At 44.3% G+C, this 72,089-nt stretch overlaps 1 protein-coding gene and 1 long non-coding RNA gene across 4 annotated transcripts; one reads left to right on the plus strand and one right to left on the minus strand.

Moving 5' to 3' along the window:
- The first annotated feature begins 41,380 nt into the window (after positions 1–41,380).
- On the plus strand, positions 41,381–42,139 carry LOC125553674 (uncharacterized). The gene has a single exon (XM_048717423.2). The coding sequence runs from the start codon at positions 41,453–41,455 to the stop codon at positions 41,867–41,869; it is 417 nt and encodes a 138-aa protein (XP_048573380.2). The 5' UTR covers positions 41,381–41,452; the 3' UTR covers positions 41,870–42,139.
- An 866-nt stretch (positions 42,140–43,005) lies between these two features.
- Positions 43,006–56,201, minus strand: LOC125510817 (uncharacterized). Of its 3 annotated transcripts, XR_015602771.1 has the most exons (4): positions 55,991–56,201; positions 54,724–54,896; positions 43,804–53,233; positions 43,006–43,724 (listed from the first exon to the last, which is right to left on the minus strand). It is a non-coding gene; the product is annotated as an uncharacterized LOC125510817 (long non-coding RNA). The 3 variants fall into 3 exon arrangements; XR_015602772.1 differs by having other exon boundaries at positions 43,006–53,233; positions 55,986–56,201; XR_007284753.2 differs by having other exon boundaries at positions 43,006–53,233; positions 55,991–56,199.
- Positions 56,202–72,089: the final 15,888 nt, after the last annotated feature.

Raw genomic sequence — 72,089 nt, forward strand, 5'->3', positions numbered from 1 at the left:
GGACTCCTGGACTATGAAGATGCAAGATTGAAGACTTCGTCCCGTGTCCGGAGGGGATTTTCCTTGGCGTGGAAGGCAAGCTTGGCGATACGGATGTTCAGATCTCCTACCATTGTAACCGACTCTATGTAACCCTAACCCTATCCGGTGTCTATATAAACCGGAGGGTTTCAGTCCGTAGGACAACATACACATCAACAATCATACCATAGGCTAGCTTCTAGGGTTTAGCCTCTCTGATCTCGTGGTAGATCAACTCTTGTAATACCCATACCATCAATATTAATCAAGCAGGACGTAGGGTTTTACCTCCATCGAGAGGGCCCGGACCTGGGTAAAACTTCGTGTCCCCTACCTCCTGTTACCATCCGGCCTAGACGCACAGTTCGGGACCCCCTACACGAGATCCGCCGGTTTTGACACCGACAGGTGCCATCTTATAGGGTCTTCTAGAAATTGGAACGGTTCCTGGAACAAGGTCTATCACAAACTCGACATCCCTGTCAGGTGGCACACCTGGCAATTCTTCTGGAAAGACATCCGGAAAGTCTTGGACTACCGGAACATCCTCAAGGTCTGGAAGGGGGTTGGCATTTAGGGAGTAAAGCTGGCGCTTGGCCACTCGAGTTAAGACATTGACTGTCTTGCCCGATGGGTGAGTAAGTTGAACGGTTCTAGTGGCACAATCAATCTTAGCATAATGAGCTGACATCCAGTCCATACCCAAGATGATGTTTATGTCTGAGGATTTGAGAGCTATTAAGGATGCAAGGAAGACAAGTCTATCGACAAGAATTTCGTTCCCATGACTTACTCTAGAAGTTTGCCATCTAGAGCCAGGGGTTTGAATTTCCATGGTAGCGGGCATGTCACAGAATGTCGTGTTATGCAATCGAGCATAGTTCTCGGATATGAATGAATGAGATGCTCCAGTATCGAAAAGAACAGATGCCGGATGGCAATTAACAAGGAGCATACCAAGGACGACGTTAGGATCCTCATGAGCCTCCTCGGCTGAAACATAGTTGACATGGCCACGTGCAGTGGTGACCGGCTTGGCGTAGAATGTCTTTCCCGCTGGCTTACCACGACCAACGGACTTTCCAGACTGATTGGGGTTGTTGTTCTGAGGACACTCTCGGCTATAATGACCCGGCTCTCCACACTTGAAACATGTCACAACATTGGGGCGTGGAGCAGCATTAGCAGCGGGGCCACCATAGGGCTTGGACGGTGCAAACTGCTGGTTGGGACGAGGCGCCTCAAAGGATGGCCTCGGAATGAACCTGGGTGGCAGTGCCGTTCTTGGAATCCACACCCGACGCTTCTGAGATCCAGAGCCGGATGAAGAGCCAAAATCACGGGAGTGCTTGCGTGAAGCGTCATAATCAGTCTGGCCTGTTTCAGCACTGATGGCTTTGTTGACCAACTTCTGAAAGGAGGTGCACTCGTGCAGATGAAGATCGCGGCGAAGCTCAGGGCTAAGTCCCTTGTGGAACCTTGCCTGCTTCTTAGCGTCGGTAGATACTTCTTCAGGAGCATATCATGCCAGATTCCCAAATTCACGACTATATGCATCCACAGTCAGTCTTCCTTGGGTGAAATTGCAGAACTCTTCCCTCTTGCGATCTATGAGACCTTCCGGAATGTGATGCTCACGGAAAGCCTCATTGAATTTAGCCCAAGTAGTGATTTGGCCGACCAGGCGCATAGCTTCGAAATTTTCCCACCAAAGGCTAGCGGGGCCTTCGAGGTGATAGGCAGCATAAGTAACCTTATCAGCTTCGGCTACGTTGGCAGAACGTATCTTGTGGGTGATGCTGCGAAGCCAGTCATCCGAGTCAAGGGGCTCGACGGAATGGTTAAATTTTGGTGGGTACAGCTTGATAAAGTCATTGATTGACACCAAGTCATTTCGCTGATGGCGTGCAGTGTTCTGCTCAATCCGCTTCAACAAGAGGTTAGTCTCACGCTTGTTTCTTTCCGCCTCCAGCATCACTTCGGCCAGAGAAGGCGGTTGAGGCAGATTTTCACCCCCTAACTGCATTGGCTTCCCCCTACTCCGGGGTAGCAGGGTTGCTGCGGGTGTTGACCATCCTAGGAGAAAACAAGACAACGGTTTAGGTAAGGATGGCACAAACTTAGCAAGGAAGTGCAGAATGTAATGGATAAGACGGAATGCAGAGATGTTCATCCGTATGTCATGGTAATATAGAACTGCCATATATATACCAACGGTCATACACACCATACATAGTTTAGTACAAGCCCAGGCTACAGTACAACTATGATGAAAGACGTTACATCTCATCGGAGGCATTCCAAGCTCCTATACATTATTTTTCTACACCTCCGGAATTGATTACACACAAAGTCATATTCCACAAGTCACGCAGGACAGTGGAGATACAACTATTACAATACTAGTGATACTACTACTAACTCAGACAGCTCCGTAGTAGTCCTCATAGAAGTCACCTCCATAGCCTGGAAGTTCAACGTGATCATCCGGGAACAGACGGTCCTGAGGAGCTTGTGGACCAAAGGGGCTAGGATGAGGTCTTGGACCAACAAACGGTGGCCTGCGGGGACCACGGGGTGGGGTGATGCCTCCCACATCACGCCAATCCACCATGTCTGGCAGAGCAGATCTCACAGGATACAGATCCCTTGTATCCATACATCTAGCTTGCACCGCAAGTGCAAACCTAGTCAAAGTGGCCCAATGATCAGCGCGGGTGTTGAAAAGCTCCAGTCTCAAGGCCCATTCTCTCGGTCCTTATCCTCGAGCATCTCGGCAGTGGTACGCGTTAGTGAGTCCTCCTAAGTGGAGTCAGCATAGATAGCCTGGAGATACCCTTGCGCTCTCGGAAGTGAAGCTGGCATATAACGGAAGTCAATGTTCCGAAGCAGGCCAGTCCGGACTCGCATGATGGTCATCATGGAATAGGCAGCATCCTGCACAGCCATCTCAACAATAACCCCGAGTCCATAGGAACAGTGGAGGGGCTCGGTAGATCCAGGATAAGAAGGAAATATCCTGACGGTGCAGAAATATTGGCTTTGATTAAAGTCTCGGAATTGCTCTTCGACAGTGTATTCGGGATACCAACGGTAACCCGTCTCGATCATTACCCAGACTAACATAGTAGTATGACCGGGCACATCGAGGCACCGGGTCAGGTGAACCACTTGGTTTTGAGCACGAGTGGCCATCTGAAAGCACAACCACAATGCAAAGACATTAGAATTTCTAGGGAAAATTGGACAGCATAACAGCTGTAAATGCTCAGAAAAAGATTTGAGACATCCACAACAGTTTGCAATACCACTCAACAACATCATATCAAGGTTCTGATTCAACTGGCAACATACTAAAAGTAGTAGAAACTATACTGAGGCTTGTAACAACAGTCCTATAAGCTACTACGGATTAGTATCACGTGAACCTAATAGAAGAAGAGAGCCTAGTCCTTAACCCACGTTGAATGAGAAGAGAATGACTCCGATCAGAGGGCATAAGGTAAAGGAGTAAAAGAGCCTTACGTTCCCTCCCACAATCAATTCCCCTACATATAACTAAAGCATTTCTAGACTTGACATCGACCAGTTTGGCTCAACGAACCTACAGGTGGTCCGGCTCTGATGCCAACGCTGTTAGGACCATGATTCCAAGTCACATAGATCTAGCCGGTAACACCTCATATCACATTGCGGCCTCACGCACGGTATCCCACGGGTGTCGCCTTACCATGGCCCGGGACCGTTTGCGCCTTTTGGCTCACGTATATGATAGTGTCGCTAGCATCCATATGACAGAGAACCCGGGCCGACATGGCTAGTCGTGAACCCAAAGCGGCACAGACCTATGGAGACAGGCATACATGAATCACATCGAACATGTCGGTCATCAGCGAGTGAATCCGGGCTGTAGCACTGGGCTAACAGGACTCCGGGGAACCCTGGCTGTAGCAGGCTAGGTAGGACTCCGGATGTCACCGCGTGACATTTCCCTGATGGGACAGACATAGGAACGAAGTGAAACACATGCCAGCCAGTCAAGTGTCCTGAGCAGTAGTGCTGGGCTAGCAGGACTCCGGTGAACCGGGCTGTAGCGGACTACTGTGGCTCGAGGAGCACTAGACTACATTTCCCCATAAGAAAGGCTACCAAGGATAAACAACTAGATTGTCGGATCCCACTCATACCAAGCATTTCAATCATACACACAATATGCCCGATATGAGTACATACAACATGGCATCACAACAAAACTCTACAACTCAAGTACTTTATTTAAAGGCTCCAGAGAGCCATACATAACATGTTCATACAGGTAGGGCTCACATGACCCGACACTCAAGTCATACAAGCATACAAGCACATGCGGAAGCAAATAGTCTGAGTACAGACACTAGAAAGAAAGAAGGCTTCTCGAAGCCTGTCTATCTACATAGGGCCCTCCATGGCCAGGATCACCACCAAGGTGGCTAGTCACTCGTCGACATCAAGGTCTATGTAGAACCCATCGGAGGGGCGGTGGTGTCGTCTGAAAACAGTAATTAAGCAAACATGAGTACAAAGGTACTCAGCAAGTCTTACATCAGAACCTACTATACATGCTCATTCTCAAGAAGGTGGTGGAGTTATTGCAGCAAGCCAGCTTTGACTCTTTGGCTAAGCTATCCTACGAGACTCCACTAGTAACATAGTTTTCGCACACGAGTCCACTACTCACCAACACAATACTCCACCGGGGATCCTCCCTCGTCATCCTACGAGAGGGCCATCCTTGGTACTCACACTTATCTTGAGTCTTTTAGTAGTAACCATTAACTTGCCTATGAACTGTATAGGCAACCAAGTAGTCCTTTACCGCGGACGCGGCTATTCGAATAGTTTTATACCCTGTAGGGGTGTACTTCGTCACATATGTTTCCACCACTTAGCGTCTGCACACGACAGGTGCTCGGCAGACTTCAAGCGAAAGCCGACGTGGGTGTAGACCATGACCTGACTAACCGCACAAGTCTCTAGTCCAGGTTTATCGCCTATTCAGGTTCCATCCGTAAGGAAATCCGGCCAGGGTGTCCTCAATGGCCCCAAACGATGTGTACAGGGTCCCGAGACGCCAAACGGGCGCCCGGCATACCCAGCCACGGTGTATCTACCGCAACATAGCCCACCCCTAGGATCAGCGCTACGCACGGCCGCCAACACATAACCTACAAACACCATAAACTAATTGCAACTCCTGGACAGAGTACTAGGGTGATTAAGAAGCCGAGAGGGTCCATTGGTTTCGGGCCCAATGTATGGTAGTAACTGAATCTTAAATCACACATACAGATCTCAGTTCTTAAGGACGGCCTCAATAAACAACCCACCATGTACTCCTACATGGCCTCTCATCGATACCTTTACCAAACATGCTCAACACATCCCTCACATTACCGGCATAATCATTTCACTCTAGCCCATCACCCAGATGAACCGGACCTGACAAAACTCTAAGCATAGCAGGCATAACAAGGTAGGAAACACATACATGGCTCAATCAACTCCTACACATGTTAGTGGGTTTCATCTAGTTACTGTGGCAATGACGGGTCATGCAGAGGATAAGGGTTCAACTATCGTAGCACACAGCAGTTTGAATCGCATTGTCTTAATGCAGTAAACAAGAGTAGAAGCGAGAACATGGGTTTGTATCGGAATGATCAATGGTTGCTTGCCTGATGTAGTGGTAGTAGGGTACTGCCCTTCAGACGGATACTCGGGGTTATCCTCGGAGGCAGAACCTACCACGGAAGACACACCGAAACATAATCAACACATGACAATATGCAACAATATGATGCATGCTATGACATGGCAAAGTGAATGTGTCTTGGCCTAATGCAAGCTAAAACAGAAAGCAAGGAACTCATTTGGATCAAAGATTCAAATGTTAGTTCATTTAACATAGCCTTATTAGTGCATTATCTTATTTTGCTTAAACAGCAAGGTTAACTTGTTTTGTCATGCATGAATCCATTACAGATGGATAGATTGAATTTTTCTGATCATTTTTCATATATAAATTGTTCGATTTGGAGCTATCGTTGATTTTCTATGATTTTTAGAAGTTTTGGTTATTTTCTGGAATTTCCTATATAAGAATAATTCCAGTAATTGAATTAATGCGTCAGCATGACATAGGTGTGACGTCAGCGGGTCAACTGGGTCGGCCAGGTCAAACCTGACTGGTGGGCCCTGTCTGTCAGTGACTCAGCTAACTAACAGGATTAAATTAATACTAATTAACTGTCAATGGGGCCTGGGCCCACATGTCAGTGACCTAACTAACTAAAATTAGTTAACACTAATCCTAAATTAATTAACAAGTCGGCCTCACCTGTCATAGGCTCAGGGGGGAGGTCAACTTGGGCCCACGCGTCAGTCCATGGTCAAAAAGTGGTCAACTCGCCGGCGGCTTGACGCCGGCGACGACAGACGCGGCGGAGGGGCTCGAGTTTTGCACTCCGGCGACCAAAAGGATGGCGGAGACCATCTACGTGATGCGGGGAGTGAGCCGCGTCGAGTGGTGGCAGTGGGTGGAGCTGGGGTGGCCGGAAACGTCGCCGGCGAGGAGTTTGGCGGCGGCCGGAGCTCGGGTGAGGTCGAACTAGTCGCTAGGGGGCACGGAGAGGCGCGTGGTTTGGTGTGTTGAGCTCCGGGGGGTGCGGTAGGGCTAGTGGACAGGGTGGCGCGGCCATTGGATGGCCGGAGCCTTGTCGGCGACGAGCTCCGCGCCGGCACGTGCGGGTGAGCTACATGTAGTCGCTACGGGGCTCGAGAGAGGGATAGGAGAGGGTGGGGAGGTGGCTGAGCTCATGGGGGTCACGTCGAGGCAGTCGGCGAGGTCGGGGACGAGCTGATGCGGCGGGGACGGCGAAGGGGATCTCCGGTGGCCGGAGTTGAAGACGAGCTCGGTGCAGCGTCTCCGGGGCGAGTGAGCGCTCGGGGATGGGTCGAGGCGAAGCAGTGGACGATGGCGGAACCTTTTGGCACGGCGAGGCAACGAGTGGACGGCGGTGGCTGCGGGTTTCACGACAGCGCGGGCGCGGCTGCGTCGGCCATGGCATCGAGGGAGCGAGGGAGAGAGACAGGGGAATGGGCGTGTCCAGGGGCTCGGGGCATCGACGTGGAGGTCGTCCAGACGTCCAGGGCGCGGGCGGCAAGCAAGTGGCGCCGTGGCGAGCTCAGGCACGTCGGTGTCACCTGCCTGCCTGGCGGGGAAGAAGCGGCTGGCTGGCGCGGGCCAGCACAGTGCTGGGCCGCCAGGTGGTCCAGCTGGTGGGCTGCGCCAGGTAAGTTCCTCTCTCTCTCTTTTTTCTGTATTTTTATTTATTCTATTATTTCTGTAACTTCAGGGCTTTATTTAAAATGCCAGGGCATTTCCAAAAATCATAAAATTAATCATGGCTACTGCTTAGATTATATCCAACAACAAACATTTTAGTTTATGATTATTTAAGCATTTAAAATATTTTATAGCATTTAAATGCCCAAATGGAAATACTATAAGAATTAATCCAAGACCTTAAGATGTCCTAGAAAAATGTGCACCATTTTTGTCAAAGGTTTTAACCCAAAACAAAAAGGGTGGGATTTTTAGAAGGGCATTTCAGGTTCATTGAAAAAGTTTTTAGTAAACCCTAGTTGTTCCAGGGGGTGCTGGGGGTTCTGTCATCCCCATTTCATCTTTCTGGGAAAATTAAACATGATGCAATCACTCTAATGCATGAACTAGCTAGGGTGTGACAAATATATTGAGGAGGTTCATTCACACCAAGGCAGCGCAAGGTAAGAGAAACTTGGCCGCGGTTGCCCGGATTGTTGAATGACTCCCTCGTTGCTCTAGGAATTCTCTGTTTGCAAACAAGAAGACATACCCAAACAGTTAGATCAACACAGTGAATCATGTGAAACAACATGGAAAGAAAAAAGAACAAAGCACTTGGGCGGCCAATGCTTACCAAGAAGGTGGACATGTCGGTTTTTGTAAGGACTTTGGTATATGAAGTGCGAAGTGCAGCCCAGTCTGTTGCCGGTGCAACTGCATGGGCCGGAGCAGATGCAAGTGCAAGTGTTGGTGCAGGTGCCGAAGCCGCTGCTGCTGCCGGAGATGGTGCTCCTTGTAGAGCTGGTGCCGGTGTCGGAGCAGGTGTCGGTGTCGATGCCCGATCCTCCGGTAGATCAGACTGATCCACTGATGCGGTCAGTGCCCAATCCTCAGCTGGATCAGACTGAGCTGCTGCCGCTGTCAGTGCTAGAGCAACTGTCGATGCTCGATCTGTGTGAGACAACGGCGATCGTGTCTGGTCTGCTATGATCAGCTTTCTAACTTGACTAGGATCCATGACCGTGATCCAGTTTTTTTTCTTCATTTCTTTTAAACGCGAGAAGGACTAATTGTGGCATTTTTGTTAAACCAAACTGCAGTTCATCATAGGGATTCAGCTTGTACTCAGACAACAGACTAATCCAATTTTTTCCAGTAATATAAGTGATGGACAGTGCCTTCGTTACTGACACGACATAAGAAGTGAAACCTGCAAAAATAGCCATCGTAGAGCAAACCAAACGGTTTATTCTGTGATGAATGTCACATGGCAAAACCTGCATCGTAAAATTGCAGGAAAAGAAAGAAAACATGACATTAAATCAATAAGATTTAGACAGTAAATCAATAAGATTTACTTGATGTGACACGAGTGAATCCTTACCAGGAAATCACTATGTTGAAGTACTAAACAGAAGATTGATCGTCCGACTACGCATGGCATGCAGGGCCCCCGCCTACTCCCACAAGCAGGACAGTCCAAAGGTCATGACAAATCGTATGGACCGAACATCCATGGGGCTGGAAATCCTGGTGGGTGCGATAAACCCTGCAATGCATGCAGATATTGGAGTGTAACCATAATTGATAGACCATCCTCACAAAAAATATGATACGGATACTTCAAAATATACAGACTGAATTGAGTGGACAAACATTAACATAGACCGTTCTCAGGACTGACCACACACCAAAAGCGGCATTACTAATAAACAATACAGGGTTCACAAACACAAATCAAGTACTGAACAATAGTACTTACTACAGACAAGCAAAGTTGCACTAACTAAACTCTGCAGACTATTTTTTGCCACCGACCTACGGGATGAACCCCGCATAACTGACTAGGCCATGGACTTCGTGTGAGATGTCTACATGCACCATCACCATCTTGTCAACCTTGGAGAACCTAACAGAGTGGTCTTTCCACTCATAAACATGATGATGAAGACATGCCACATCAGATTTGTTGGGAATCTTTACAAGAACCACACCCTTCGTAATCGAAGGCACAGCTAGGAAATTGTTGTGGTCAAGTACAGCCTCGAGAACACGCCTGACAACAATGCTACATGAAAACACTAGTTCAGGACACAGCAGCTGGATAGTTCAGCAGTAGAACTCATCATCAGGTCTTCCAGTTCACACGGCATGACTTTGAGAACTTCATCTCCACCGCGGACCTAGTTCTAATATAAACAGAAACCATATTTTATTACTACCTCGGTTCAGAAATATAAGATGATTTTCGATATTATACTCCATATATGACTACATATACGCACAGAAATGAGTGAACAAAGACACTAGAACATGTCTTCAAAGGCATGAGAGCAGAGGGATTACATGCAATATCCATAACACAAGTTACTGAGGAAAATATACCCTCTTAAAAGGTAGCATTGATGTTCATAAAGTACTCCCTCCGTCCCAAAATTCCTGTCTTGGATTTGTCTAGATACGGATGTATCAAGTCACATTTAAGACAAGAAATTTGGGACAGAGGGAGTAGTTGAAAGTAATCTATAATAAATCAGTGTCAACCTCTTGCATGTTTTGGTCAAAAGAGGAATTTAGAACCGTCATTTGGCACACAAAAATCACATGCAAGATCACCCAGAAAATTGTACTACTACTACTACTAATACTGCGTATTAGATGAAAAAACATGATCAAGATCGAGAAAAAGATCGTCAAGAAGAGATATTACTTGGACTTGCTTAATGACGGATCCCGGAGAGGGGGGCTTGGACAGGGCGATGGCTTTGAGCTTGTCTGCGGTAGTCTCGGCGGGGTGGTTGCGCTTCTTCGTACCATGAGCCTCGATGGTTTTGGCCGGAGCCATAGACATCACTTCGGCCGGTGCTCCAGCGTCCATCAAGAAACTGTCAAATAGAAATAAAAGAAAAGAAACCATAATCACAAACCCAAAAGAAGAAAAGAGAGGGAGTTATAGGATCAGTCTCGGGGTTGCAAGACCGGGCCTTGGCCAGAATCAACACAATTGATGCGCTCACCTTTCCTTCCTTGGGAGAGAAGAACAATGGCAGAAGCAGGTCGGAGTTTTCTTGAAGAAATGAGGAACAAGATGAGGCAGAAGCGAGGGCTGGGTAGAGAGGAAGATGAGAGAGAAGAGTGAAATGATGGTTGCTTCGTCCGTCCAACTTACTGCTGGAAAGGAGGGGGTTTGTGATTTGACGGCTCATTGGGCATTACTGCGGCGCTTCGATCGGGGTAGTCTACCATCACTCTACTACGGAGTAATTTAGTGCATGGCCGGTGGACCCCGATGCTGGCTGTCCCACACGTCCGCGAAAGTGAGTAATTTAGTGCATGGCTGGAGGAGGATCCGCACGGTAGAGCGTGTCCACTGTTTTTCAAAAGAAAAAAATGATTACAGCAAGCGTTTCAACTCTTACGACGGAGGAGTGCGAAACACGGCAGCCACTTGAACATACACAGTGCTCCTACTACTAGGCATGTGTAGTGGTTCATACGTCAGTACTACACAATCTTGTTGCTAGTGTAGTAAGATATGACGATAATAAATGATGTTGTGCGCATGTCAACTACTCCTATATGTAACATAGTACCGCTTTTTCGACTGTCCGGTCGAGAATGGACGGTGAGGTCAATGTTAACAGAACTAGGTCCACAACGCACGGAGAGTATGGTGCTACAGTACTCCACGAAACATGAACCATATGAAGCACGAATAGTGTTAGGCAGGGTGTATGAAGGGTGCATGGGATGGGAGCAAAAGTTCCCTTCTTAACCCACTTTTGGGTGTTTGGCAGAGTGCATGAAGGGTGCATGAGTCCACACTAGTAGGTTGACAAAAATACACGAAGAGGAAACAACTATATTGAGATGAGAATGCAACCAAACACACCCACACGCTTTGTGCTACAGTGACTGATCTGCACCGTCTGAGTTTGATCCAACGGTCATGTTGCACCGAGACATGGACATGCCCATGCAGAGGGCGCCTAAACACCACCAATGTCCCTCTGCTTCTCGAGGCGCACGACGTTGGTGATGCAGGGTGCAACCGCCAGCAGAGCCCGCTCCCGGTCGACGGGAGCCAGCTCGTCAAAGACGGCGTCCAATGGCACGAATGGATTCCGGTGACGGAGCCCTGAACGGATTCACCCAGCAACGGCGACGGAAGCCCGCAGCCCCTCCTTGTCCAGCTCAGCCCCCACCATCGCGCGGAGACGGCTCAGCTCCTCGGAGATATAGGTGAAGAAGGAGACCGGGTCAGGAAGCCGCAGCTCGTTGAAGTCGACCGGGTGGTCGAACTGGTTTAGCCCGACGGCCGGTATCGTCGCGTTGGCACAATGGTAGGCATCGCGCAGCCGCAACACGTGCGTGGCAACTTGGTTCACCAAGTGGATGAGGCGATCCTGGACCTCGTCACGATCGGCCCGCTCGCGCTCTAGTCGGCTCCCCTGACGGCCTATTGTATCTCCCGCTTTCTGCAGCAACGCCGCCGACGCCTCGAGCATCTTTGTGGTGGACGCCTCCCGCTTTTGAAGCTCCGTGAACTCCCGCACATAACGGAGGAGCATGGCACTCCTCTCCTCCTTGAGCTCACGGAGCTCCACGTCCTTGGCCCTGAGCTCCGCATCCTTGGCATGGAGCTCCTGTGTCAGGAGCCTCACCTCGGACTCCGTGATCTGCTGTGCCGCCATGGCACCAGGTAGAAGCAATGGGGAGAAGAAGCAAAGGGGGCGAAACGGCTGAAAGACAATGCAATCTACGGGAAGGCAGAGGGAGCGGGGATTCTTTTGGTTTTCACCACGGTAAAACACCAGTCGACGACTTCTCACATCAGGGAGCAGTGGGTACAGGCGGAGTCATCGTGGCTAATTGCTGTCGCGCCTGCTCCCGTCAATCAAAAAATTAAAAATCCTGCCGCGCCTGCTCCCGTCAATCAAAAAATTAAAAATCCTGCCGCACCCAAACACCAGAGCAACGCCACGGTGGATATTTAAATTTACCTGCCGGCAAGTAGATAAAAAAGGGTGAAAAAACAAATGTGGTGGCGGCCTAGCTAATCGGTCGAACTAGCCCAACTGCAAGCCACCGTGCTTCACTGATGTACTCGGCGGGAAAGGTGGTCTTTCGTGATTTACTTGCTTCGGCGCTACGACCGAGGAGGACCCAGAAAATGCGCGGTAGGGCGTCCCACATCAGGAAGAATATATGCGTGCACCACCCGGGAGGACCCCGAAACCGCGCGGTAGGGTGTGCCACGTCTCGGCACGGAAGAAAAATGTGCGTGTAAAAATATACTGTATCAGATGTAGTACCTATGGTTCGACCTCGGGACCCAGCCAGTCAGTTGAAAACACCCCACTAGCCACACAGCTTCATCATGCAAACATGGCACGGAGGATAGATGTGGTTAGCTCCGTCTCGACCAGCCACAACGTCTCTTGTTCTAGGCGATTCTTCTATTTCCCAAGTTTTTTAGTTGTAATAACACCACGGCAAGCTAGCGCCGCTCTTCGTGTGTGCCCGTACAAAGGTTAGACGATGGAGAGAAGAGAGATTGAGATCGCAGACCTGGGACCCACCAGTAAGTGAGATAACGGTCATGCACGTGTTGACGAGGCACTCCCTCTACTCTACTCAACGCAAGTACTGTATAAAATCAAGTTATGGGACAAAGCCAACAACCGTTCTTTTTTTCAGGCTATCGACTTACGCTTGGTAGTCCAGGTTGCCAGTTCAAATCTCATCTTTCAGATTTGTTAGTTTTATGTCCAAATTTGATTAATGACAAGTGGGACCCCCGTGTGTTGTTCCAATATTTCAGTGCAGGATGGTTTTTCTGAACAAACACTTTGCGCGGTTAGACAAGTAATGACACGAATTACACGTTTTTTGCAAGTTTACGAACAAAATGACAGTGGCATAGAATATCACATCCACCCCGCAGCTTAGATACTATGGTGATACGAGTTTTTACACCGTTCAAAGTGAGATCCAATGGCTTGGGAGTAGTCTTTGTAATTATGCGCAATTTCCAAACTCTCCAAAGGTTTTTTTTCAAATAAAGCATTCATGCCTCATGTGTACCGCTGCATCTTCGATCCAACGGCTCCCCGGTGCTCATATTAGGTGCTCCCCGTAGCTTAATTACCCGCTACGGTGATTGCAGTAGTTGTGAGCCGAATGCTACGAAAATATAATCTAAACCGACAGGAATAAATGCCTACACAAATTAATCCAAGGTTGGAGTGCCCCTCGCAATGTAAATAGCTCCGGCTTTGCGAGGGATGGAGAGGTAGTAGCTTCAACGCGTGGAAGATACGGTGTGAGAAAGCGAGGACAATCGAGAGACATATAGATAGAGAGACAAAGTGAGTGTGGTCCGACATTCATTGAACAAATATATATGCTCTGGAGAGATATTGTCCTATTGAGCTTTTTGGCAAGGGTGAGGGCTATAAGATAGAGCTTGAGAGATGATCTAGTCATAGACGCGTCGATATATTTTGTGCGTGGGAGGAAGCAAGGTCAACCGATCACATAGGGTCGCCGTGCGATCGAAAGAGTGAGACGAGTTGGAGAGAGTGACCTAGATAGACGATGTGTGTGAGAGAATATACAATGTGAATAGGTCAAATTGGGCTCAAACATGGTGATATATCATTTTTTCCCGATGAAGAGCGAGGTCAATCGAGACATACGGAGAGAGAGAGAGAGAGAGAGATTGAGTGAGCGTGGCCCACCATGAGGTCGAAAGAGTGGTGGCAGCTTGGATGGACTGACCTAGATAGACAATCTGCGTGAGAGAGTATAGAGTGTGTCGATCGAGGCCCGAACAGGGAGATATATCATTTGTGTGTGAAAGAAAACGAGGTTAAACGAGACTCAGATAAAGAGAGCGAGATTGAGCGAGTGTGGCCCGCCGTGCGGAAGAAAGAGTGAGACAGTCTCGAGGGAGTGACCTAGATATACAACGTGCGTGCGCATGCACGAGAGGTTGGGGGCTAGATAGGCAATGCATGTATTTAGCGTGAGAGGGTGAGAGGGAGAGGGAGAGAGAGAGAGAGAGAGCTCGGCATGGGGTGCAATGGCGGGTGTGTGAGGTAAATACATTTGGTAACAGAGTGGAAAAAGGGGTTGTGTAGTTGAGAGACTTAGAGATCGAAACATGGAGAGAAAGAATGAACGTGTGTTGGAAACCGATAGCTTCCTAAGGTGGTTAGGAGAGGAAGATTGACCGATACAGGAAGTATGTAGCGTTTGTGCGGGGGGGGGGGGGCTAAAAACAACATTTGAATGTACATAGTACGAGACTTAATATTGATGTTTCAATTCGGTGTACATTGTAAGATTTGAACCGAGGACCAGGCATACGGGTAATTATTTCGAATTCGTGCCGTACTAAGTTTTGAAAAGTTGACATTGACTCAGTTTGTTGTGCTATTTTGTAGGTCATATGTTTGAATCCATCCAAAAGTTTTCTCACTACCATGGTGTTCATCATATACATATGAATTTGTATTAAAAAAGTAGCATGGATACAGTGAAATGCGAAATCCATGTTAGAATTGGAGATCGCTACGTGACACACACTCTAATTCAAATAACTAACTACGTGACACACACTCTAATTCAAATAACTAATTATGTGACACACACTCTAATCCACGTTAGCGTGGGTACCGTTTCGATTTTTTTTCAAATAACTCCTCATTAATTAATTTATAGTACTCCCTCTGTTCACTTTTATAAGGCCTTGAAGACATTTCAGACAATGTGCAAAATAGTTCATTTTAAGTTGTCTGAAACGACTTACAAAAGTGAACGGATGGAGTATCCCGTTTCGAATGACTAATTATTGCAAGGAAAACACGGGCATGGTAATACATACAGATTCGTTTGCAAATGAAAGAAGATTCATTTGCATTCTCAAATGTAGGCGCACCAGGCAAACCAGGGTCATGTCGGGGTGGACGCTGCTTCGGTGCCTTAAAGGCAACTGCCTTTGGGTCACTGACATGTGGGCCAGCCAACTGTTGGGCCGATATGTCATGGACACAAAGGCAGGTGCCTTAAGGCACCGAAGCATAGTCCTGTTGGGGTGGTCGCGTGTGTCGGACGGACGCGTAGCACCCAGCCACACACCCCCCCTCCCCCCCCAAAAAAAAGGACAACGACAATATAAGTTCGCGCTTCCATGTTTCGGATTGAAATATCTGGCGGACCCAATTCCATCCTTGCAAAATCTCTCTTCTCCACCGTCCCCTTCCGTGCCCAGATTGCTCAAATCCCTAATTCGCCGCCAACCCTCGAATCGCCCCTCGTCTCGTCTCTTTCCCCACCGTTCCCCACCTCTGTGCCGGACGACGACGACGAAGACGACGGTCGCGCTTCACCACCGCACCGGAGCTACCTCATCTACGCCCTCGTCCACCGCACCGGGTGTTCCACCGACAGCGTCGGCCGCCGCAACTAACGTGCCTCACAGACACCGAGTTCCACCGCATCAGGTGCGCTTCACCGACGCCGTCTCCCAGCTCACCGGGGCTACTTCACCGAGCACATCGTCGCACCTCCGCCCCCTGAGGCCGTTGGGGCTTCACCAACGGTCTCGTCCACCGCATCGTAGCGCTCCGCTGCCACTCAAGATCTGCATCCGTGCGCGGCCAGCCAACGCCAGTGCATCACCCTCAACGGCTCTGAAGTGACCCGCACTCTAGCTAGGCGAGCATGCCCAAACGCCGGCCCAAACTAGGTATCCACACATCACTCCCTTGTGCACTGTTCTGATGATGTTTGGATATCCTTTCACTGCTCTCTTAGCTTACACGCCTATGCAACTCTGACCTTAACTCTTATTTCTTCTGCAGATATCATCTAAAACAAGCAAATCCATATTTTAAAGAAGCATGACGGCGCTACGGGATCTGGTACACATCCTGCACACCAGTATAACCTTGTAAGTATCTGTCCTCCGGTACAACATCAAGGTTGATTCCTCTTATTTGATCAACCATTCACCATGTCAAAAATGCAGAGGGGGATGCAAGTAGCACAAGGCCTGCACATCCAAGCAAGTGGTAACATGGACTTGTACATGGAACATCCCAAGCGCAAGCAGAGCTGTAGTGAGCCTGTACAACGAGCTAGCGTAAGTCCCTGCATTTCATTTAATTCGTACTGGCATTCGTGTATGATTTGTGTGCAGTGGCTGATCCACGAATTCAAGTTACCAGGGGCGAACATTTAACTTAGAAAATACGAAGGCACTTGCACTCCGGAAATCAACATAACTTGAGAAATGTGAAGCTACATGCACTTTGAAAACCAGCTAATGATCCAAAGTAGTTCAAATTATAAACACTAAATGATGCAAGCACCAAAAAATACAAAATGCAACATGCTGTACAAGGACTACAAACATGGTTTGTACCTGCTTGAATTATTCGTTCTCTGGCTGAAAATATCGAAGTGTAATTGCACGTATAACCAGTGCGCAAACTGCATATCAATATATCTATCCTGCACAAGTATGCCAATAATTTCAAACAACAGATTATAAAAGTATTTATGCTATGTTGTCATGATACGGGGACTTTCTGGTAGATGGCCTCGACGTTTCCTCAAGTTATGAAAATGCACTATAATTTGCTTGTCATCAATGCCTGCAAATCTCTGTCTCTCTCAACATAGTAGATCATCATTAGACACTAAATCCTTCAATGAGCTTGCAAAATGCTTGCATTAGATCCCTCATTAGACACTATATGTTCATCACCAGGAGCATGTAAAATGTTTGCATCAAATCCTTCATTAGCAGTCTGTTCATTAGACACTTCAGGCTCAAGAACAAGATGAGCTTGTATGTTTGCACCGGAAACTTGATTAGATACATCAGATTCAGTCAGTTCAGTATTGATTGGGGAAGTTATAAAATAAGTAGAAATTGGTTTCATTTTCTCATAGATTCCCTACATACAAGCAGTTTTACAACACCGTCAGGTTTAACTATTGGCCAGAAATTGAAGAGTTGAATTAGATATAATCAGGGATGTGATGTACCTGCTCGTTGCGCATTCTACTCTTGCAAGCTGCGACTGTCCGTTTGTGCAAGCTCGATGCCATGCCCGTGCTGCCGCCGCTGCCTCCCACGCAGGCTACACCCAGGGTTGGATCTTCATCTTCTTGTCCTTCTGTTCGCTTGAAGCCCGGCGACCTCCCTCCAACGAGGGCGCGAAGAAGTGCTGTGTCGGTCTGTCCAGCGGCGTCTAGGTTAGGAGCGAACCAGACTGGAGGCTGGAGCGAATGAATTGGGATTTTTCCTGCTGTTGATCGATATGGGAGGCGCTCGTTTGGGCCGCCAGCCTGCTATAGGGCCTGTCTTACACTTATGTTATTGGCTCATCCAAATTGAAACATTTTTCTTCATTTTTTACAATGCCTGCTTGTGCGTTGGGACGAACAAAACTAGCATGGGCCAACCTGGACGACTCAAACTAGGTGCACACTTTCCAGCCACCTGAGGCGGCCGCCCATACCAGCCCCTATGGTGGTGTCGCCCCTTTTTGCGTGTATGATTGGATAGTGAAAAATATTCTAGTGGCGCTTTTGATTTACCCACAGAATGGTTGAATTGCTTGTTTCTATGAACTGAGTTTGCCAATAATGTGAAGGATGTCAGTCTTTTCATCCTATCGTAGATTGCTTAGATCTCGATATGCCAAAAGTAATCGCATGAAATATACAGTAAAAGCCAGTGTGATGTGTTTGGCTACAACTAGTCTGACTACACGTCCTCATATAACATATCAAGGACGCACCATCTTACCAGATTAATCATTCGACTTCCCCATGCAGTGTGGGAAGAAAGAAGTATTGGGACTGCGTATCCAAGCAATTGATTCCATGGACCCCTTCGTACAACCTTGTAAGCGAAAAAGAAGTTGCAGTGTGCCTGTATAAAGAACTAGCGTAAGTTCAGTTACCTGCTTCTCAGAATTTTAGTTAGCCACTTATTGCAAAATTGTTCAATTACGTTGCTTGGCTTAATTTAGTTTGCTACTGATTACATAATGGCATAACCTGTTAATCATATTGTAGACTGCGCCTATCTATGTGTTTGATACTTACTGTTAAGAATTACCTGTTTGCCTTAACTTAAGTATCTACTTGTTTGTTTAACTGCTTTGCTGCTGCAACAGCGGGTTACAATGATGTTAATAACTACTTTTCAGCATCCAATTGAAACTCTTTAATTCCTTGTTTGTTTAACTGGTTTGCTGTTATAACTCCCAATTGAGATGTTTTGCTAACTTCAACTTTTCTGAATCCAATTGGAACTTTAATGGCAAAACAGGTTAGCCCAAGATCAAAGAGCGAGGTCCCCATGGACGTTGCATCATCCCACAACGGTGGCACCGGCCCAGTCATGCATTATGAATTGCCAACTGCTGATGCTCTAGAGGCTAAACTAGTGGTAGAAAGAGATTCTGCTTCTGCACTTAGAGATGAAGTTGACATGTTGAGGAAGCAAACAGCACAATCACAAGCAGTACTCAAGACAACCATTAAATATTTGGTGGATTTCAAAATGAAGCAAGCTGAGACTGACCAGATTGTTAAGGTCCTGAAGGAAAAAAGGAAATTAAATTCCTACTTGGTAAATCATAGGTGAAATGTTCTTTCCATAGTTGAATAACCTTTGTGTTGTCTATTCATGTAATGAATCAAACCATTTGTTTTAGAGATCATGTAATAATTGTTTTTTTTTGTTTTTTTGTTTTTAATTTTATTTGAGAACAAGTCTGTATTAATTGATAAGACTCGGAGACATTTCATTTGGATTGCTGTTCCAGACCTACATATATGCCAATCGGGCTGAATGTGCATTCAGCAATAGTAGTATAGATGGACCATAAGTGGCACGCATCGGAAAGGGCCAAGATGCTGGCTAAAAAAGGATGATGCTGTAGCCAAAAAAAGTACAGCGGCCTGGCTTATGTATGCTAGTTGATATTATTTATCCATATACTCTATAAGTGTTTATATGTCTGTTAGTTCCGTACATTCTTGGTTGATTGACTCGGTATTTGAATCTTGATACATCGCTTGTGTACATATCTAAATGGGAGTACACATTATGCTGCGTGTGACATTTGAGTTGGACATGAAGTGTTCCAAATATTCGAATTCACCTTAAACTGGATTCTAGTTTCTGAATTTGAGTATCGGCATTTGTAAACCATATTCATATATGGCAGTGGAATACATCTTTGTCGTCCTTTTGAAGATATATAAAAACACATAGAATGCTTTATAAAGATTCATATAGGAATACAAAATGGATTCGAATTTAGTTGCCAGGGTAAACGTGGATGCTTATTGTCCCAAAATTCAAAAGAAACAGCAAAATGTCCACTCCCACATCGGCTGCCCGAAGCCAAGTGTTTGGGAGATGGAAATTATTGTCTACCCATTACACGGACAATCCATCGGCCCGATTTCCACTGCTCTAAATAGGGGTAGGTTAGTAACTTCAATTAGACATGACACGACCGCCTCTGAGCCCATTCCGACATGGTGGGCGTCAAACATGGGCGGCAAAACTCATTTGATTCAAGCTCATCCGAAAGACCTCTGTTTCTCCCTCCATTCCCCATTCATACACGGTGGGCGGCAAAACACCCTCTCCTCGTCCGAAATAGATGTAGGCTAATATTTTAAATAGGGGCAGATGTGTAACTTCCATCAGACGTGACACAACCACCCTACCTGTCAGCCCCGTTCATACACCGTGGGCGCCAACCGTGGGTGGCAAAACACCCTCTCCTCGCCCGAAATAGTTACCGGCAAATATTTGGGAGATGCGAGATTACCGTCCTATCCCCAACCGACGAGACGTCCAAATTTGAAACAGGGGATAAGTTCGTGACTTTCCCATATTTCAGACAGGCGCGTCCCAAAAACATGGTTCCCCGTACCTCTCCCTCCATTTTCCCATTCATACACCGTCCACGCTAGAACACCCCATTCCCACACCAGCCTTCGTCCGCCACCCCATCCATCGCCGCCGTCCTCCACCACATCCATCGCCACCATCCTCCACCATGCCGGAGCGCCTACCAAGACCGCGTCGTCCACTACTAGAGATGGACGTTTCTCATCCACGGCGAAGGACCAATAGCCATGCATCGCGTCCTCTCGCTTCATCGGCGTCGTCGTCCTCTTTGCCGGGGCCTCTCACACGACCTTCTCTTCCACCGCAACGGGACTTATCCCCCGATGCACCCGTCTACCGTCGCAGACCTGCTTCAACGCCATCGACAGCCATCGCACCCCCGATGCCTACACGGCGCCGCAAGAGAGGTGGTACTTCATATCTCCTCAACTTTTTGACCTCAACCAGAAAATAGATCTTAACTTGGTTACTCTACTTTCTTTTTAGCTCTTGGAATTTAGTTCTTAGTTCGAAGCAAACAATGGATGCTAAATATCATTTCTCCGGTTTGCAGCTTCAAATCTGCCATGGCACAGCCATAATACGGTTTAATTGATCATGCTTAGGGTTTAATTGATCATGTTGGTTCCGTGGTGGTTTCTTTAATAGAAATCAGAGGGGAAACCCTCTTTTGCTAAAAAATGTATGCTTAGAGTTTCCCCCTTTTATGATCACTATACAATCAGAATACATGCTTCGTGTCATAATAACACTGCTCCACCCATCAAGCTAAACAAGCTTAGTTGTTCAAATACGAATATGATATTATTAAAACAGAGTTGTTTAATTGGTCAGCTAAATGTCCTAAATTAGTTTTGAAAATGCATGTTTGCCGCTCGGGTGTGTATCTCTGTGTGTGGTCTGGTCAGCACGGTTGGGGAGGTGAACTTTGCATATGCAGGGGTTTATAGGGAGACACTCTCCGAGTTGAAACCGCAATGCATTCCATAGATAATCTGACTACTTTTTATGTTTTCATGAATCTCAGATTCTGAACAGCATCATAATGATTATGAGCTTGCGCGCATGAAAAGAATAAAGCAGAACAATGCCATGGCTGTCAAACTTGGCATTAAGGGACTGAAATCAAGTCTGGATGCAATGCAATGCAAACACTCTCCACCTACAGATTCATGCTCAGAATATGATCCTAACAGTGATTCTGAGCTAGAGGGAGACCTAAGTCAATGTAGCTCCCTAGTGGAGGAGTCAGAGGAAGATGCCCTATCTTATTCACCCATCAAGGTACTTGCTCTAACTTTCCAAGGTTACATTGCTCGCACATATCTTGCAACTGATGCTTTGCATTGCTTCTACTTTGTTGAACTGCCATTAGCTTAGTTTACACATCGTGTATGTGAATACACCCTGCCTATCCATTTTCAGTACATATTCCATCTGTCATCATACCATATTTATCCATTCAAATGTTGTTCTTGTGTATCAGACGTTCAAAAGGAAGAGGGCGATTGCTGATCGTGGAGGAGCACAAGCAAAGTATTTGGAAAAGGTAGTGGCACCTGATAAATCGAATAGCCCATTAGGTGTAGTTGCAATATCACCTGACCCACAAAATACCCCAACTCTAGCAGACTCTAGCCCTACTACACTGGTCATTTCTGATGCCCCAACTCAGCAGACCCCAACTGCAGCAAATAGTATGATTATGCCAGTTGACATAGCACCAGCTGTACAACGCAAAACCCCCATTCCAGCAAAGAGTACACCAAATCCTATTGCCAAATCCCTTTTCGAACCAGCGAGAGCCCCAATTGCAGCAAATAGGACCCCTGTTCCATTTCTTCCCAGTTTAGAAGACGAAGCTTATGTTGTTGTCAGGAACTTTGTGTGCATCTTTCCTTCATGGAAAGTATACCGCAGACACAGAACAATTTCCAGTCTTCCTCCGCAACTTATGCGTAAGTAATGTACTAATTTTATTCATGGTCATTATTGCATATGTTTCTGCTGACAAAAGACACAAGATTTCATTCTTTTAAATAGGCGAGGCGCAAACTGGATTTTGATGACGAGCAAGGGTTGGTTGCGCTTTTCAAGCACTCGTTGATGAAGTATCGTTCCTACCTGAGGCAAGCGCACTTCGATGGCAAGCCTCTGAACAAAATTTCTGTAAAGTCTCCGGTGCTACATTTATCTGACGGTGACTGGAATAATCTTGTTACACATTGGTCTCGGCTGCAGCGTAAGGTACTGTCTATGATATCACATCACAATTTGAACTATATTTCTGCATTTGCCTTAATGTCTCACTTGTACGAAAACTGTTAGCAGAAGAACATTCGTTCTCAAGGGACCACAGAATCTCGCAACTATACTGCACACTACATTGCTCTTGTGAGTACCTCTTGCCCTGTATGACCATACTTACTTTCATAGCTGTTTGATTATGTAGCATCACTGCACATGTTAGCCTCGTAATCGTCCATTTGGTGGACATTATAAGATCTGTATGGACTCTTACATAAATTTAGAATCAACCCAATGCTTTTGAAGAGGTTTAGCTCTGCAGTCCTCTTGTAAGGACTGAACGTGGTCTATCACTGTACTTACAATAACAGCTACTCCCTCCGTCCCATAATATACGAACGTTTTGTATAGTACACAAGTGTTCAAAACACTCTTGTATTATGGGAAGAGGGATTGGTTCATTTTGTAGCATTCTGCATCTTATCTCCCTCGCCCACCATTTACTAAAAAAGATCAGATCTATATTTAATCTTACCAACAAGTAGAATACACAGACAATGCTAGTGCAGAAGTGTAGCCCATTGCTCTTGTTAGTACATTTTGTCCTGTAGCGCTTGTACTTCCAGGGATTGGTAGTTGATTATGTAGCATCAATCTGCATCTTATCTTCATTATCCTCTATCCTTCCAGTATTATCATATCTATAATTACTCTCTACAAAATGTAGAGTACATGCAATGCTTATGAAGAAGATTTTGTGCTGAAATTCTTGAGTTATCCTTTCCTTGCCATGGAGAAGGGCATTATAAAGCCGGTGTTAACTGTTAATGTAAGTCAGTCCTTCTAAAGCCTTTATCCTCAACTGTTGTTTAATTTGCTCATACTCCCTATCGTTTACTGCTGTTTAGTTTGCTGTTTCTACCAAAATGCATGTTCGTAAGAACCGTAAGTTCTAAGTTTTACTTGTAAAACCAAATTCCTTATTCATAGCATGCACATTACTTAATACTCCCTATATGTATGCTTGTTTTTGTGGATCTATAATCCAGTGTGTGGTGAAGCAACCCACGTTTGCACCTTGTCATCTCCTGTTTTATCTTACTGATGTGGCTGATGATATGAACAACATGCCATGCACATTATCCAAAATAGATACAATGATTTTCTTTGCCCTTCATCTATGCTTGTTATGTTGACATGGTAATCCAGTACTGTGGTGAAGCTCCCCACTTTATGAACAATGCCAAATTATGCTATTGATATTTTGAACATACTATTTATTTTCTAATTTGAAATTGGATAGAATTGACAGAACAATTATCATCTTTGTTTATACACGTGCAAAACCTGTCATCTCTCTGCTTTGTTTCAGGGTGATATGCCAGATGGCATGCACAAGTCTGCTGAAGGTTGTGATACAAACCCAACATATATTGCAACAAAGAAGGCAAAACATCTTGAAGATAGAGAGACAACCCCAAAGTCTTGTCTTGATGCAGTGTTCAAGTTACTTGAGACTAACAGTCAGACAAGCTCACAGAATTCGTTGTCTGAATCAGTTCGACTTCTTTAGTCCCAAGTTCTAGCAGAAAGGCATTCTGCAACTCAACTTCGACTTGAAGTCCTATCTCTAAGAAAGATTGCGCAGAACACCAATGAGAACCTCATCGCTAAACAGCTACACCTGGAAGCTACGACCGACATGCTAGGCCGGTCTCACAGCCTTGCTCAGCAGCTTGTGCAGCAGTTCCCCCGCAAGGCTAACCTTTCTTGAACTGTCCTTGAAGTGGTCTCGGTTCAGTACTATTTTGTTACGCTGCAATGGTGCCCAGTTTTTGTAATCTGCATCTTCGTTGCGCTTTATGATCACTGGTGGCGAACTTTGATGCCCAGTGGATGTAATATACCTTAAATCCTTTATTGTGTAGTGTAGGTTTATTCTTAGTTACTATGCCGTAATTTCTTTATTGTATAGAGTAGGTTTGTTCTTAATTCCTACTAGTTACGCAGCAGCCCGAAATGAACCCCGGCCCATGATTGTGCGAATCAAATCATGGGCTTTTAACAGGCCAAAATTGTCTGGGTCCTTGTTTGGCCCAATCAGATATCGGTTGCGAGCAGGCCGGATGCAAACCGGGCCGCAGTTAGGCCCAATTATATGACGGGCTTTTAACAGGCCGAAATTAATATAGGGCCGAAATGTTAAACGGGCCCTTAATAGGCCAAAACTAATATCAGGCCGAATTACTAAGTGGGCCTTTAGCAAGTGGGCCCAAAAGCATAGTGTCCAGTTGACGGGCCGAATCTGATATGGGTCATAATTGAGCCCAAAGCCTCCTAAAGGGCCAGACCTGATCTGGGCCGTAATTTGGCCCAGAACGTGGTAGGCTTTTAACGGGTCGGATCTCATATGGGCCACTATTAGGCCCGGAGCGTGGCAGGCCATTAATGGACCGGATCAAATATGGGCCGACATTTGGCCCAAAACATGGCAGCCAGTTAATGGGCCGGCCTACTAGGGTCCTCAAAATCTTGTGAGCCTACAGCTGGGTCGGCCCATTAATGTCGACGAAATCTCGTGGGCCTTTAGCTGGGCCGGCCCATTATGACCCGCAAGAATCTTGTGGGCCTTTACCTGGGCCGGCCCATTATGGCACACAAAAATCTTGTGGGCCTTCACCTGGGCCGGCCCATTATGGCCCACAAAATCTTGTGGGCCTTTAGCTGGGCCAGCCCATTATGGTCCACAAAATCTCATGGGCCTTTAGCTAGGCCGGCCCATTATGGCCGCAAAATCTTGTGGGCCTTTAGTTGGGCCGGCCCATTTAAACTTGTTGGGCCGTGCCACGTGTCGACGTATCATAGGCGCCTTCTGTCCAGTGAGTGGATGACATCTGTCCCGACGATGAGCCGACACGTGTTTCCTCTAGCCAATGATGATTTTACACGTGGAATCCCCATTGGTCGGGGTTGTTAACGGGTTATCGGATCCAAAACCCGACCCGATAGCTTAACGATGTTCCGTTACGGTGGATGCCACGTGTCGGTCACCCTTGACGAAAGCACTTCTGTGACGCGCGATTTATCGTCATGGAAGTGGACACTTCGGTGATGATAATTTTGGTAATGTCATGGAACACTTCTACGACAGCACAGGTATGACTATCTTGATTATGTCATAAATTTGTCATGGATGTACATGCATGACAAAAAAAGCGACCTACTATGACAAACACGTATCATCACAGAAGTGTATTTTTTTGTAGTGTGGGTGCAACGGACGGCACCCACCAGGTGCCATGACGATCATAAGCTAGAACTACCGGGGTCTTAGGCAGCCCCGGACAGTTCAGGAGTTGGTGTGCTTGGTGCGCACCTACTGGCCTTCTATGGTCTTTATCTCTGAAACTAGGAAGAGCGAGGAGTATGTCAATAAGTTACGTAGGAGACTAGGTCTCAAGCATTGCATTTCCCATGTCGGGAAGGGTAAAGGTGCTGGAATTGCTCTCTTCTATGATGAGCAAGTTGAAATAAAAAACTCGTTGTTGGCCCGCGCTATATCGATGTGTTTATTCGCCTAAATCCCCATGGCCAGCAATGGCGGGGTACTTTTGTGTATGGTGAGCCGAAAGCAAGCGAGAGGCATAACATGTGGGAGCTTGATGTCTACTACACAACCTTCTTCTTGCAGACGTTGTTGGGCCTCCAAGTGCAGAGGTTTGTAGGACAATAGCAAATTTCCCTCAAGTGGATGACCTAAGGTTTATCAATCTGTAGGAGGCGTAGGATGAAGATGGTCTCTCTCAAGCAACCCTGCAACCAAATAACAAAGAGTCTCTTGTGTCCCCAACACACCCAATACAATGGTAAATTGTATAGGTGCACTAGTTCGGCGAAGAGATGGTGATACAAGTGGTATATGAATGGTAGATAAAGGTATTTGTAATCTGAAAATACAAAAACAGCAAGGTAACTAATGATAAAAGTGAGTGTAAACGGTATTGCAATGTGTTGAAACAAGGCCTAGGGTTCATACTTTCGCTAGTGCAAGTTCCCTCAACAATAATAACATAATTGGATCACATAACTATCCCTCAACATGCAACAAAGAGTCACTCCAAGGTCACTAATAGTGGAGAACGAACGAAGATATTATGGTAGGGAACGAAACCACCTCAAAGTTATTCTTTTCAATCAATCCGTTGGGCAATTCCTATAAGTGTCACAAACAGCCCTAGAGTTCGTACTAGAATAACACCTTAAGACACAAATCAACCAAAACCCTAATGTCACCTAGATACTCCAATGTCACCTCAAGTATCCGTGGGTATGATTATATGATATGCATCACACAATCTCAGATTCATCTATTCAACCAACACATAGAACCTCAAAGAGTGCCCCAAAGTTTCTACCGGAGAATCATGACGAAAACGTGTGCCAACCTCTATGCATAGGTTCATGGGCGGAACCCGCAAGTTGATCACCAAAACATACATCAAGTGAATCACGTGGTATCCCATTGTCACCACAGATACGCACGGCAAGACATACGTCAAGTGTTCTCAAATCTTTAAAGACTCAATCCGATAAGATTACTTCAAAGGGAAAACTCAATTCATTACAAGAGAGTAGAGGGGGGAAGAAACATCATAGGATCCAAATATAATAGCAAAGCTCGCGATACATCAAGATCATGCCACCTCAAGAACATGAGAGAGAGAGAGAGATCAAACACATAGCTACTCGTACATACCCTCAGCCCCAAGGGAGAACTACTCCCTCCTCGTCATGGAGAGCACCGGGATGATGAAGATGTCCACCGAAGAGGGATTGCCCCCTCCGGCAGGGTGCCGGAACGGGTCTAGATTGGTTTTCGGTGGCTACGGAGGCTTATGGCGGCGGAACTCCCGATCTATTGTGCTCTCCGATAGTTTTAGGGTACGTGGGTATATATGGGTGAAAGAGATACATCAGGGGAGCCACGAGGGGCCCACGAGGATGGAGGGCGTGCCCCCTGCCTCGTGGCTTCCTCGTTGACCCCCTTACGTGCACTCCAAGTCTTCTGGGTTTCTTCTGGTCCAAAAATAAGTTCCGTGAAGTTTCAGGTCAATTGGACTCCGTTTGATTTTCCTTTTCTTCGAAACCCTAAAATATGTAAAAACACAAACTGCCACTGGGCTCTGGGTTAATAGGTTAGTCCCAAAAATCATATAAAATAGCATATAAATGCATATAAAACATCCAAGGTTGATAATATAATAGCATGGAACAATAAAAAATCGTAGATACGTTGGAGACATATCAGCATCCCCAAGCTTAATTCCTGCTCGTCCTCGAGTAGGTAAATGATAAAAACAGAATATTTGATGTGGAATGCTACCTAACATATTTATCCATGTATTTCTCTTTGTTGTAGCAAGAATATTCAGATCCATAAGATTCAAGACAAAAGTTTAATATTGACATAGAAATAATAATGCTTCAAGCATACTAACCAAGCAATTATGTCTCTTCAAAATAACATGGCCAAAGAAAGTTATCCGTGCAAAATCATATAGTCTGGCTATGCTCCATCTTCACCACACAAAATATTTAAATCATGCACAAACCCGATGACAAGCCAAGCAATTGTTTCATACTTTTGATGTTCTCAAACTTTTTCAATCTTCAAGCAATACATGAGCGTGAGCCATGGACATAGCACTATAGGTGGAATAGAATGGTGGTTGTGGAGAAGACAAAAAGGAGAAGATAGTCTCACATTGACTAGGCGTATCAACGGGCTATGAAGATGCCCATCAATAGATATCATTGTGAGTGAGTAGGGATTGCCATGCAACAGATGCACTAGAGCTATAAATGTATGAAAGCTCAACAAAAGAAACTAGTGGGTGTGCATCCAACTCGCTTGCTCACGAAGACCTAGGGCATTTTGAGGAAGCCCATCATTGGAATATGCAAGCCAAGTTCTATAATGAAAGATTCCCACTAGTATATGAAAGTGACAATATAGGAGACTCTCTATCATGAAGATCATGGTGCTACTTTGAAGCACAAGTGTGGTAAAGGGATAGTAGCATTGCCCCTTCTCTCTTTTTCTCTCATTTTCTTATTTTTTTCATCTGGGCCTTCTCTTTTTTTATGGCCTCTTTTCTCTTTTTTTTATTTGGGCTTTTTGGCCTCTTTTATTTATTTATTTTCGTTCGGAGTCTCATCCCGACTTGTGGGGAATCATAGTCTCCATCATCCTTTCCTCACTGGGACAATGCTCTAATAATGATGATCATAACACTTTTATTTACTTACAACTCAAGAATTACAACTCGATACTTAGAACAAGATATGACTCTATATGAATGCCTCCGGCGGTGTACCGGGATGTGCAATGATTCATGAGTGACATGTATGAAAGAATTATGAACGGTGGCTTTGCCACAAATAGGATGTCAACTACATGATCATGCAAAGCAATATGACAATGATGGAGCGTGTCATAATAAACGGAACGGTGGAAAGTTGCATGGCAATATATCTCGGAATGGCTATGAAAATGCCATAATAGGTAGGTATGGTCGCTGTTTTGAGGAAGGTATATGGTGGGTGTATAATACCGGCGAAAGGTTCACGGTATTAGAGAGGCTAGCAAAGGTGGAAGGGTGAGAGTGCGTATAATCCATGGACTCAACATTAGTCATAAAGAACTCACATACTTATTGCAAAAATGTATTAGTTATCGAAACAAAGTACTACGCGCATGCTCCTAGGGGGATAGATTGGTAGGAAAAGACCATCGCTCGTCCCCGACCGCCACTCATAAGGAGGACAATCAATAAATACATCATGCTCCGACTTCATCACATAACGGTTCACCATACGTGCATGCTACGGGAATCACAAACTTCAACACAAGTATTTCTCAAATTCACAACTACTCAACTATCATGACTCTAATATCACCATTTTCATATCTCAAAACAATTATCAAGTATCAAACTTCTCATAGTATTCAATGCACTCTAAATGAAAGTTTTTATTATATCCCTCTTAGATGCCCATCATATTTAGGACTAATTTCATAACCAAAGCAAATTACCATGCTGTTATAAATACTCTCAAAATAATATAAGTGAAGCATGAGAGTTCATCTATAAAATAAAACCACCACCGTGCTCTAAAAAGATATAAGTGAAGCACTAGAGCAAATGACAAACTACTCCGAAAGATATAAGTGAAGATCAATGAGTAGTCGAATAATTATGCAACTATGTGAAGACTCTCTAACATTTAATAATTTCAGATCTTGGTATTTTATTCAAACATCAAGCAAAACAAAATAAAATGAAATGACGCTCCAAGCAAAACACATATCATGTGGCGAATAAAAATATAGCTCCAAGTAAAGTTACCGATGAACGAAGACGAAAGAGGGGATGCCTTCCGGGGCATCCCCAAGCTTAGGCTCTTAGCTATCCTTGAATATTACCTTGGGGTGCCTTGGGCATCCCCAAGCTTAGGCTCTTGCCACTCCTTATTCCATAGTCCATCGAATCCTTACCCAAAACTTGAAAACTTCACAACACAAAACTTAACAGAAAACTCGTAAGCTCCGTTAGCGAAAGAAAACAAAAGACCACTTCAAGGTACTGTAATGAACTCATTATTTATTTATATTGGTGTTATACCTACTTTATTCCAACTTATCTATGGTTCATAAACTATTTTACTAGCCATAGATTCATCAAAATAAGCAAACAACACACGAAAAACAGAATCTGTCAAAAACAGCACAGTCTGTAGTAATCTGAATCAAACGTATACTTATGGAGCTCATAAAATTCTCAAATAAATTTCTGGACCTGAGGAATTTATATAGTAATCATCTTCAAAAATAATTAACTAAATATCACTCTCCAAATAAAAATGGCAGCAATTCTCGTGAGCGCTAAAGTTTCCGTTTTTTACAGCATGATCAACAAGACTTTCCCCAAGTCTTCCCAAAGGTTCTACTTGGCACAAACACTAATTAAAAGCATAAAACCACATCTAAACAGAGGCTAGATGAATTATTTATTACTAAACAGGAACAAAAAGCAAGGAACAAAAATAAAGTTGGGTTGCCTCCCAACAAGCGCTATCGTTTAACGCCCCTAGCTAGGCATGATGATTTCAATGATGCTCACATAAAGGATAAGAATTGAAACATAAAGAGAGCATCATGAAGAATATGACTAGCACACTTAAGTCTAACATACTTCCTATGCATAGGGATTTTGTGAGCAGACAACTTGTGGGAACAAGAATCAACTTGCATAGGAAGGTAAAACAAGGATAACTTCAAAATTTTAAGCACATAGAGAGGAAACTTGATATTATTGCAATTCCTGCAAGCATATGTTCCTCCCTCGTAATAATTTTCAGTAGTATCATGAATGAATTCAACAATATAACCAGCACCTAAAGCATTCTTTTCATGATCTACAAGCATAGAAATTTTATTACTCTCCACATAAGCAAAATTATTCTCATTCGGGATAGTGGGAGTATCGTAAGAGACTTGAATACTATAAATTGTTTCCACATTAAAAAAGTAATGTTCAGAAAAGGGGTAACCATAATTATGGCAAGTTTTATAAATATAATCACTACTTTTTATAGCATAAGTATCATCACAATAATCATCATAGGTAGGAGGCATGCTATCATCATTATAAATTTGCTCATCAAAACTTGGGGGACAAAAAAATATCATCTTCATCAAACATAGCTTCCCCAAGCTTGTGGATTTGCATATCATTAGCATCATGGATATTCAAGGAATTCATACTAACAACATTGCAATCATGCTCATCATTCAAATATTTAGTGCCAAACATTTTATAGATTTCTTCTTCTAGCACTTGAGCACAATAATCCTTTCCATCATACTCACGAAAGATATTAAAAAGGTGAAGCGTATGAGACAAACTCAATTCCATATTTTTGTAATTTCCTTTTATAAACTAAACTAGTGATAAAACAAGAAACTAAAAGACTCGATTGCAAGATCTAAAGATATACCTTCAAGCACTCACCTCCCCGGCAACGGCGCCAGAAAAGAGCTTGATGTCTACTACACAACCTTCTTCTTGTAGACGTTGTTGGGCCTCCAAGTGCAGAGGTTTGTAGGACAGTAGCAAATTTCCCTCAAGTGGATGACCTAAGGTTTATCAATCCGTAGGAGGCATAGGATGAAGATGGTCTCTCTCAAGCAACCCTGCAAGCAAATAACAAAGAGTCTCTTGTGTCCCCAACACACCCAATACAATGGTAAATTGTATAGGTGCAATAGTTCGGCGAAGAGATGGTGATACAAGTGGTATATGGATGGTAGATAAAGGTATTTGTAATCTGAAAATATAAAAACAGCAAGGTAACTAATGATAAAAGTGAGCGTAAACGGTATTGCAATGTGTTGAAACAAGGCCTAGGGTTCATACTTTCGCTAGTGCAAGTTCCCTCAACAATAATAACATAATTGGATCACATAACTATCCCTCAACATGCAACAAAGAGTCACTCCAAGGTCACTAATAGCGGAGAACGAACAAATAGATTATGGTAGGGTACGAAACCACCTCAAAGTTATTCTTTCCAATCAATCCGTTGGGCTATTCCTATGAGTGTCACAAACAGCCCTAGAGTTCGTACTAGAATAACACCTTAAGACACAAATCAACCAAAACCCTAATGTCACCTAGATACTCCAATGTCACCTCAAGTATCCGTGGGTATGATTATACGATATGCAGCACACAATCTCATATTCATCTATTCAACCAACACATAGAACCTCAAAGAGTGCCCCAAAGTTTCTACCGGAGAATCACGATGAAAACGTGTGCCAACCCCTATGCATAGGTTCATGGGTGGAACCCGCAAGTTGATCACCAAAACATACATCAAGTGAATCACGTGGTATCCCATTGTCACCACAGATACGCACGGCAAGACATACGTCAAGTGTTCTCAAATCTTTAAAGACTCAATCCGATAAGATTACTTCAAAGGGAAAACTCAATTCATTACAAGAGAGTAGAGGGGGGGAGAAACATCATAGGATCCAAATATAATAGCAAAGCTCGCGATACATCAAGATCATGCCACCTCAAGAACACGAGAGAGAGAGAGAGAGAGAGATCAAACACATAGCTACTGGTACATACCCTCATCCCCAAGGGAGAACTACTCCCTCCTCGTCATGGAAAGCACCGGGATGATGAAGATGTCCACCGGAGAGGGATTGCCCCCTCCGGCAGGGTGCCGGAACGGGTCTAGATTGGTTTTCGGTGGCTACGGAGGCTTCTGGCGGCGGAACTCCCGGTCTATTGTGCTCTCCGATTGTTTTAGGGTACATGGGTATATATGGGTGAAAGAGATACGTCAGGGGAGCCACGAGGGTGGAGGGCGCGCCCAGGGGGTGGGCGCGCCCCCTACCTCGTGGCTTCCTCGTTGACCCCCTTACGTGCACTCCAAGTCTTCTGGGTTTCTTCTGGTCCAAAAATAAGTTCCGTGAAGTTTCAGGTCAATTGGACTCCGTTTGATTTTCCTTTTCTTTGTAACCCTAAAATAGGCAAAAAAACAGAAACTGGCATTGGGCTCTGGGTTAATAGGTTAGTCCCAACAATCATATAAAATAGCATATAAACGCATATAAAACATCCAAGGTTGATAATATAATAGCATGGAACAATCAAAAATTATAGATATGTTGGAGACGTATCAAAGCTTTTAAGGAGGATCAGGCCTATGTCAAATGAACCATGGCTCATGATGGGGGATTTCAACGGGACTGCTTGGCAACATGAACACTTCTCCAGAACCGCATGAAATGAGAAGAACATGCAAAACTTCAGAGAAGCTCTTGTTGACTGCAATCTGCTGGACCTGGGATTCAAGGGCCCAAAGTGGACATACGATAATAAGAAGATGGGTATGGATAAATTGAAATCCAGGATTGATCGAGGGGTTGCGGACCAGGAGTGGAGCTCGATCTTTCCCGGAGCCTCGATAGAGCATATCATCTCATCACGCTCTGATCATTTGCCTCTCCTCCTCAGATTCGGACCAAGGAAATAATGGAGACCACTTCACAAGGGTTTTCTCTACGAGTACATGTGGGAGAGGATGGAGTCCCTATCAGATGCTATTATGGACTCTTGGAATAAGAAGGAGCCTGCCAAGAACTTGACTGACATGTCTGCAAAACTAGCGGATCTTCAACGCTCGTTAAACTCCTGGGCAAAGAATAATTTCGGATCCATCATCAAACTAATCGCCAGGCTCAGGAAACAGTTGGAACACTTGTGGATGCAACACGCCTCGATAGTTAGAGATAGAGAGATCAAAGCGGTGTCTCGTAAGTTAGATGAGCTGCTTCACCGAGAGGAGATGATGTGGAGACAACGCTCAAGGGCGCTTTGGTTAAGGGAGGGAGATAGAAATACCAAGTATTTCCAACGGAAGGCCTCATGGCGCCGGAAATAGAATACCATCAGTAAATTAAAAGATGAGAACGGGGGCTGGGTGGAGGAAAAGAAGTGGCTCCAGGATATGACAAAGAATTTCTTCAAAGAACTGTATACAAGAGAAAGTGGTGTTGAACCAGATGGTATAGTGGACTGCCTAAATGAGCGAGTGACTGATGTGATCAATGTGTCTTTGGTAAAGGATTTCTCGGAGAAGGAAATCAGCGTCGCCCTTTTTCAAATAGGCCCTCTAAAGGCCCCCGGCCCGGACGGTTTCCCGGCAAGATTTTTTCAGAGGAACGGGAGTACTGTGAAGAAGGATGTGATTAGTGTAGTGATGAAATTTTTTCATGACGGCTCCATGCCAGAGGGAATAAACGACACCGTCATTGTGCTCATTCCAAAGAAAAATATGAAGGAAATATGCCATAGAGGTGATAACCCACTGTTGGGGAACGTAGTAATTTCAAAAAAATTCCTACGCACACGCAAGATCATGGTGATGCATAGCAACGAGAGGGGAGAGTGTTGTCTACGTACCCTCGTAGACCGAAGCGGAAGCGTTGACGCAACGTAGAGGAAGTAGTCGTACGTCTTCCCGGTCCAACCGATCCAAGCACCGTTACTCCGGCACCTTCGAGTTCTTGACACACGTACAACTCGATGACGCACCCCGGGCTCCGATCCAGCAAAGCTTTCGGGGAGGAGTTTCGTCAGCACGACGGTGTGGTGACGATCTTGATGTTTAACCGTCGCAGGGCTTCGCCTAAGCACCGCTACAATATGATCGAGGTGTAATATCGTGGAGGGGAGCACCGCACACGGTTAAGGAACGATCACGAAGATCAACTTGTGTGTCCTAGGGTGCCCCCCTGCCCCCGTATATAAAGGAGCCAAGGGGGGTGCGGCCGGCCCTAGTAGGAGGCGCGCAGGAGGAGTCCTACTCCTACCGGGAGTAGGACTCCCCTCCCTTTCCTTGTCCAAGTAGGAGAGGGGGAAGGAAGGGAGAGAGGAGAGGAAGGAAAGGGGGGGCGCCGCCCCTCCCTCCTTGTCCAATTCGGACTAGGGGGAGAGGGGGGGCGCGGCCTGACCTGGCTGCCTTTCCTCTTCTCCACTTTAGGCCCATGAGGCCCATTAACCCCCCGGGGGGTTCCGGTAACCCCCGGTTCTCTGGTTTTATCCGAAACTTCTCCGGAACACTTCCGGTGTCCGAATATAGCCGTCCAATATATCAATCTTTATGTCTCGACCATTTCGAGACTCCTCGTCATGTCCGTGATCACATCTGGGACTCCGAACAACCTTCGGTACATCAAAATACATAAACTCATAATGAAACTGTCATCGTAACTTTAAGCGTGCGGACCCTACGGTTCGAGAACAATGTAGACATAACCGAGACACGTCTCCGGTCAATAACCAACAGCGGGACCTGGATGCCCATATTGGCTCCTACATATTCTACGAAGATCTTTATCGGTCAGACCGCATAACAACATACGTTGTTCCCTTTGTCATCGGTATGTTACTTGCCCGAGATTCGATCGTCGGTATCCAATACCTAGTTCAATCTCGTTACCGGCAAGTCTCTTTACTCGTTCCGTAATACATCATCCCGCAACTAACTCATTAGTTGCAATGCTTGCAAGGCTTAAGTGATGTGCATTACCGAGAGGGCCCAGAGATACCTCTCCCACGATCGGAGTGACAAATCCTAATCTCGAAATACGTCAACCCAACATGTACCTTTGGAGACACCTGTAGAGCACCTTTATAATCACCCAGTTACGTTGTGACGTTTGGTAGCACACAAAGTGTTCCTCCGGCACACGGGAGTTACATAATCTCATAGTCATAGGAACATGTATAAGTCATGAAGAAAGCAAATAGCAACATACTAAACGATCGGGTGCTAAGCTAGTGGAATGGGTCATGTCAATCAGATCATTCAACTAATGATGTGATCCCGTTAATCAAATGACAACTCTTTGTCCATGGTTAGGAAACATAACCATCTTTGATTAACGAGCTAGTCAAGTAGAGGCATACTAGTGACACTTTGTTTGTCTATGTATTCACACATGTATTATGTTTCTAGTTAATACAATTCTAGCATGAATAATAAACATTTATCATGATATAAGGAAATAAATAATATCTTTATTATTGCCTCTAGGGCATATTTCCTTCACCCACAAGTATAGGGGATCGCAACAGTTTTCGAGGTTAGAGTATTCAACCCAAAAGGTAATGACAGCAAGAGTAATGTTTTTGGTATTTTGTAGTGATGATAGTAATAGCAACGGAAAAGTAAATAAGCGAAGAACAATATATGGAAAGCTCGTAGGCAATGGATCGGTGATAGAGAATTATGTCGGATGTGGTTCATCATGTAACAGTCATAACCTAGGGTGACATAGAACTAGCTGCAATTCATCAATGTAATGTAGGCATGTATTCCGAACATAGTCATACGTGCTTATGGAAAAGAACTTGCATGACATCTTTTGTCCTACCCTCCTGTGGCAGTGGGGTCTTAGCGGAAACTAAGGGATATTAAGTCCTCCTTTTAATAGAGTACCGGACCAAAGCATTAAAACATAGTGAATACATGAACTCCTCAAACTACGGTCATCACCGGTAAGTATCCCGATTATTATCACTTCGGGGTTAACGGATCATAACACATAATAGGTGACTATAGACTTGCAAGATAGGATCAAGAACTCTCATATAATGATGAAAACATAATAGGTTCAGATCTGAAATCATGGCACTCGGGCCCTAGTGACAAGCATTAAGCATAGCAAAGTCATAGCAACATCAATCTCAGAACATAGTGGATACTAGGGATCAAACCCTAACAAAACTAACTCGATTACATGATATATCTCATCCAACCCATCACCGTCCAGCAAGCCTACGATGGAATTACTCACGCACGGCAGTGAGCATCATGAAATTGGTGATGGAGGATGGTTGATGATGACGATGACGACGGATTCCCCTCTCCGGAGCCCCGAACGGACTCCAGATCAGCCATCCCGAGAGGTTTTAGGGCCTGGGGCGGCTCCGTATCGTAAAACGCGATGAATCCTTCTCCTTTATTTTTTCCTCCACGAAACCAAATATATAGAGTTGGAGTTGAGGTCGGAGGAGCTCCAGGGGGCCCACGAGGTAGGGGGCGCGCCCCCACCCTCGTGGCTAGGGTGTGGGCCCCTGGTCTTCATATTTTGCAGGGATTTTTTATTATTTCCAAAAAGATGTTTCGTGAAGTTTCAGGTCATTCCGAGAACTTTTGTTTCTGCACATAAATAACACCATGGTAATTCTGCTGAAAACAGCGTCAGTCCGGGTTAGTTCCATTCAAATCATGCAAGTTAGAGTCCAAAACAAGGGCAAAAGTGTTTGGAAAAGTAGATACGACGGAGACGTATCAACTCCCCCAAGCTTAAACTTTGCTTGTCCTCAAGCAATTCAGTTGATAAACTGAAAGTGATAAAGAAAAACTTTTACAAACTCTGTTTGCTCTTGTTGTTGTAAATATGTAAAGCCAGCATTCAAGTTTTCAGCAAAGATTATGAACTAACCATATTCACAATAACGCATAGGTCTCATGTTTACTCATATCAATGGCATAATCAACTAGCAAGCAATAATAATAAATCTCGGATGACAACACTTTCTCAAAACAATCATAATATGATATAACAAGATGGTATCTCGCTAGCCCTTTTTGAGACCACAAAACATAAATGCAGAGCACCTTTAAAGATCAAGGACTGACTAGACATTGTAATTCATGGTAAAAGAGATCCAGTCAAGTCATACTTAATTCATGGAAGGCCTGGGCGCCGGGCAAAATCAAAATCTTTGTCTGGTTGCTTCTTCAGGACCGGCTCTGGTGCAATGACAGACTCCAACGGCGGGGCTGGACAAACGCTTATTTCTGCCAGCTCTGCATCAGAAACCTGGAGTCATCGCGCCACCTATTTTGGAGCTGCCAGGAAACCGGACGTGTGTGGGCCGAGCTGGGGCTATGGCACGGCTGCTTGGCTCTCACCCCGGCCGAGAGCTGGCGTCATGAAAGCTCCACCGCAATCGTGCACGGCATCCTGGAGCAGACCCCGCACCAATGGCGAAAGGAGTGCGGACGTTGTGCTGGCTTGCTTGCTGGGAGATTTGGCGGGAGAGAAACAACAGCACCTTCAGGCAGCAACTGCCGTGTGTGCCAGGAATCATCAAGCGCATACGATACAGCTTCGAGCTATGGAGAACCACAGGCGCCGCATGCATAGAGAGCCCCTTCGGGGACCCCCCCCTTGAGAGATAAACCCACTTTTGTTCCTAGGGTTTTCGGCCGTGTGGGGTACTCCCTAAACCCTAAAACTTTGATCCTAGGATCCTCACCACCATTGTTGTTTCTCCGTTGCTTTCTGCTATGATCAATGAAACGCCAGCAATTGCTGGATCTTTCAAAAAAAAATCTTGCCTTTTTTACGTCTCGGCAGAATATGTATTGGTAGTGTTTGAATGTTGAGGGTTTTGTCCCATTGTATGTATTTCTTGATATTCTTAAATACACACTATTTACAGTATGTTATCTTTGTCTTTTATAACTCTATCTAATAACGGGCTCCGTAGAAAAATACTCTAATAACGGGTGATGTTACAATTTTCTCTTTCCTCTCAGGTGTTACAAAATAAAAGAGAGGTCATTTAGCTCCTTTTGAGCCAGCCATTTGGAGTTCTATTTATCTTTTCCCGCACCAAAAGAAATTGTGAATTACAAAAAGAAAGTGCAAGTTGCAAACGGCATAAGAGAGTGTAACTGCAAAAATTGCAATTGCACAAAATAAAAGTATAATGCAAAAGGCGGTGTAGTTGCCCAAAAGAATAAATACGGTTGAACTATACAAATGTGTAACTGCACAAAAAAGCGCAAATGCACAAAACATTTTTATTGCACACAAAAATTATAATTGCTCCCAACCAGTGGCGGAGCCAGAAAATTCAGACAAGGGGGGCCAACTACTGTTAAATCTTGTTAGGGAGGGCCAATCCATGAAAAACACCAATTTTAGCAAAAGCAAATCATTGTTACTATTCATTATAGGCTTAAATCACTGATGTTAGGGGGGGGGGGGGGGGGCAGGGCCTTGTCTGGCACCCCCTGTCTCCGCCATTGCTCCCAACAACTGTAAATGCACAATTTATGTCCATACCTGGTAGACAAAAATAACTACAAAAGAAAGAAAATAATAGGTGCCCAAGATGAATAACAAAAACTCTTTTGAAAAAAACAAACACAAACATTCTTTACTTTTTTTCAAGGGTAACTAACATTCTTTATTAGCAGTACTTACTCTACCAAATTACTTTATGTTCTTGGTTTGTCCAAAATATAAAAATATATAGTTCAACCAAAAAAATATGCCAATAGGACATCAAATAGACATAGAACACAAATATTTTTTGTAAACAACCAAATAAAATTAATTTGATGTTTTAGATGTTAATATATTTTTATATATAAACTTAGTCAAGATAGAAAAAAATGATTTAGGATAAAACTAATGCTTCAAACAAGTTGGAACGGAAGTACTAGCACAGAAATAACAGTGTAGCTTGATGCCTTGATGGTAAAGACTTACTCACCAAAGTGGCAGTTGGAGGTTTCAAATGCCAATAATTTTTTTTCTGAGAGACTCAAAGCCCAATCGGTAAGCATGCTCACAAGAAGTGGCAGATTGCAGATTCGATATGTTTGCATGCTTTTCCAACTATTTTTCTCAAAACGAAAAACAGCTCAAATCTAAGCGCAAAACAGGCACCTGAATTTTAGTAAATCCGCTTGCCACTTCCTCATTTTTTTGTAGAAAATTAAAAAATCTTGAATACATGTATATACAAATGTTGAATAATCGGTTGCGCTTTATGAAATACAATAACATTATGTTACCTCATCCGTATCAGTTTTACCCGGTTTTTCTTAATAAGTTGGAAAAAAATCATTTTAATCCATCAATTGGGTAAAAGAATCCCTTGCATTTGGAAAACTAAAAATTGAAAAACAGAGTGAAAATGGTGGGCTTGCCTGCATAGTTCAAGGTTCCAAGCAATGTAAGATACGATCGACCAATAACTTGCAACCAGAGACACCTACGTTGGCCCCTTTGAAAAACATGTTAATGCACTGACACCATTTTGTCAGGAAGCCTTTTATGCGATACATTGTTGCAAGAATGACCATTTAAGTTTGTAGTGGGCTTTTTCAAAAATCCACTTTGAAGATAACTCCATCAAGTTTCTTCGACTGTAACTCGTGAATCGTTGCATGTAAGAGAACAACCCCCTCCAGGTGTGTCACCCTGGCATGAACGTCGTCTGCGGCAGTCTCTTCACTTTGTGTGCGATCACTGTAGCACGATTAGTTGTCACTTTGGTGAATGTTTTAAAACTTACATTTAGAAGACAAATTGGATGAAACTGCTGAATCTTAATAGTGTTTTCCTTCTTAGGAAGAAGAGTAATAATACCAAAATTTAACTAATACAAAACCAAATTCTCATTATATAATAAAGCAAACATAGATATAAAGTCACCTTTTATGACTGACCAGAACCGTTGATCGAACTCCGTCGGGAACCCATCTGGACCCGGGTCTTATTGTGTTCCATCCGTAAGATAGCATCTCACACTTCTTTGTCAGTAAGAGGGGCAGTTAGGATGGAATTCTCGTCTCTCAATAGTTGCCGGATGTCACCTTTGGCATCCTCATCAAGCTTGACATTATCAGAGACAGGTGAACCAAAAAGAAGCATATAAAAATTGGTAATATAGGTCTTCAGTTGTTCTTCACCAACAATAGTATCGCCATCCCGCTCGACGTGGAAAATTTTATTTTTGATATGTTTATCATTGGCGATGAGATGAACATATTTGGTGTTGTTGTCATTTGGCCTCCTGCTATAGATTCTACCAGAGGTCAATCGCAAGAATGGCACTGTGTTTTGAAGATATACAATACCGTCAGTGCACCTTCGCGCGAGAACGTGTGGAGGCAGATGAGAAATTATGGTAGACTAGTTATCAAAGACGGTTGAGCAAATCGAAACTGCAGCGTCGGCACAGCGTCGGCACAGCTCTTCATCAAAGACGGTTGAGCAAATCGAACATGCACGCACAGACATTCTCAATCGGGTCAACAACCCACCTAATCACGCGATCACTTTGAACTGTATAAATTGCCCGGTATTGACCCATAATCAGAGCAGAAGCAACATCTAGCAGTCACCTGCTACACACGAGAGAAAACCATCTCTCAACAGTACGTCCGCTAGTTCTAGCTATATGGCTTCCAACGCGAGCATGTTGGCCATGTTCATGGCGTGCGCGCTCCTCCTCGCCGGCAGCACGTGCCACGCCGCCCGCAACCTGGCCGACACTACGCCGGCGGCTGCCGCTCCGGCTGCTAGCGCCGTCCCTGGCCTGCCGGCCGTGCCCACGGACACGGTCACCCTGATGCCACCAATGCCGTCGGTCACCCTGCCCACCGTGCCGCAGGTGACGCTGCCACCCATGCCCTCCATCGTCGTGCCCAAGGCGGTCCTCCCGCCCATGCCCAAGGTCACCCTCCCCACCGTGCCGCAGGTGACGATGGCGCCGATGCCCGCCATTGTCGTGCCCAAGGTGACCCTGCCGCCGTTGCCCTTTGTCCCGAATGTGAATGTGCCTATGCCGTTCGCGGCACCACCCCCGTCAGCGTAGACGCGCCCACGCGGCGGTGCTCTCGCCCTGTCCACAATAGGGCGCCGTTCATCTGAGTGTGGCGTCAGGTCACTCCGTGGACACGACGTACATCTTCTTACATGCAAGCTCGGTGTTTTATATGCTATGTATCATAGTACCAGTAATTATTGCCTCTTTTTTTTACGTCTCAATAGTATGTGTATTGGTAGTGTTTGAATGTTGAGCGTTTTGTCCCATCGTATGTATTTATTGATCTTCTTAAATATACAAATTACTATTTGCAGGTAAGTTATACTTGTCTTGCATAACTAGTTAACGAGTGATGTTACATTGTCTCTTCCCTCCCAGTTACTCGGAAAATCATCTCTAATCCTGCAAAGAAAAAAAACATCTCTACAAAAAGGTGCAATTGCACCAAAAACTGCAATTACTAAAAACAGTCCAAATTGCATAAGAGAGTGTAGTTACACAAAATGTGTAGTTGCACAAATAGTAAAGTACAACAAAAAATTGAAACAAAACATAAAAGTACATTTTTTGCAAAAAATATAATTGAACCATACAACAGTGTAACTGCACCCAACAAAACGGAAATGCACAAAAAAAAGTTAATTGCACCCAAAAAGTGAAAATACGCAATTTATTTCCGCGCATGATAAACAAAAAGACGAATGAAAAATTAAATAAAGATAAGTTACTAAAACCCTTTTGAAAACAAATAAAAATAAACACAAACATTCTGGGGAAATGCATTTGTAGCCATTCTGTATACTTTGAAAATGAGAAGAACTAATGTGATCCCTGCGGCATGACACAAAGGCATCTCATGACCCACTAAGAGCCCGAAAAGCCTGGTAAAAGGCAACAAATTTGGAAGAAACAACACCTAGTTCTTTGTGTTTCTTCTCGATGCCATGGTTGCCCGTTGAGATGGAAGACCATTTTTTATATGTTAGCAAGGCTGACTCTACCTAATAAAGATAAAAAAAAGACCGTATTCAAAGAACTTCATGTACTTTGCTATGCAAAGTCAAGGTAATCAAGCGATATAAAACCAAGGTAATCAAATGCATACAAGCCCATGGAGGACGCTGTTACCCGCCAAAGAAAAGACACTGTAAGTTCAGGCATTGCAGCAAAGCTGGTAAAGAAATTTACAACAAAGATCCCGCTGCATTTGCATGGTTTTACTCCAGAAATGTCGCTGGACAGATTGATCACACAGGAACAGAAAAATAGAGGGTAAGCAACAGTTGCGACAGAGAAAACGGTGGCATGTCCTACACTCCCTACTCACTCGGCCCATACCTTTAGGCATGCGGCATCGCTCAGTTGCGACATTGTAGCAAGCACGTCCCAAAATAGTACTAATTCATGATATTATTCTTACAGACGAATGTGAGATTTGCAAAAATAGAAATAGGAAACGATACAGTTGCGTTGTGTTACTCCACGGTGTCACTGAACACAACATAATAACATACTTACTGTAAATCTTACTGTATTGTTTTGGGTCTTCTCCCTTTGCCAGCTGCGGTCTTCCATACAGTGTGACAGGATAACTATACTGCCGGCATTTGACCAAAAGGCCCAGACGCAGTCCACACAAAGTAACTATTCTGGATGCAAGCAACAAATTTATCTAATCCACTTCAGCGTCTAGTGAGGTTCTGGGCAGTTTATCACACATCAGCGCTGGATGAATGTCGCCACCAGGGCAACAACTGCGGCAGCGGCTTTGGGCCTTGACTTCTCGTCCTCGAACAGCACAGCCAAGATGACGGCAGCTTTCGAGGAAGAATTGAATACTGCCGGAATGTGCAGCGCACACCATGCGACGTTCCCACCTACTTGCTCAACCATCAGCAGAATCCTTGAATTAGAAGAATCAAGTTTCCAAATCAGAAAAGCAAAGTAGCACTTCATATAAAGAACGGGGAACAGGGCCAAACCATCGTTGTCTGCAAACCAACTGGTCACCCCAGCTAAAATAGACTACACCAACAAATCCGCAGCTGAAGCCTTTTGAATCAATCTGTAACTAACATCACAACAGACATACATAAAATCCAGAATAAAGGAAATACATAAAATCCTTTGTCGAAGGCATACATAAAATCCATAAAAGCCAATGCCTTCAAAAGAAAAGGCTCTTGATACCTAAACAACGTGGCAAACAAGAGGCTTAAAGCTTCAACATGTATGGAGTATTCGCTCAAGATGTTTAAACATATCCTACGATGGGAATAAGTTATGGCACTTGCACCACAAGTAATCGTTCATTACCCATAAATAGTTACCACCAAAGGCATTCATAAGAGACTGTCAATAGATCCTATTGATAAACTGTATCAATAGGTAAACTCTTAAATACAGAAATATACCTTCCACCCCTTCATAAAGAAATCAAGATTTGTCTTCTTTCTTGCTACAGAAACCATGAACCGGTTAACAGATTCCTTAAGTAGTTACTACAATGAGAGGGAAACTTGACATGGTTAGTGAAAATATAAAACCCACAATGGAGATGTGTCGGCATTAGTCATGTTATTGGATGGCAAAAGAAAATGAACCATTCAAAGGACTAAGGAGGACAGCAGACCACTAATTCCTTTGTAATTGCCTTCCCAGCAAGCACATCAAGTGTCTGTTCCTTGTCCCTCACTTCAGTCTGTTTCTTAATGTTTTGTATTCAGAAAATGGATAATTGATGCCCCATCTGCTTTCAGGCATCAAACAGAGGAAACCAAAGATGGTGGCCTGGAACTTAATTGACCTAAGGTTCAATAACAATCATATGTCCTAGAATTATGTTACCTAATAAATCACAAAGATAAGAAATAATTCTAAGAGCATAGGGGATTATTCAGGGTACGTAGCTGACAATATTGGTTTTCTATATATGAATTATGTTCGGAAAAGAACAAGAGTGGAATGCATACCCAAATTCTACAAGATGTCTACTTATGCAGATACAGCTGGAAAGAACATGCGAATAACTTCTACATTGTCTAAATATGCATTGTGGAAGCACCAACATATCAGTGCATCCATTTAACTTGATAGAAGCACCTTGCATAACACAATAAAACCGAGCTTACAAATACAATTCTCATAGCAGTACAAAAGGGCACATACAATCAACAAATTCTGACCAAAACCAGAGATTAGTGATCAGAAGGAAGTTGTTGAGCAAAATCTCAAAACTGGAGTTGTAGGGGAGGGAGGAAAGTGAGAGCATACATAAGCCAAGAAGAAGAATCAGGAATGAGAGAGATTAACATAAAACCAGTAAAGTGGGGCAGGGTGAAAAATAAATGAAGGTAACGGCAAGGAACAACAACAACAACAACAAAGCCTTTAGTCCCAAACAAATTGGGGTAGGCTAGAGGTGAAACCCATAAGATCTCGCGACCAACTCATGGCTCTGACACATGGATAGCAAGCTTCCACACACCCCTATCCATAACTAGTTCTTTGGTGATACTCCAATCCTTCAGGTCTCTCTTAACGGACTCCTCCCATGTCAAATTCGATCTACCCCGACCTCTCTTGACTTCTCCGCACGCTTTAGCCGTCCGCTATGCACTGGAGCTTCCGGAGGCCTAGGCTGAATATGCCCAAACCATCACAGACGATGTTGGACAAGCTTCTCTTCAATTGGTGCCACCCCAACTCTATCTCGTATATCATCATTCCGGACTCGATCCTTCCTTGTGTAGCCACACATCCATCTCAACATACGCATCTCCGCCACACCTAACTATTGAACATGTCGCCTTTTAGTCAGCTAACACTCAGCGCCATACAACATTGCGGGTCAAACCGCCGTCCTATAAAACTTGCCTTTAGCTTTTGTGGCACCCTCTTGTCAAAGAGAATGCCAGAACCTTGGCGCCACTTCATCCATCCGGCTTTGGTAACGGCAAGGAAAAGGAGGTGAAAATCGTGGGGGAGTTGAGGCACGCCGGTGTGGGCGGCACAAAGAAAGTTGAAAAACTGGTGGCAAATAGCAGGCAAAGCAGGTTCAATTACCAGCCTCATCAAGATGGCAGTTTCGCCGGCGCTTAGACATCGGATTTGCTAGCCCAGGAGGAACAGAATTGAAGGATACCACAAATTTATGGAGAATGGACGCCGAGGTGCGTCAAAGAAGCCCATGTGAATATGGGAATTTCTACCGCGTGACAAGATGACTTTTTCTTCTAGAATGAGAGCGAGTGGCACTCCTAGCATGCAATCTTCGACCGGTTGTACCGAGTACAAAGCCCGAAGACCAATTCCAACACGATCAACTCCAGGGCTCTTAAGTCAGTCTTCAAAGCGGCAACGTTCCAAGAGATGGTAGACCTCTAGCGCGACCACATTCACACTGTAAAAAGCCCTAGTCTAAAGTCTGACTGTGAAGGAAACCATTTTGAACACCAAGTCGTGCGCCACCTCCTCAGAGCTTCGTCGACAGTACCGGCAACCTCCCCTTCTAGCCCCACCTACCGTCATCTTGTTGGGAATCTTGTCTATTTAAATCACTCACCCGCACATTTCATATCCCGTTCATAGTCACCACATCCAGTCAGTTTGTCTCTGCTCCCACTTCAATACACTATAGTCACCACATATGTGTTCTACGATATCTTCATGGGACTCTCGCGGTCTCTTCTTCCCATTCATTGATCCCTTTCTGCTTACTATGTTTTCGTGGTTTTCTCATTGCATGGATCTTCATGAGACTCTCTCGCTGTCTCTTCTTCCCACGCTGAAATTCGTCACCCCTTTCCGCTTAATGTTTTTCTTGGTGGTTTCTCATTGTCTGGAAGATGAAGAAACGGACTACACTTTCTTGTTTGAGTGTAGAGGCTAAGTTGCGAGGTACGGCTATTTTGACAGTAGATGTGACTTGGCTTTGATGGCTACTCGAGGATTTTGTGTTTCAATCACTACACCTACTACTCTCTTATCAGATAGTATAAGTGCTATCAGTATCGTGTGCTGCCTTTTGAAGCATGAGCTCACCAAGCATATTGGTGTTGATGCTTCCTTTGTGTGCTCCAGTGTGCAAGATCAAATTATTGCTCTTTAGTATGTGCCTTCCGATGTTGACCGATTTATTAACGAAGGCCCGGACTAGAGCACTACACAACTTCTATCTCTCCAAACTCAGTGTTGTTGATCCACCATGAGCTTGAGGATTTGGGTACTTCGGTTTATAAGGGAAATTGGATCGAAAACCAAACAAAGCAGGCCAATTTACAAGGAAAAGTAGCACAAAAACCACACAAGCATCATAGCCTCATCTACAACACAGCACATGCGACAATTGCACTAAACACACTTCCCCAAATCCAATATTGCCGCTCCAATGATTTCACTCGCACGCGAGCCACACAGAAGAAATGCCCAACTGCCGACAACCAAACAAACCCACTCGGCACAATAGTTCTTCCACCTCACTCCACAACAACCACATCATGCCAACCCGAGTAGTAGATTCACGTGTAGACACCAGATCCACCCACTGCCACGGCTGACGCACATGCGTAGGGTGGTGGATGATGCCTCTCTCCTCCCAGAACCCTCTTATGTCTTCCCTCTTCCTTGCTTCCCCTATTGTCATCCCCTTGCCCCTCAGCTCTGGGTCCAACAAGGTGGCTGACAGCGAAGGCAATCCGCTCCCAACAGTTTTTTCACCCCTTCCCCCACACCCCCCGCGTACTCTCCGCTACCTGCTAGTCCAATTGGGCATCCTTTTCCTGTCTACAAGTTGTTTTGTGCGCTGCCTTGTTCCTACATCCCGTGCTCCCATGCAGGTTGTCGCCATAGCCGCTAGCTCAAGCACCACCAACGGTGGAGCAAGAGCACGGGCAGTCGGCACCGTCTCCGTCTTACGCAAGGACACAGAGTGCCCAAGAGCACGCCACTACCTGTCGCCAAGGCCAGGGACGCCCAACAAGGGAACGTGGAATGCGGAATCAAGTACGTGTCACACAACCCGCAAAGAAGGCAAGGACGACAAGCCAGATTAACGGGAAACGAGAGTATAAGGGAGGTACATGGAAGCGATGAAAACACTATCTGGACGGGACACCCGCCATCCTCTACCATTTCTTCGCTTGAACTTGCAAACAGGTGCCCTGAGCTTAGTTGCTCGCCCCAGTTTTCCCCTCATGGTATTTTGTAAGACCTGGCACTTTCCTTCCCCCTGGCGCCAAGGGAGGGTCCTTGGCCGATGCATGGTTGCCTGCAATCACTCCGTTTGCATTCACATTGTTTGCATTGACATTGCATGTACCGGTATTTCCATTCGTAGGGTGAAAATAATATTTCTCCTTATACATCGGGTCGAGGCATGCCCCAACTTGCCCTCCACGACCACCTTGGCCTCTACTACCCAGCCACATCTTCCACAAGTAGTGCTACCACGAGGTTGAGCAATGAACTCATCATCATAAAATCGCTAAACTGAAACTTCTTTGGATCATGAACCCCATCCATGCATTGTTCTATAACATTTTATCATAATTTGCGCAAAAATGCAACATCTTCTCATATAGCACGGGGAACAATTGGGCAGTTTACCTAGCTCAACATTCCCTAACAACCTCAAAGGGGGCTTCTCCAATTTGACCTTGACGTGCACTCAAACAAACTTTCATATTCAACGCCATTTAGCCCAAGCTCCACATCTAACACTTATCGTCTTCTCTTGTCTTGGAAGCCATTGCTTTAGCCACTACTCTGTAATGCAGCAAGTCCGATCGACCCATGATCCGAGCCCAAACACATGCGGAGTTATAAGGGTGACATATTCCAGTATACTCCTCAATTACCATAACATGGTGCCTAAAGAGCCAAGGAGCCCCATGCATGGTTGTGATTCCAATCCCCAAAACACTTAAACTCTGTTGTAAAAGTGTAATAATAAGTGGTATGAATTTGACGTCCTTTGCATTGCCTAAGCCACCTGCATGGCGATGTAAAAAGCAGGACGACTGAAGAGAGCCTTAACCTTAATCAGCACCGCCCAACGAGCCTCGCACGTGGGCTCTCTAATCAATATTGGTACTCAAGGAGGAGGAAGATCACCCGCTTTGGAAGCAAACATACATCGTCAAGTACTTCACGTATCGTGTGTTCTTCATGGGCTCCAGCTCATCCCGCACAACAAAGTGTTGTGGAAAGCGTGGGCATCCATCAAATGCAAGATCCACATGTGGCTCACTCCCCACAAACGTTTGTGGTCCATCGGCTGTCATCATTAGCATGGTCTTGTCAACCATGTCGCATGTCCCCTCTACTCTAGTGCCCCTGAGACTGCCAAACACATGTTCATCAGTTGCTCCTCAGCAGCAATCTAGCAATCGTTGCTCGCCTCTTTGGTGTCACTCTTGCCCTCACAACCAGGGTCCGACATTTCCCGTTCCGACTAGTGGATTGGTTGTCGAGCAACCACTCCATCTTTGGTGCGCCAGGATCTTAAGCTAGCATTGTTGCTCACAATCTAGACAATTTAGAAGGAACACAACGCTTGGGTCATCAACAATCGACAATCTATAGAGACAACGACACGATGATGAAGCTCGGCTTCGGATTGCGGTTGCAACAACGCGGTTGGCAGATATCTTGAGGTACCATTTATGGTCTACTTACCATCGTCATCGCCACTGTATGGACATCCACGTCGCCTACACCATCTGCTTGAGTGCCCCAAAGACTTCTCAACACATGTTCACCAGTTGTTCCTTCTCGACATCAATCTAGAATTGGTGTTCGCCTCTTCAGCATCACCAATGCCCCCAAGGGGCGGCGTTTCCCTTTCCAACTGGTGGATTAGCCGTCGGGCGACAATGCCACCTTCGGTGCACTACGAACTCGAGTCAGTAGTGTTGCTCGCATTCTAGACCATTTGGAAGGAACACAGTGCCAAAGTGTTCAACATGTTGGAGTAATATATTATAGTTGTGTACCCTTTGTATTTTTTCCATACAAGGGGCTTTCTGCATATTGCAACACACATGTACTTCTAGTCTATGTCCAACTGGGAATACAAGTTGCATATTCCTAACATGGTATTAAAGCCTAGGATTTCTTCCTCACACACAACTCGCGTTCCTTTTCAAATCGATCCCAAGTTTTTGATCAATTTTTCTCAGGCTAGTACGCTCATGTGCAACCACACCTCCCTGACCCGCGTCGGTGTCTATCCCGACGACTATCGTCATCGCTCCGCTGCCTCTAGATCAGGATCACCCGCTTCCTTGTCCGGGCCTCTCGCGCCCCAATAAATTCCCACATGTCGCCCCTCTCATCATGCCCTTCCGATCTCCGTACCTCCGCCTCCATCAGGCTCGCCCCTTGTGGCCACCTCCGTCGTGCTCGCACCGTAGGCTATCTAGCCTACATCTTCAGGAGGTCGCGCCTCATCGCCATGTATAGAAGGTCAACGCCTCGCCGCCATCTCCGGGAGGCCAGCGCCCTACCACTACAAGAGGCCACGCATTGTCGCAAACTCAAACTAGTTGGCGCCAACCGCAATCTTCGAGACGTCCTTTGTTGCAGGTCACGGTATCGGCTCCCTCTTGCTACGCGCAGGACCTCAATGACAGGTCACGGTATCGGCTCCCTCTTGCTACACGCAGGACCTCAATGACAAACTTCGCCACTAGACCTCAGACCCGGCAGCCCATCCTGCTGACTAGCTTTGCCCCTACCTCGTGTACCCTATTCGCTGCTCTTCCTTGCTCTTTTGCTCCCTTGTTTTGTAAGACGGACCTAGTTTTATAGAAGAGTAAAGGAACAAAAAACAGGTGTGTTGACTTCATTGGACATAGTTTCTCAAGCTTACCCTACACTAACCCCATCTCGCACATGTGTCGTCCATCGATGCTTGATGCTCCTCCACTTATGACGTTGCTCCCACCCGGTGCCTTCCGTAGGCTGTGGTGGTGGCTCCATAGTGTCGCCTCTCGTGACCTCTGTTGACGGTGATGGTCGCTCTACACAGACTCCCCTCGCGGCTTTCATCAGTAGTGTTGGTGCACATCACTCCATCGACTACATCGGACATGCGCCTTCCCTTCGCGCTTGGTGCTTGTCGTGCTACACCGCTTCCTCTAGCGGCTTACACAGGTGGTGGTGGACACTTCTCTTCCGGTGATTCGACGTCGGCCACTTCAGCGGTGTCCTTCACCACGCAGGAGATTGCACGACTTCGACACCTACCTACTGCTTCAGTTGAACCCCTGACTACGCTGGGGATTACGAGATTTCAGTGTCTGCTAGATGCTTCTTTTAGTTCTCCATCAATAGTTTTGTAGTTTATTCTTTCAATATTGATACCACTTTTTACGAAGTCAGTCAGCTAAATTTTCCATCAATCCTTGATAGTGTAGCATCTTTTCATATGACTCATGATTCTTCTAGTTTGTCCTCCATTCAAACCTCTAGATTCTCCTATTCATGTTCTTACTGCTGATGGTACTCCCCTCCCAATCGATCATCGAGACAATCTTAACACTTTTTCTTTTCATGCTCCTTTTGGTCAAGTTTCTTGACTTACCATGTAGCTCATTTCAAGTGATCAGATTGTCGACTCTAGTTGTAGTCAATCTCGACTTTGACTCTTGTTTGGATTAGGATCGTCACACGGGTGCTCTACTTGGTGCTTGCCCTCGGCATTGTAACTCCTAGGGCCTCCAGGAGCTTGACAGGCTTCACCTTCCCTCTGCCACCGCCATCAATCTCTTCACCCCTTTTACCTTGACTACTGGCTCTTTGTGGCATCATTGTCTCGGTCACTTGTGTGGCTCTCGTCCCTCAGACCTAGTTCGACATGGTCTTCTTGGATCTGTCTTTAGCATCGTGTTTTTAGACCATCAGGTTTGTCGGCTTGGTAAACAAGTTCAATTACTTTATCCTCATAGCGAGACGGTGTCTCAACGTCCTTTCGATCTTGTTACCTCTGATGTTTGGGGTCCAGCTCCCTTTGCCTCGAAAGGAGGCCATCACTACTATATTCTCCATAGATCATTTCTCTTGACACACAGTTCTTTTGGTGGCTTCTAGAAATAGCTGGAATAAGTTGCGCCCTACCTAGCTTATTCTAGAAACCCAACAAAATAAATTTGGTTGGGTTTTTATAGGCTTCTAAAAATAAATTTGGTTGGGTTTCTAGAATAAGTTGGGTAGGGGGCAGCTTATTCTGGAAGCCCAAAAAGGCAGCAAAAGCACTCGCCCTAAGAAGTTTGCCACCATGGTTCATACTCAGTTTTCCACTCATGCCCATGTCTTCCGTGCAGATTCTGCTCGTGAGTATATCTCTCATTTGCTGCGTGGATTCTTTGCTGAGTAGGGCACACTTGTTCAGTTCTCTTGTCCACGTGTTCAAATTATGGTGTTGATGAGCGCAAGCATCGTCACCTTCTTGAGGCGGTTCATGCGTTGATGATCACCGGCTCTCTTCCACGTTACTTATGGGTTGACGTTGCTCTACTTTCACCTATCTCATCAAGATTCAACCATCAGCGTGGTGTAATTTCTCTGAAGCGTCTTTTTGGTCATTCTCGTGATTATTCAGCACTTCGTTTGTTTCGTTACGTTTGCTATGTTCTTCTTGCCCCCCCTCCCCCACCCAACACACCAAACAGACTCCTCAATCTATTGAATGTGTGTTCTTAGGTTGAAGTGATGAGCACATCAGTGTTGGGATCAAATCGTTCGGCGGATGCGCATTTCTCGGATGTGACTTTTGATGAGTTTCATCCTTTCTATCCACGTCCATCCTCCTATTGAGGACATTTCTTTCCTTACTTTTCCTGATACACCTATCAATCATGGTTTGTCCTTGTCCACCCATCCCACCGTGTCTTCCATACTATTATAGTAAACCCCATGTCGTCGTCACCTACGGCTTCCCCACCTCATTCGTTACCTGAGGCTGCCTCACCTCGCTCGTCCCCTGAGGCTTCTCCAGCGATACACCTCCCCCCTCCCCTCTTCTTTACCACATTGGTGGTCCGCGTGTTGTAGATTCTTCTAATGCGCCATCTCCTTCGACTACCATGCCTCCTTCTGTTGGCAATGCACCGCCTCCAGCTCAACATATGGCTTTCGCGCTTGCCCACTTCCGCCTATTGACAGCTATGGTTATTCTGGCGCCACTCTTCTTGAGACGACTTCTTACCGTGAGGGTCTAAAATGCCTTTCTTAATTGAATAAAGTGATATACATACTAAACGGGAAAGCAAGGCATACAAGGACAAGCAAACTTACAGCATCCACGACGTCCTTACCGACCCTCCATGTTGTTTGAACAATTGTAGTGATATAAAATGAGTGCCAAAAAAGAGCAGCACACCACAGCAAGATAATTGGAATTTCCTCATCCTGAAAACAAGGCCACACAACACTAAAAATAGCAGGAGTAGGAAGGCATCCTTGGAAATAAAACAAGACAAACATGAGTTGAGGATGCAAGTGCATATCATGGATGGTACACATAACACATATATACAGTCGGAATTTCATGAAGGAGGCAGACATGGGACAAATTAAGTGGTGATACTACATCCCGAAACGAACAACACTGCTCTATGTGTGTGATGGGAAACTAGATACATATTCGAGTGTGCTGCCGGGTTGTTGAGTGTGAAGTGTTTCAGACTTTTAAGTGGGATGGGAATTAACATGAACATGAGCTATACATATTCTATCAGTTGCATAACATAAAAAACTGAAACTCGTCCAAGAAGAATTCCTTAATGTCTCTTGTTCATATAAGAACTAAACCCCTGACACATCAACCTGATCTGCTTAATGTGCAGAACACATTTGCAACACACATACACTTGATAATTTCCGGCTCACATGAGCACAACACACACACATGGGCTAGAGATGAACACATATCACCTACATCAGAAGAGAATTGCTAGTAATCATGTTATATACCTACTATATATCATTAGAACAACGGCAACTGGCTCAATGGCTCAGTTAGACATCCTAAACCCAGCAGAGCAACGTAACCAACCAGATTAGAGCAGTAGCAACCAGAGGACCAATGGCCCAGTATGGTTTGATCGGTGGTTTTTTTGGTGGAGATCTAGTCACTGGTTAGTATACCTATCTGACCGCTAGTTAGTTCTCAAAAAGAAAAAATTATGATAGCCAGTTTGAATTCTGAAAAAAAATGATGACTAGTTGGTTGTAGCCATCATACATTTTGCTGCTTTCTTTTCGCTTCCACTTTTTAGATATACTAGCAAAAGAGCCCCTGTGTTGCAACATGTAGTAAATAAATAAATACAATTCCAGTACTTTCAAGTGAAGCAGATCCTTATGCATAATAAAGTAAGGTTTGCGTTAAATCTTATTGGCAGTAAGGCACTGAATATATTAACCATGCACAAAACTTTTCACTTTTGACATTACAATATTGCCCCATGATGTGTAGAATGATTGGGATCTGGAAACTTCCACAGATCACATTTTTGGACTCTTAAGTAAATATGCTATTCACATGTGCATCCCCTGTGAAGATGCTATCAGTGTTACATTGAGAATTTTCTGGAGCATACACCCCAAATATGTTAACTTGTATCTTTTGTTTCCTGGTATTTTACATGGACATCAAAACAATCAAGTTTCTTCTCTTGGATTTAACCATAAGATATGTTCAAGGATAGCTATAAGTTTGTAGACCTACCCAGATCAGCCATAAAAAAAACCTTCCCGATCATGTGCCCAACTATAAGTGATAGCTTCCACATGTAGGATTTCAATAAAAGAACTAACATGCAAGCAACTGTGCAGTACTGTCTGGACAAAAAAAAAACTATTTTACTAAGGTGCAATAGCAAGTAGCAACTACTTACCGAGGACAATTTGTAGACAGATGTCCAATGCATCATGTCTACAATGCATGATAGGAATAGTGATCCAGTCGCTCCCACTTTCACTTGCCATCCTCGCTAATAGAATATGTTGAAAGAGCAATCATCCTATCATTGCGTAGAGTGCTTGGATCCATCTCTCCTTCCAAATCCTCCTGCATTATCACCGCAGAATATGATCAAACACTAAAGTTAATCAAGAGGATAGCAGAGCAACACGATTTGAATAGGCACACCAAACTTGTAAAACTAATATAAAACAATAACAATAAGATAATCATGCGGACATGCTCCTAAATCTTAAAGTTGCCTGTGACACCATATCATTCCATCGCCAATCAGGGGCACGAGAGTAACAGAAAACAGAGAGATGCAGTGTATTCAATTATTCATTATAGAAGCAAGCTCGAACTGGGCTTGTGGTCAGTGGCGCACCTGCACGTCAAAGACACTATGGGCATGGAGGTCAGAGTTGTGGATGTGGAGTAATTGTCGCCATGGCATGGCTCAAGTGGTTGAAGAGCCATTACAACAATATTAATAAGACCAGTATGGGGCCGTACAACTAAAGTCAGAAGAAAGTTTGCTTTTTGAATCTAATGATATGTTCATTTTTCTTGAAGGATATGGAATTTACGGCTACTTTCGACTAACATTTCATAACTTAAGAGGGCAAAGCATTAATGACCCTTTCGGAGGTGAAAAAAACAGGAAAATAGCTTCATATATTCCTAATTCACCTTCAGGATCAACAAAGTTTCAAGATGTTTTCTTGAAACAATCTCAACAAAATAAAATCCGTGAACAGCAATAAATCAAAAATCATCTCTATTCTCAAGCAAAAGTCTCTAATTTTTCTCTCCCAGGCAACCACCAAATAGATAGAAGATACCCACAAGAGAAAGAGTTTCCAATTCACCTCTCAAACACATAACTATTAGTATTATTCAATTATAATCTGCAGAGGGCCATATACATTTCAATTATACCAGCAGGAACATTATCATAGTTTGGCATTACAGCTACGGCATCAAATTACTTTAGAACATGGAAATCTCCGAAAAATCCAAGCAACTAGTATTATACGTAGAAGCAAACATCCTGAGGGACTCTAGTAACGGCAGTAATCTCTCGCCTCTCCCACATCAGACGACCATGACCAGAATCGCTCCCACGCAACGGCGGCAACACCAAAGCACTACGTCAACAAGCGCACTCGCAGTAGGAGGGGGGAGGGGGCAAACCTTACCGACTCGCTCTCGTGGAGCCGACGCTCTGCAGGCAGACCACATAGGTCTCCGCGCTGTCGCCGCCGCCATCCGCCATGGACACCCGGCGAGTCCATTTCCGTCGCAGCCGCGCGCCAAAGGATCACCGATGCGCCCCTGCTCGCTGGAATCCTAAATTCCCCGCCGGCAGATTGAGGCTGGGTAAGAGGCTGGGAGGGGGGGCGGGACTGCAGGAGAAGGGGCGCTCATCTCTCTCTCTCTCTCTCTCTCTCTCTCTCTCTGCTCGCTGGCCTGCCGCCACAGGAGGTTCTAGGTCGAAGGGGGAGCGAGGCTGCGGCGGGCAGAGAAGAGGACGGGTCGGGATCGGAGAAAAATGGATTGGGCTTTGGGGTCGGTTCGTTGGGCTTGGGTGATTCGGCCTGGCATCTCGGGTGACTCATGGCCGTCGTGTCTCCGGTTCTGGTCTAGTCTAGAAAAATTGGAACATTTTCTCAAAAAAAAGGAAAAATTTGGAACATAATCGGCTGAATGTTTACGTCCAAGAATTATTTTTTTGAAATACACAGAGAGCATTTTTCATATAGGGCAAGCATATTTTTAATACGTGATGAACCCTTTTTGAAAAAAACACTTCTAAAATATACAATGAGCGACACCTAGATGCCCAGGCACCTGACTAGATACCGTTGGATCATATCTTGATCTGCTGTTGTGATGATTGCATGCACACCTCTAATGGAAACAAAAAAACTTTCCATGCATTGTATGCTCACGTACATGCACTGATGAGATTCGGAAAAAACGATGCATGTTAATTGTTTACCTTCCAAACATTGCTTCATGCGTGATGATATGGAAAGGGTCAAATCTAGTAACTGGTGCATGCCATTAATTGTGTCTTTCTTGAGAGAGTAACAATTAATTAATTTTTCATACCCGTTGTCTTCTATGATAGCCACTGGTTAATAAATTAATGGAAAAAAGTAAGCACAGGTTTAGGTATGTCACGGTTGTCTCACAATATCATGAAATAATATATTCATCGGCGGTATGCACATCACAAAATAAAAAATAATTAAGATACATGCCCTTTTGTTTCATTAGGTATATATATAGTGGGTATTATTTTGTTTAGGTATTAAGATCACAAAGTAAAAAGTGAGCACGGGTTTAGGAATGTCAGGATCGTATTATTTTGCCATACCTAATACCTTAAAAAATTAGAGGGTATATACATACCCTTTTGTTTCATTTGCTATATACATACTCTTGGGTATCCTGGAATGCAGCTATGGTCAAAATGTTAGAAACATAAAGGATGTATGAATAACCAGAAATGTCATGGGTATACATGTACGCACCATCTTTTTTCTAGAAGTCAATGGGAGGTATGAGCAAAATATTTTTAATGAACGTATAATAGAGTGCACTGTTATAGAAAAATACTATGCGGTTTTAGTTTGGAAAGGTAAATTTTTAGGGAACCAACAGTAAATCATTGACGATTAATGATTGGATACATGCAAACAAAACATGGAAAGTCATTATATCGTAGATTGTACACATGCATGAACAAATATGACTTGCCATAACGGGTCTAGGTGCCCCAGATAATTTAGCTATATATATATATATATATATATATATATATATATATATATATATATATATATATATATATATATGTAGTGTTACTATTCATCACCCAGGGTGCAAAATACATTATTTTTCACCTGAGGTAATTTTACGATCACTTTATAAATAAATTACATTTGAAATACAAATAGTTACATTTCTATTGATTCACTACGTAAAATTTGATATAAAAAAATCTAGGTCATAAGATAAGAAAATTTGAAGTTTATGTATATTTTACACTATGTTTTTATGTTTGTAATTTTACATAACATAAAATATTTTTTATGGCGATTATATATTTTCTTACGGTCTTTTTTTACGTCAGAAATAAGACAAAACTTACGGAACTTAAAATTACAGTGCATTGGTGGTAAAATAGAGAAGGGTGAAGAATAACTATTCCTCACCCAGGGTAACAAATAGCGCGACCCTATATATATATATATATATATATATATATATATATATATATATATAGAGAGAGAGAGAGAGAGAGAGACACGATGAGCATGATAAGCGGTTTTATAGTAGTAAAAGACGAACCAGCGTTTTAAATACAAGACGAACATTTTTGTATATGGTAATATTTCTAAATACAGGATGAATTAACATTTTTAATACACAGTGAAAATTTGTTAACTTGTTAATACACAATTAAAATCGTTAGTACATGATCACATTATTAAAATACACGAATATTTTCTGAAACATGACAAACATTTTTAATACACAATAAACATATTTAAATATGCAATCAAAACTACTAAAATAGATAATGAACTATTTTTCTGAATGGATGATGAAAATTGTTTAATACATGATAAACATTCTTATATGCACTGTAAAGATTTTTAAACATGAAGTGAACATCTTTAACACACGGCCAATGTAACGCCCTCGATGCGGCTATATCTCTCACGTGTCGAAGCACGACTTAGAGGCATAACCGCATTGAGAGCAATGTTGTAAGTGATATAATCTTCACACAACCCATGTAATACATAAGGGAAAGAGATACATAGTTGGTTTACAATCGTCACTTCACCCAATTACATGAATAAAGCATTACATCAACCAGATACAATTAAGGTCCGACTACGGAACCAAAATAAAAGAAGAATACTCCAAATGCTACATAAATCCCCGATCGACCCCAACTGGGCTCCACTACTGATCAACTAGGACGGAACAACACAAAGGACAAGATCTTCATCGAGCTCCTCCTTAAGCTTGGTTGCGTCACCTGCTCGATAACATCGACACCTGCAAACTGGTTTTGGAAGTATCTATGAGCCACAGGGACTCAGCAATCTCACACCCTCGCGATCAAGACTATTTAAGCTTATAGGAAGGGTAAAAGGTATGAGGTGGAGCTACAGCAAGCGACTAGCATATATGGTGGCTAACATACGCAAATGAGAGCGAGAAGAGGAGGCAAAGCACGGTCGAGAAACTATGATCAAGAAGTGATCCTAGAACAACCTACGTCAAGCATAAATCCAACACCGTGTTCACTTCCCGGACTCCGTCGAGAAGAGACCATCACGGTTACACACGCGGTTGGTGCATTTTAATTAAGGTCAACTTCAGGTTTTCTACAACCGGACATTAACAAATTCCCATCTGCCCATAACCGCGGGCACGGCTTTCGAAAGTTCAATCCCTGCAGGGGTGTCCCAACTTAGCCCATCACAAGCTCTCACGGTCAACGAAGGATATCCCTTCTCCCAAGATAATCCGATCAGATTCGGCATCCAAGTTAAAAGACATTTCGACAATGGTAAAACAAGTCCAGCAACACCGCCCGAATGTGCCGAAAAATCCCGATAGGAGCTGCACATATCTCGTTCTCGGGGCACACTCAGATGAGCTCTCCATACAACTAAAACTAAACCTCGAGTTTCCCCGAGGGGGCGCTGCACAGGGCTCTAGTTTGTACCAACACTCAGAGGAGCACTGGCCCGGGGGAGTAAAATAATGATGACCCTCAGGAGCGCGACTCCCAAGGGAAAAAGAGGCTAGGTGGCGAATGGTAAAACCAATGTTGGGCATTGCTGGAGGAGTTTTATTCAAGGCGAACTGTCAAGGGGTTCCCATTATAACCCAACCGCGTAAGGAACGCAAAATCCGGGAACATAACACCAATATGACGGAAACTAGGGCGGCAAGAGTGGAACAAAACACCAGGCATAAGGCCGAGCCTTCCACCCTTTACCAAGTATATAGATGCATTAATTAAATAAGAGATATTGTGATATCCCAACAAAATATACATGTTCCAAACATGGAACAAGCTCCAATCTTCTCCTGCAACTAACAACGCTATAAGAGGGGCTGAGCAAAGCGGTAACATAGCCAAACAACGGTTTGCTAGGAACAATGTGGGTTAGAGGCTTGGCTTAACAATATGGGAGGCATGATAAGCAAGTGGTAGGTATTGCAGCATAGGCATAGCAAAAGAGCGAGCAACTAGCAAGCAAAGATAGAAGTGATTTCGATGGTATGGTCATCTTGCCTGAAATCCCGCAAGGAAGAAGAACGAGTCCATGAAGAAGACAAACGGACGTAGTCGAACGGGTCCTCACAAACGCGACGTTATCGGAACCAACCCGAAGAAGCAACACCGGAAAGAAGCACACAACATAGTAAACAACCAACACATGAACATGGCATGATGCACAATCAAGTATGATGCATGTCCGGTTTAATGAAGCATGGCATGGCAAAAGAGCACAAGCAATCCTACAAATTAAGTGGAGCTCAATATGCAACGGTGCATATTGACGAAACACCACGTCAAGTTATTTAGTTCGATCTCGTTTATGTACCCAACAATATTAAATGTTGATTAACATGGCAAGGGGTGAAGCAAATGAAAACTACCTATCTAGGCAAGTTTAAATGAGGCCGGAACAACAAACAACAAGTCCAGAAAAATCCTCATATGCATATATTAGGTTTGGTATTGTTCTGCCCTAAACCAAATTTTATAGTTGTTAAACATGCAAGATGAGTGCACCATGTTAAACTAGGCATTTTTCCACCTCATTTACATATATAATTTATTTAATTCGGAGTTACGGTTATTTAGTTATGAATTAAGTCATTTTAGCATGGCATAGGAGCAAATTTAAACAATCGTCATTTTAAACATGGGTAAAAGTTGAATAATATTAAACTAGACAAAATTCTAAGCAAGTTTCATATATAAATCATTTTAAACCGATGCATAGTTGTTAAGTTATTATATGCATGAAGCACAAGGGGTTTTCTGTAAAACATGCAAACTCTGGATAAATAGACAAATTCACAGATCATGAAAAAAACGTCAATGGGCTGAATCTGGGCGGACTAGGCTGCTCACATTGGGCTTGAGGAGGCGCTGGGCATCTGGGCTGCGAGCGAAGCAGAGGAGCTGGGCCTGTTGGGGAACGTAGTAATTTCGAAAATTTTCCTACGCACACGCAAGATCATGGTGATGCATAGCAACGAGAGGGGAGAGTGTGATCTACATACCCTTGTAGATCGACAACGGAAGCGTTTGGTTGATGTAGTCGTACGTCTCCACGGCCCGACCGATCAAGCACCGAAACTACGGCACCTCCGAGTTCTAGCACACGTTCAGCTCGATGACGATCCCCGGACTCCGATCCAGCAAAGTGTCGGGGAAGAGTTCCGTCAGCACGACGGCGTGGTGATGATCTTGATGTACTACCGTCGCAGGGCTTCGCCTAAGCAACGCTACAATATTATCGAGGACTATCGTGGAAGGGGGCACCGCACACGGCTAAGAATATGATCACGTGGATCAACTTGTGTCTATGGGGTGCCCCCTGCCCCCGTATATAAAGGAGCAAGGGGGAGGCCGGCCGGCCATTGGGGCGCGCCAAGGAGGATTAGGATTCCTACTCCTAGTTGGAGTAGGTTTCCACCTTTCCTAGTCCAACTAGGAGAAGGGGGGAAAGGGGGGAAGAGGGGAAGGAAGGGAGAGAGGGGCCGCGCCCCAAACCCCTTGTCCAATTCGGACTGGGCTTGGAAGGGGCGCGCGCCACCTCCTGGTCCTTCCCACTAAGGCCCATTAAGGCCCATTGCTTCTTCCTCGTATTCCCCTAACTCCCCGGTACCTCCGAAAATACCCGAATCATTCGGAACCTTTCCGATGTCCGAATATAGTCGTCCAATATATCGATCTTTACGTCTCGACCATTTCGAGACTCCTCGTCATGTCCCCGATCTCATCTGGGACTCCGAACTCCTTCGGTACATCAAAACTCATAAACTCATAATATAACTGTCATCGAAACCTTAAGCGTGCGGACCCTACAGGTTCGAGAACAATGTAGACATGACTGAGACACGTCTCCGGTCAATAACCAATAGCGGAACCTGGATGCTCATATTGGCTCCTACATATTCTACGAAGATCTTTATCGGTCAGAGCGCATAACAACATACGTTGTTCCCTTTGTCATCGGTATGTTACTTGCCCGAGATTTGATCGTCGGTATCTCAATACCTAGTTCAATCTCGTTACCGGCAAGTCTCTTTACTCGTTCCGTAATACATCATCTCGCAACTAACTCATTAGTTGTAATGCTTGCAAGGCTTAAGTGATGTGCATTACCGAGAGGGCCCAGAGATACCTCTCCGACAATCGGAGTGACAAATCCTAATCTCGAAATACGCCAACCCAACATGTACCTTTGGAGACACCTGTAGAGCTCCTTTATAATCACCCAGTTACGTTGTGACGTTTGGTAGCACACAAAGTGTTCCTCCGGCAAACGGGAGTTGCATAATCTCATAGTCATAGGAACATGTATAAGTCATGAAGAAAGCAATAGCAACATACTAAACGATTGGGTGCTAAGCTAATGGAATGGGTCATGTGAATCACATCATTCTTCTAATGATGTGATCCCGTTAATCAAATAACAACTCTTTTGTTCATGGTTAGGAAACATAACCATCTTTGATTAACGAGCTAGTCAAGTAGAGGCATACTAGTGACACTCTGTTTGTCTATGTATTCACACATGTATTATGTTTTCGGTTAATACAATTCTAGCATGAATAATAAACATTTATCATGATATAAGGAAATAAATAATAACTTTATTATTGCCTCTAGGGCATATTTCCTTCAGTCTCCCACTTGCACTAGAGTCAATAATCTAGTTCATATCGCCATGTGATTCAACACTAATAGTTCACATCACCATGTGATTAACACCCATAGTTCACATCGTCATGTGACCTATACCCATAGGGTTTACTAGAGTCAGTATTCTAGTTCACATCGTTTATGTGATTAACACCCAAAGAGTACTAATGTGTGATCATGTTTTGCTTGTGAGATAATTTTAATCAACGGGTCTGTCACATACAGATCCGTAAGTATTTTGCGAATTCTATGTCTACAATGCTCTGCACGGAGCTATTCTAGCTAATTGCTCCCACTTTCAATATGTATCTAGATCGAGACTTAGAGTCATCTAGATCAGTGTCAAAATTTGCATCGACGTAACCCTTTACGACGAACCCTTTTTGTCACGTCCATAATTGAGGAACATATCCTTATTCCACTAAGGATAATTTTGACCGCTGTCCAGTGATCTACTCCTAGATCACTATTGTACTCCCTTGCCAAAATCAGTGTAGGGTATACAATAGATCTGGTACACAGCATGGCATACTTTATAGAACCTATGGCCAAGGCATAGGGAATGACTTTCATTCTCTTTCTATCTTCTGTCGTGGTCGTGTTTTGAGTCTTACTCAATTTCACACCTTGTAACACAGGCAAGAACTCTTTCTTTGACTGTTCCATTTTGAACTACTTCAAAATCTTGTCAAGGTATGTACTCATTGAAAAAACTTATCAAGCGTTTTGATCTATCTCTATAGATCTTGATGCTCAATATGTAAGTAGCTTCACCGATGTCTTTCTTTGAAAAACTCCTTTCAAATACTCCTTTATGCTTTGCAGAATAATTCTACATTATTTCCAATCAACAATATGTCATTCACATATACTTATCAGGAATGTTGTAGTGCTCCCACTCACTTTCTTGTAAATACAGGCTTCACCGCAAGTCTGTATATAACTTTATGCTTTGATCAACTTATCAAAGCGTATATACCAACTCCAAGATGCTTGCACCAGTCCATAAATGGATCGCTGGAGCTTGCATATTTTGTTAGCACCTTTAGGATTGACAAAACCATCTTGTTGCATCACATACAACTCTTCTTTAATAAATCCATTAAGGAATGCAATTTTGTTTATCCATTTGCCAGATTTCATAAAGTGCGGCAATTGCTAACATGATTCGGACAGACTTAAGCATAGATACGAGTGAGAAACTCTCATCGTAGTCAACACCTTGAACTTGTCGAAAACCTTTTGCGACAATTCTAGCTTTGTAGATAGTAACACTACTATTAGCGTCCGTCTTCCTCTTGAAGATCCATTTAATCTCAATGACTCGCCGATCATTGGGCAAGTCAATCAAAGTCCATACTTTGTTCTCATACATGGATCTTATCTCAGATTTCATGGCCTCAAGCCATTTCGCGGAATCTGGGCTCATCATCGCTTCCTCATAGTTCGCAAGTTCGTCATGGTCTAGTAACATGACTTCCAGAACAGGATTACCGTACCACTCTGGTGCGGATCTCACTCTGGTTTACCTACGAGATTCGGTAGTAACTTGATATGAAGTTACATGATCATCATCATTAGCTTCCTCACTAATTGGTGTAGTAGTCACAATAACAGATTTCTGTGATGAACTACTTTCCAATAAGGGAGAAGGTACAATTACCTTATCAAGTTTTCTACTTTCCTCCCACTCACTTCTTTCGAGAGAAACTCCTTCTCTAGAAAAACTCCGAATTCAGCAACAAAAGTCTTGCCTTCGGATTTGTGATAGAAGGTGTGCCCAAAAGTCTCCTTTGGGTATCCTATGAAGACATATTTCTCCGATTTGGGTTTGAGATTATTAGGATGAAACTTTTTCATATAAGTATCACAACCCCAAACTTTAAGAAACGACAACTTTGGTTTCTTGCCAAACCACAGTTCAGATTGTGTCGTCTCAACGGACTTAGATGGTGCCCATTTTTAATGTGAATGCAGCTGTCTCTAATGCATGATCCCAAAACGATATTGGTAAATCGGTAAGAAACATCATAGATTGCACTATATCCAATAAAGTACGGTTATGACGATCGGACACACCATTATGCTGTGGTGTTCTAGGTGGCATGAGTTTCTGAAACTATTCCACAATGTTTTAATTGAAGACCAAACTCATAACTCAAATATTTGTCTCCGCGATCAGATCGTAGAAACCTTATTTTCTTGTCACGATGATTTTCCACTTCGCCCTGAATTTATTTGAACTTTTCAAATGTTTCAGACTTATGTTTCATCAAGTAGATATACTCATATCTGCTCAAATCATCTGTGAAGGTCAGAAAATAACGATACCCGCCGCGAGCCTCAACACTCATTGGACCGCATACATCAGTATGTATTATTTCCAATCAAGTTTGTTGCTTGCTCCATTGTTCCGGAGAACGGAGTCTTAGTCATCTTGCCCATGAGTCATGGTTCGCAAGTACCAAGTGATTCATAATCAAGTGGTTCCAAAAGTCCATCAGTATGGAGTTTCTTCATGCGATTTACACCGATATGATCTAAACGACAGTGCCACAAATAAGTTGCACTATCATTATTAACTTTGCATCTTTTGGCTTCAATATTATGAATATGTGTAACACTACGATCGAGATCCAACGAACTATTTTCATTGGGTGTATGACCATCAAAGGTTTTATTCATGTAAACAGAACAACAATTATTCTCTGACTTTAATGAATAACCGTATTGCAATAAACATGATCAAATCATATTCATGCTCAACGCAAACACCAAATAACACTTATTTAGTTTCAACACTAATCCCGAAAGTATAGGGAGTGTGCGATGATGATCATATCAATCTTGGAACTACTTCCAACACACATCGTTAATTCACCCTTAACTATTTTCTGTTCATTCTGCAACTCCCATTTTGAGTTACTACTCTTAGCAACTGAACCAGTATCAAATACCGAGGGGTTGCTATGAACACTAGTAAAATACACATCAATAATCTGTATATCAAATATACCTTTGTTCACTTTGCCATCCTTCTTATCCGCCAATCACTTGGGGTAGTTCCGCTTCCAGTGACCAGTCCCTTTGCAGTAGAAGCACTTAGTCTCAGGCTTAGGACAAAACTTGGGCTTCTTCACTTGAGCAGCAACTTGCTTTCCGTTCTTCTTGAAGTTCTCCTTCTTCCTTTTGCCCTTTTCTTGAAACTAGTGGTCTTGTCAACCATCAACACTTGATGCTCTTTCTTGATTTCTACCTTCATCGATTTCATCATCATGAAAAGCTCGGGATTCGTTTTCGTCATCCCTTGCATACTATAGTTCATCATGAAGTTCTACTAACTTGGTGATGGTGACTAGAGAATTCTGTCAATCACTATCTTATCTGGAAGATTAACTCCCACTTGATTCAAGCGATTGTAGTACCCAGACGATCTGAGCACATGCTCACTAGTTGAGCGATTCTCCTCCATCTTTTAGCTATAGAACTTGTTGGAGACTTCATATCTCTCAACTCGGGTATTTGCTTGAAATATTAACTTCAACTCCTGGAACATCTCATATGGTCCATGACGTTCAAAACGTCTTTGAAGTCCCGATTCTAAGCCGTTAAGCATGGTGCACTAAACTATCAAGTAGTCATCATATTGAGCTAGCCAAACGTTCATAACGTCTGCATCTGCTCCTGCAATAGGTCTGTCACCTAGCGGTGCATCAAGGACATAATTCTTCTGTGCAGCAATGAGGATAAACCTCAGATCACGGATCCAATCCGCATCATTGCTACTAACATCTTTCAACACAATTTTCTCTAGGAACATATCAAAATAAACATAGGGAAGCAACAACGCGAGCTATTGATCTACAACATAATTTGCAAAATACTACCAGGACTAAGTTCATGATAAATTAAAGTTCAATTAATCATATTACTTAAGAACTCCCACTTAGATAGACATCCCTCTAATCCTCTAAGTGATCACGTGATCCAAATCAACTAAACCATGTCCGATCATCACGTGAGATGGAGTAGTTTCAATGGTGAACATCACTATGTTGATCATATCTACTATATGATTCACGCTCGACCTTTCGGTCTCCGTGTTCCGAGGCCATATCTGTATATGCTTGGCTCGTCAAGTATAACCTGAGTATTCCGCGTGTGCAACTGTTTTGCACCCGTTGTATTTGAACGTAGAGCCTATCACACCCGATCATCACGTGGTGTCTCAGCACGAAGAACTTTCGCAACGGTGCATACTCAGGGAGAACACTTCTTGATAATTAGTGAGAGATCATCTATAATGCTACCGTCAATCAAAGCAAGATAAGATGCATAAAAGATACATATCACATGCAATCAATATAAGTGATATGATATGGCCATCATCATCTCTTGCTTGTGATCTCCATCTCCGAAGCACCGTCGTGATCACCATCGTCACCGGCGCGACACCTTGATCTCCATCGTAGCATCGTTGTCGTCTCGCCAATCTTATGCTTCCATGACTATCGCTACCGCTTAGTGATAAAGTAAAGCATTACAGCGCGATTGCATTGCATACAATAAAGCGACAACCATATGGCTCCTGCCAGTTGCCGATAACTCGGTTACAAAACATGATCATCTCATACAATAAAATTTGTCATCATGTCTTGACCATATCACATCACAACATGCCCTACAAAAACAAGTTAGACATCCTCTACTTTGTTGTTGCAAGTTTTACGTGGCTGCTACGGGCTTTAAGCAAGAACCAATCTTACCTACGCATCAAAACCACAACGATAGTTTGTCAAGTTGGTGCTGTTTTAACCTTCGCAAGGACCGGGCGTAGCCACACTCGGTTCAACTAAAGTTGGAGAAACTGTCACCCGTAAGCCACCTATGTGCAAAGCACGTCGGGAGAACCGGTCTCGCGTAAGTGTACGCGTAATGTCGGTCCGGGCCGCTTCGTCCAACAATACCGCCGAACCAAAGTATGACATGCTGGTAAGCAGTATGACTTATATCGCCCACAACTCACTTGTGTTCTACTAGTGCATATAACATCAACACATAAAACCTAGGCTCTGATACCACTGTTGGGGAACGTAGTAATTTCGAAAATTTTCCTACGCACATGCAAGATCATGGTGATGCATAGCAACGAGAGGGGAGAGTGTGATCTACGTACCCTTGTAGATCGACAACGGAAGCGTTTGGTTGATGTAGTCGTACGTCTCCACGGCCCGACCGATCAAGCACCGAAACTACGGCACCTCCGAGTTCTAGCACACGTTCAGCTCGATGACGATCCCCGGACTCCGATCCAGCAAAGTGTCGGGGAAGAGTTCCGTCAGCACGACGGCGTGGTGATGATCTTGATGTACTACCGTCGCAGGGCTTCGCCTAAGCACCGCTACAATATTATCGAGGACTATCGTGGAAGGGGGCACCACACACGGCTAAGAATATGATCACGTGGATCAACTTGTGTCTATGGGGTGCCCCCTGCCCCCGTATATAAAGGAGCAAGGGGGAGGCCGGTCGGCCCTTGGGGCGCGCCAAGGAGGAGTAGGATTCCTACTCCTAGTTGGAGTAGGTTTCCACCTTTCCTAGTCCAACTAGGAGAAGGGGGGAAAGGGGGGAAGAGGGGAAGGAAGGGAGAGAGGGGCCGCGCCCCAAACCCCTTGTCCAATTCGGACTGGGCTTGGGAGGGGCGCGCGCCACCTCCTGGTCCTTCCCACTAAGGCCCATTAAGGCCCATTGCTTCTTCCTCGTATTCCCGTAACTCCCCGGTACCTCCAAAAATACCCGAGTCACTCGGAACCTTTCCGATGTCCGAATATAGTCGTCCAATATATTGATCTTTACATCTCGACCATTTCAAGACTCCTCGTCATGTCCCCGATCTCATCCGGGACTCCGAACTCCTTCGGTACATCAAAACTCATAAACTCATAATATAACTGTCATCGAAACCTTAAGCGTGCGGACCCTATGGGTTCGAGAACAATGTAGACATGACCGAGACACGTCTCCGGTCAATAACCAATAGCGGAACCTGGATGCTCATATTGGCTCCTACATATTCTACGAAGATCTTTATCGGTCAGAGCGCATAACAACATATGTTGTTCCCTTTGTCATCGGTATGTTACTTGCCCGAGATTTGATCATTGGTATCTCAATACCTAGTTCAATCTCGTTACCGGCAAGTCTCTTTACTCGTTCCGTAATACATCATCTCGCAACTAACTCATTAGTTGTAATGCTTGCAAGGCTTAAGTGATGTGCATTACCGAGAGGGCCCAGAGATACCTCTCCGACAATCGGAGTGACAAATCCTAATCTCGAAATACGCCAACCCAACATGTACCTTTGGAGACACCTGTAGAGCTCCTTTATAATCACCCAGTTACGTTGTGATGTTTGGTAGCACACAAAGTGTTCCTCCGGCAAACGGGAGTTGCATAATCTCATAGTCATAGGAACATGTATAAGTCATGAAGAAAGCAATAGCAACATACTAAACGATTGGGTGCTAAGCTAATGGAATGGGTCATGTGAATCACATCATTCTTCTAATGATGTGATCCCGTTAATCAAATAACAACTCTTTTGTTCATGGTTAGGAAACATAACCATCTTCGATTAACGAGCTAGTCAAGTAGAGGCATACTAGTGACACTCTGTTTGTCTATGTATTCACACATGTATTATGTTTTCGGTTAATACAATTCTAGCATGAATAATAAACATTTATCATGATATAAGGAAATAAATAATAACTTTATTATTGCCTCTAGGGCATATTTCCTTCAGGGCCTTGGCGCCTGTCGATGGAGGCGGCCCAGTTCGGTGGATCTGGAGGCCGACTGGCTTGGCGCTGGGCCTTGGCGCGATCGAAACAGGAGGCAGGGCGTGGTCAACGCGAGCGACCGAGCGCGTCTACAGCATCTTCTCTCGAACAGAAGCAGAGGAGGCGCTGCTCGACCAGAAACAGGACGCGACTCCGCCGAGGGAGATGGTCGGCGCTCTCAGGCAAGGGGAGGCGCGGCTCCCGCGAAGTCAGTAGGGAGCGGCAAGGTGCGCGGGAGGGACAAACCTCCTAGGTTTTAGGGTTATGCTAGATTTGGTAGGTGGTGGTCCATAAATATAAGGGAAAAAAGGAGTTTGGATCCTCCGATCGAAATTGTACGGTTCAGAAAGAATAGGCTAGGGAGCCCAAATAATAAAACGGTGATATTTAGTAAACGTTTGGGGATGATCCGGACACAGCGGTAACGACTGTCCGGGTCGGGTCCGGAACAATTTTCGGACGCGCGCGAGGGGTTCGATGCACTGCGCAAAGAGGGGTAGGCTGGGCCTAGGTGGACTGTGGAGAGTGAGTTGGTCCGAGAGAAGAGGGGAGAGATGCAGCCCGACACGGTTTCCGGATACCGAAAACGTCCGACGTTAGGCCGGCTATAATGCCGCTATAGTTATCCGTTGGGGCATCAAACGATCTCCGAATGCGATGAAACTTGACAGGAGGTCTATCTACACTATAATAAGACCATACGTCAACTCTCATCCCATTCCGAGAACATTTTCCGGCCACTTATAAAATGCTATTTCGGACATGCCGCGGGCGCGTGCAAGTGTGGTTGGGCTCAGAACGGACAACGGAGAAAACTCGGAGAACCCGGACGAATGCAAGTTTTAAAACATGATGATGCAATGCACATGATGACATGACAAGATGCAACACGCAAGCGAATGACATGGCAACAACAGCGAATAACAGGAAGACACCTGTCACATCGGTCTCGGGGCGTTACAGGCAACATTTTCAAAAATACAAGATTCAAAAATTTAATACACAATGAATGCTTTTTAAATACACGGTTAACATTTGTTAATGCACAATGACCATTTTTTGTACTCGAGCAACATTATAATAATGCATGATGAATATTTTCTAGAAATTTTTAAAATGCATGATAAACATTTTTAAATACATGACAAACTATTTTCTAAATAGACGGTAACATTTTTATAGAGTATAAACATTTTTAATACATTATGAATATTTCTGAATTGCACGGTGAACAGAAGTATAATAAAAAAGAAAAGAAAAGAAGCTAAAATAGGAAAAATGAAAATAAAAAAATAAAAAAGAACAAAAAGGACAAAAAAGAGAAAAAGGGATAAAAATAAAATCAAAATATAAAACTAAACCAAAAAAGGCACATGAACTATTGACACCCCTTACAAAACTGGGAAAAGAACAAAATTCAAAAAACCTAGGAGACAAAACCAACAAGAAAAAACAAAGTTTGTCTAGTAGGGAGTATGAACTGCAAGAGAAAAATTGCTCAGCTATTGGAGGCAGAGTAAGAGGCTGGGAGGGGCGGCGGGACTGCAGGAGCAGGGGTGCTCATCTCTCTCTGCTTGCTCGCCTGCCGCCACAGGAGTTTCTACGGTGAAGAGGGAAAGGGGCCACGACCGCGTCGGGAAGAGAGGAGGACGGGTCGGGAACGGAGAGAGAGAGAGAGAGAGAGAGAGGGAGGGGGGGGATTTGGGATCAGCTTCGCTGGGCCATTCGGCCTGGCATCGGGTGACTCATGGGCCGTCATGTCTCCGGTTCTTGTCTATGAAAAAATGGAAAAAGAAAATTGGCTGAATGTTGTGTACAAGAAGATTATTTTGACATGGTGGGCATTTTTTAATAAAGATTCATCATGTATTAAAAATATGCTTGCCCTATATAAAGAAGGGAAAGTATTCCCTTCACCCGGCTGATCCAATGCCGGGCGTCCACCACCTCCAGCACGCGACACGTGTCCATGTGGACCCATTGCACCGTTACATCCTTCTTTCCTTATCTCCTTCCCAATCGGTTCTTTTTCCCCAACTCCTTCAGCATGCCATGGCCACCACCACCTGAAGCTCATGCAACGCCACTGCTTAGACGAGCCAGCCGGCCGCCGCCACGTGCTCACGCACTGGCAGCCATCGTTCCTCGGCGAGGTAAGCTTCCATCGTCCTTCCCTTCCTGCTCTTTTTTTGGTTGGCTCTCTCATTTCAAGTTGGTTTTCAGGTGAGGCACAACCCGCCGACATGCTTCTGCAATAGCTGGAGTGGGTGTTGCGGTCGGCGACGACGTGCTTGACGCAGGCAACATCGGCGACGATTATGGACATTATTTCCAGATGCAATTTTTTCTGCAACATTGCCTATGTTGCAAAAGTTCTCCACAACATCATCGTTGTTGCAAAAAGAAAGTGAAGACGGAAAATAATATTCCGCAACATGACCGCAACATGACCTATGTTGCAGAAAATATCCCG

The sequence above is a fragment of the Triticum urartu genome, chromosome 5A (assembly GCF_056163025.1).
Source record: "Triticum urartu cultivar PI428250 chromosome 5A, HENAU_Tu73, whole genome shotgun sequence".
NCBI lineage: Eukaryota > Viridiplantae > Streptophyta > Magnoliopsida > Poales > Poaceae > Triticum > Triticum urartu.

Excerpts from the sequence above, each read along its gene's own strand:
- LOC125553674 (XM_048717423.2), top strand. The coding sequence starts at position 41,453 with ATGGCTTCCAACGCGAGCATGTTGGCCATGTTCATGGCGTGCGCGCTC.